This window comes from Pleurodeles waltl, chromosome 10 (genome assembly GCF_031143425.1).
Source record: "Pleurodeles waltl isolate 20211129_DDA chromosome 10, aPleWal1.hap1.20221129, whole genome shotgun sequence".
Taxonomy (NCBI): domain Eukaryota; kingdom Metazoa; phylum Chordata; class Amphibia; order Caudata; family Salamandridae; genus Pleurodeles; species Pleurodeles waltl.
This window is the reverse complement of record NC_090449.1, coordinates 868,830,203-868,902,291: the sequence shown is the minus strand read 5'-3', so window position 1 is coordinate 868,902,291 and position 72,089 is coordinate 868,830,203.

Genomic DNA, 72,089 nt, shown 5'->3' with positions numbered 1-72,089 from the left:
CTATTCCTACTCAAGTGTGTGCAACAGTAAAGAAAGCATTAGACTCTGGAGAGGTAAAATGTACTATTCCCACTCCAATCTGTGCAGCAGTAGGGAAAGCGTTGGATTCCAGAGGGGTAAAATGTATTATTCCCACTCCAGTCTGTTCAACAGTAGGGAAAGCATTGGACTGTGAAGGGGTAACATTTACTATTTCCCCTCCAGTCTGTGCAACAGTAGGGAAAATGTTGGATTCCGGAGGGGTAAAATGTACTATTCCCATTCCAGTCTGTTCAACAGTAGGGAAAGCATTGGACTCTGAAGGGGTAACATTTACTATTTCCCCTCCAGTCTGTGCAACAGTAGGGAAAATGTTGGACTCCAGAGAGATAATATTTACTATCCCTATTCCAGCCTGTGAAACAGTAGGGAAAGTGATGGACTCCAGAGGGGTAAAATTTACTATCCCACTCCAGTGTGTCCAACAGTAAAGAGAACATTAGACTCTGGAGAGGTAACGTTTATTATTCCCACTCCAGTCTGTGCAGCAGTAGGGAAAGCGTTGGACTCCAGAGGGGTAAAATTTGCTATCCCACTCCAGTCTATGGGACAGTAAGGAAAGGGTTGGACTCCGGAGGGGTAAAATTTACTATTCCCACTCCAACCTGTGCAACAGTAGGGAAAGTGTTGGCCTCCTAAAGGGTAAAATGCATTATTACCACTCCAGTCTGTGCAACAGTAGGGAAAACAAACTCCAGAGGGATAATATTGGCTAATACCACTCCACTCTGTGCAACGTAAAGAAAGTAGTTCATTTCAAACACATAAGATATTTTAATTCACCAAAACGGTACAGCTATTAAAATAAAAATTATACATATTATTTTTTTAAATACTTTTTGCACACTTATAACATGAAATCATTCAAATATTATTAATTATTTCATTCAATTCCCAAACTCTACTCCAAAGCAGCCCAGAATTAAAATAAAATATAATAAAAAAATAACAGCATTAACATAATAAATAATCAATAAAATACCTATGAGGAAATGAATAATTGTTAATTAATTATTACTTAAAAAACTTCCCACCTTATTTTAAACACAAACTGTAAATAATATATAACATTACATATATATGTATTAAACAATTCACTTAATTCACATCAATTTAATGTTAATAAATATAATTATCAATTGATCCATAATTATTACGTAATTAACTTCCCACAAGGTACTCTTACAAACCCAACAATCAGCACCTAAAATATAACTTAGAAAATATAATGATCACATAATTTGCATAAATAATTAGTAATTAATGATAAAATAATAAAGAATAATGCATTACTAATCAAATAATAATCAGTGAACTTTCCGCCCTCTACCCCTACAAACCTAACAACCTGCACCTAAAATATAAATTAAAAATATAACAATGACCCAATTTATATAACAAATTATCAATACAATAATTGATAATAAATTAATAATGAATACATTATTATTAATCAATTAACAATTAATTCACTTCTTAGCCTATATCCTTACCACCTCAACAACCTGAACCTCAAATATAATAAAACAATAATAATTACACAATTTACATAATTAGCTATCAAATAGATATTAAATATAACATAATACATAATTAATTATGAATTAATTTAAAATTAATAAACGTTCTACTCTATACCCCTAAACCTCCAACATCCCACAACTAAATATAACTTGAAAAATATCATAATTACATAATTTACATTAATTATCAAATAATTATTATTCATTAGAAACATATTTATTGATAAATTATGCCTCACTAGCTTCCCACCCTGTTCCTCTGCAAACCTCCCAATCTGCTATGACGCTATAAATTACTATTAACAATTAAACAAAAAATTATACGTTAATTAATGAGATATATTTAAATGTATTAACAACAATTATACAAATGATATATAACATATACAGTTAAAATATGAACTAAAAATCATAAAGATAATTAAAAAACAATATTAATTACAACTTTATTATTGAAAATTATAGTAACAGCACAAATATTATTGAACACGATATTAACAACACAGATATTATTGAAACAATATTAGTTATCTAAAAATCGATATTCTTGTCAACAATATTTCTGCATCACAATATTTCTGTGTCACGATATTAAAAGCTCAATATTTATGTAGCTCAATATTTATGATATTATATTTTGTCCAATTACCAATGTAGGTGTGACATCAATTGCCAGCCTCACAAATCTGCCACACCACCTTAACCTCCAACACCACTAACTCAACCACTCACAACACAAGGACATTCGTAATTTTACCACCAGTATTGTATACGCAGAATAATAGAGGATACTCCTCAAAATAAATGTTGATGTCAGAAAAATTAACAGCTCTTTGCCTAACAAAGCCATGGTAACCATTTTTGAGTACTACACATATGCACTATTTTTGATAACTTTCATCTGTGTTGAATGTTTAATGTTGCATTTAGTACATAAGTGCTATTTCTGTTTAGTTCTTTATTTGCCTTCAGTGTGTATTGTATTGAAATATTTCACTCAGATAGAATATTTCATTCAGATAGCAAAAGCATTTTCTAACTAACTAAACATTGGTTTTGGCTGGCATGCAATCCATTGATCTATAACATTTGTAAGCAGGAAGAATGACATAAATCCATGAGTTTCAAGTATGTTTATGCTGCTAATGAAATGTAAAGGCTTTTCATTAAATATTGACTGTGGGGAAATAGAACTGTGCTTGTGAAGGGTAAACATTTAATCAAATGGTGTATTTAAGCAAAGGGGAAATACTAGCTTAAAGGGGGTAGGCAAATAATAAAAACATATCAGGAGGGGAAGATAGTTTCCTGATGAAGTTCTTTAAAACCATGGTGGATTCATTGGTACCCCTGCAGACCAAAGCATTCTGGGAACTTCCGCTAAAGCCACTTTTAACCAGAATTATTTAAAGCACACATTGCACGAATACTCACACTCGACTGAGATGTGCAACATACCTATAGTTACAAGCCTATTTCAATCTTTAACTGTGAGATCAAAGTATGGGCAAAAGCCATTGTAGTTCATCTGGGGAAGGTATTCCCTACACTCTTTCATAAGAATAATGTAGACTTCGGCCACGGGTGCTCTTCACAAAGACCATTTGAGAACATCAATACACCATCTGCGGAAAGTTTGCAATGAACAATAAGACAAGATGGTACACTCCCTCAATGCAGAAAAAGATTTTGATTGGGTGGAGTGAGGTTACATATTTTGAATAATGGCCAAAACTGGGTCAAGGCCTGCTTTTCCTAATATGGTGCAATTCTGCTCAATCTATAGAGATTGCCTGTCATGGCTTCTTCTCAGGCACCCTGCCTATTAGAAGGAGCACATGGCAGGGCTGCCCTTTGTCACCTCTCCTCTTGTTGCTCACATTGGAGCCTCTGGTGATCCATTGGATGCTGGCATCCAATGGATTATTTAATCGGCTGATGAGATAAAAATCATGTGTATGCCAATGACATTCCATATTACCAAAAGTGCCCTGGGGGCACAATGGGCATAGGCACTCGTTTTGTGCACCCTGTCGCACTTAGGTATTACAGAAGGGGCTGAAACCGCTTGTATGGCCTCTTCTGCAATACAGAAAGCACTGGTGCATATGTAGCCCCAGTGCTATCATAAAGGGCATTCCCTCATTCGCATGGGAACATGGCCTTATGCAAATGAGGTAATCTCTTTGTATCTGCGCCCCCACCATATTACTGACATGAGTGCAGAGGCAAATATGCCTTTATGAGGTGCACTGAAAGTGTGCCACAAAAAGGTGGCACACTTTCAGTGAACCTCCTAAAGGCAACTCACTTGAGGGGAGAAACGGGTTCCCATAGTCATGCACCCAGATATTCACTTGAAGGTGGCTGCATCCACCTGCAAGGCAATCTCTCTCCTCACCTAAAAGTGCAGGTGGGTTGCCACCTGCACAGAGAAACATGAAACAGATGCTCCAAATTACTCTTTACTGCGCTGCCCTGGGGGCAATGTGGGTTTGAAGCTGCCCTTGGGCAGTTCATGCTTCATAATACGATGCACATTCCCTGTTTGCAACTGGTGCACCATGGAGAAAACAGGCAAAGTGCGCCTATCTGTGATACTGCTCCTGATAGACCAGATGCACCAGAACTCCATGAAATGGGAAGGCCTTCACCTATCCTTTTGCAGTTAAGTCCCAACCATCAAGAAGACTGTGTCACCCCATTACAACTACGTATTTGGCATGCTCCTTCTGTTCATCTGACGTCAGACCTCGCGGAAATGTGACCAAGCAATTATTTTTTTTTGTTTGAGGCCAAGAAAGACCTAATCTGGCGATGTCCAAGTTCTATATGGACACCAACTCGATAGACCCGCAGTTCCCGAGTATTGAAAACTACTATGTGGCCCACCAGATATCGCAGTTGCCGCATCATTTTCACAAAGACCTGGAAATGCCAGACTGGGTACTTATTGAACACCATCTTCAGAATGAGGCCGTGGGTCCACAGGTAATTTACCAACAGCTTCAAGGGTTTACGGATTCCACCACTCCCACCAACCCTGTTTTATGCTGCTCACTTCACGTATGAAAGAAAACTCACAAAGCAATAAGTTAAAATGGATTCCTCCGCTCAGCATCCACCCTGTGGCACAATGCTGCCTTCCAAATCTAGGATGCTCCCAACTCCCGGGTTTTGGTCATCCAGGTGTCCTCACCATTAGCCACCAGTTCCATAATAGTATGTTGAAAACCCTCCTCTCTCTTCAGGAGGAATTTAATATTCCCCTCAAACAGGCTTGGAGGTACAGACAACTTGTTACCTGTCTGGATTCAGACCTCAGAGGCCGATAGCTAAAACAATAAATAAATAGATAGCAGATATAATGACATGCAGGTATTTCCTTTAACCACCTTCAGGCCATAAGAATAGCAATTGTATTAATAACAATTAGAAAAATACAACACTCACATCTGTAGGGCAAAAGCTCTAGCCTTAGGAAGGCTTGAAAATATGTTGAAAACCCTGAGGAGGTTAGTGTTTTTGAGTCTTATCCAACTTAGGGTGAGGACTCCTCAAGTCATTTTTGGGGGAGGGCAGCACACTTCCTAATGTTGTTGGTGGTGCCCATGCTTTCCTGGGGCCACCACAAAAAAGAACCATCCAAAATTAGGGCCAAAACAGTGCATAATTATCAGGCCCTGCAAGGCATTATGGGGTGCTTCTTTCGGAGGAACAAATATTTTATTAGCAAGTCTCACACTGTGTTAGGGGGGAGCAGCTGTCTTTGTTTTCTTTGTTTTTCCACTTCTTTAGGAGTGTCTGGTCCCACCTGGACACCCCACAATTTGTCCACATTGGGGGCAGTGCAGGGAGCCAACCACAAGCCACCCCCACTGGCTCCCCACCTGGGCAGCACTCGTCCATTCTGATGTGGGAGCTAGCAAGGCCTCTCTGTCTTCCTGCACATGTGGGCAGGTGCAAAGTGGCAGTCTGTGGCAGCCTCCTGCTCCCTCACAGATACAAGGGGAGTGGGAAGGCTGGCCATGCTTGGGGAGCATGAGAGTCCCCCTCCATCATTTCTGGCTTGAGGGGGTCCATGCCAGGGGGATATGATCCTTGGGGGTTTAGAGAAATCAGGGGAGGGTGCCTCACACACATCCCCTCCATTGCGGAGAACAATTATTGAATTTCTCTTGTGCTGATCCCTGGGCCTTTGCCCATCCGGAGGTACCTACTAGATGATGTGGCAGAGCCCCATGCGCTCTGTGTGAGGAAAGATCACAAAACTCTAAAATGCCATAACTTGGACCCTATTGGGTTGATTTGGATGATTGTGTGCTCATTGTACTCCTGGTGGCAAGCACTAGCCACCGGGTCAGTTGCAACAACCTTCCTCATCTCCACAGTGGTACAATCCTGAAGAAACTGGTTCACCTAGTTCTGTGCTTCAACTCTCCTCCTGATATTGGTTTTTGCGCACACAAGTAAAGGGCTTTCTCCCAACTGGTCATCAGGGAGCGGATGGGGACAGCCTCACTGGCCCTTGGGGAGACACACTGGTCCTGGGGTTAACTCGGCAGAGTCCTTAGTCGTTGGTGGGCATCAGAGGTTCCTACTTCTAGCTATCTATTATAGCCCCAGGGTCCAGCAGAAAAATCCACAGGCAAAAGAGGGTCTCCCCCTTGTGCAAGAGTTTTCAAAGAGGAGAAGAAGGTTCCAGAAGTCAGTGACCCTTGGCCAATCCTTGGGTGCCGCGTCACTTCTACATCCCTGTCCTAACACCCCTCACAGCATGCTGGGACAGTCCAAATGGCACCATCCAGGAGTCACTGGTCACATCTTCTCCTGAGGTCCCAGCTTCCCCCTTGTTTTAATCACTGCCAGAGTCCTGCACACCAAAGGTTCAGAGGGAGCTCCCCTCCTAGGTTAGCTCCAGTTGTCTGGGCTATCTCATTTGTTCAGTGAGCTTGGGCAGGCCCATCCCTGGTACAGCTTGACAGCTGGGTGATTGATGTACTTTATTCAATCAATCAATCAATCAAAAAGATTTATAGAGCGTGTGAGGGTCTCAAGGCGCTTGGGGGGACCAGGGGAGGGGCCGGGGGGCAAGGAGGGTCACTGTTTGAACAACCATGTCTTGAGGTTCTTTCTGAAGAGCAGGAGGTCTTTGGTTTTGCGTAGGTTGGTGGGGAGGGAGTTCCAGGTTTTGGGGACGAGGTAGGAGAAGGACCTGCTTCCTGTGGTGGTGCGTTGGATGCGGGGGACTGTGGCTAGGGTGAGGTCGGCTGATCAGAGGTTGCGTGTGAGAGTGTGGAAGTTCACTCTTTTGTTGAGGCAGGTTGGGCCGGTGTTGTGGAGGGATTTGTGTGCGTGGAGGAGGATCTTGAATGTGATTCTCTTGTCTATAGGGAGCCAGTGAAGGGATTTGAAGTGTGGTGAGATACGTTCGTGGCGGGGGAAGCCAAGGACGAGGCGTGCAGGTGTGTTCTGAATTCTCTGGAGTTTGTGTTTGAGTGTGGTGCCGGCGTAGACGGCGTTACCGTAGTCTAGTCTGTTGCTGATGAGTGCATGGGTGACTGTCTTCTTGGTCTCTGGGGGAATCCATTTGAAGGATTTTTTTAGAGTGCGGAGTGTGAGGAAGCAGGAGGAGGTTAAAGCATTGATTTGCTGTGTCATGGAGAGGGAGGGATCCAGGATGATGCTGAGGTTGCGTGCGTGGTTTGCGGGGGTGGGTGCAGGGCCTAGGGCGGTGGGCCACCAGGAGTCGTCCCATGTGGTTTTGTTGGGGCCGAAGATGATGATATCAGTTTTGTTGGAGTTAAGTTTGAGGTGGTTAGTTGTCATCCAGTTGGCGGTGTCGAGGAGAGCAGCGTGTAGGTTGGTTTTGGCGGTGGTGGGGTTGCGGGTGAGGGAGAGGATGAGTTGGGTGTCATCTGCGTAGGAGAGGATGGTGATTCCGTGTGATCGGAGGATGTTGGCTAGGGGGATAATGTAAATGTTTAAGAGTTTGGGGCTCAACCACTCCGCTTTCCTGCTGAGGAGCTGGGTGAAATACTGTTTATTGCTCCTTTTGTGTGGGTCAGACATTGTTGCTGCTGCTGCAGGAGAGAAATGTATTTAACTGGGCACAGCAGGGTGACAAAAGTCCTGGCCTCTGATCCTGAGCTGAAACAGATAAATATGACAACTCTGGATGACCCATAAAATGTACAGGTGTCATTTTGGCAATTATGTATTTGCTATGCCCCAATTCAAGACGCCAACGGTCTCTGTAGGTCAAAAGGGAGCTAAACTGCACTCTAAGGCAGTTTTCTCCCTATGCGTTAAATAGGCTGCTACTATAGACAAAACAGTAAATCGCACTGACTTTCCTTATTAGTGTCCACTAACCTTATAAGGTCTATCCCAGGCGAATATCTAATCCTGCAGTCACCATTGTGCCAGGCCATCTGTGCACAGTTACAAGCCTGTGCACAACAGTAGTCTCCCACATACGACCAGCACACTTGTGTACAGCTCACCCCAAGGTTCCAGAAGGTCTGAGTTGCTCCTTGGGGGTGCAGACTACAACTCCCACAATACACCTGGCTCAAACTCCAAATTGGCCACTGGACAGTAGTCAGCTTGTCAGTTTCTTCAGGATCGGAGACAGGGGACTTTGGTTAGCAATTGTTTACCTGTAGCAAACAGGGAGTCCCTTCTTGAACCAGTTGAAGCCAGGCAAAATCCTTCTTGTGGTGGATCTCAAGTGCCCAGCTGGTGCAGTCCTTCAGAGTGCAGTGTCCAGGTGCAGGTCAGGGATCCACCAGGGCAGTACTTCTTCTCCTGATGTTTTTCCTTGTAGGGATCTGATATGGATCTGAGGTGTGGGTGCAGCTCTGCCATATTTATCCTTGCTCCTGGGTGAACAACATGGGGATCCTGGTTCGCCAATCAGATGCATGGTCCTTCCCCCTGTGATGACCATTTCCTGGGAAATGTGGCAAAAAGCAGTCCCAGGGAGCAACATTCGTCAAAAATCCATCATGGCTAAAAATGATTTTTGTAGGTTACATCTGGCTGAGCCCACCCACTGGTGTGGCTAAAAATCATAAACACACCCTTCTCCTGCCCTCTCCAAATCTAATCAAGAGGTAACCTAACAGTCTGGGGTTGCAGGATGTGAGGGAGGTGCTGGATTGCTCCTCATGTCCTTCCCTGCCTTTGAAGACCAGTTTGGTAGCCCTCCGCCCTTCCTGCTTCTCTATCTGCTGAGGCAGTTCTCCTCCCCCAGACACATCCTTTGTGCTCAGCCCAGGCCACTTCACTCCTCATCAAGGCAGCCTGGCAGGGCTGCCAGAGGCTGGCCAATCAGAGAAGTGCACTACAAAGCTGAAGTTGGCAACTTTTTAGGTAGAGTTTAAAACTGTTTACCTGAACTAGTTATATTAACTCCAATAATTGTAAGTTGTGGGATTTATTATAACAAATAATTTGACACCAAACTTGAGGTACCTGACACTTAAGGGGACTTTGTTAATTAAAATAAAGTCTTCCCATTTTAGCCTACGGAGGCCATGCACTACAGTGAGGGAAAATCTAATTTGGCTGCTTTACCTCCCCAGTGCTAATAAAACTATTTTTTATAAGGTCCCTGCTTATAGTTACATGGTACCCAACCCTAGGGGCACACAGGGCACACCTTATGAGTGACTTAATATATAAAAAAGGTAGTTTAAGACCTGGGAAGTACTTTTAATTCCAAAGTTGAATTTGCATTTACCTTTAATTTAAAAGCCGCCAGCAAGGCAGGCCTGCCTTTAAAATGACCCAGGGCACCTCAGCTGTGCACCTATGGATGCACTAGCTATGCTGGGGTCCCTAAACCTACATGCTCAACCATATACTAGGGACTTATAGGTATTTTGACATAGCAAATTATAATTAGCCTAATTTGCATACTTATTTTATACAGAGCACAGGACCTGGGGCTGGTTAGCAGTACCCATGGCACCATCAGAGTCAGGAAAACACCGGCAAAAAGTGAAAAATGGGGGCAAATAGGGGGCCTCTGCAATAAGCCCTGTTTTCTCACAAAAGCTCCTCCCCCCAACCCACACACCCAGGAGACTAAGTCCAACACTGGGAGAGTCTTCCTGGCTTGTCGGGCGAGGAAGACAGTGAAGAAAAGTGGCCGTCCATTTGCAGGACCTACTCTGCCTTACATCCTCCTGTCATGGTCTCTCCCTCTGGTTAGTGAACCCATCCCAACAATGAAAGGACCCATCTTAAACTGAAATTTCCCTCTAGGAGGGTCTTCCTCCTCTCTCTCTGCCAGCTTGGTTAGGGAGGTGCCCACCTCCCCGATCCCTAGCTTTGCTAAGGTAACACCCAGCTTACCTAAAGAGATCATCCAACACTTGAGCAACCCCACCATGACCAACAGGGTCAGGGTAACTACTTTGCTTTTGGCCCTGGGGTTTGCCTCCCAGGCTAAGTGCAATGCTGCCATGAAGGCCAGCACCCAGCAGAGGCTACTGACAGCTGTCAGCACCCAGAAGCACACCCTAAGCTTTCCACTGACAGGTGGGTGAGCTGCTTTAAGGACAACTGTGGGGTCCTGGCACCCCTCTTGCTGTCTGGAGTGGGGGGCTACTACCTCCTGTGGAAGACACCCCCCTTCCACTCTCCCTTCTGTCATTGTAGGGGCAACACCCTGCATCTGGACAGTTGCTTGGCTACTCAGGACTTCCTTGGGGTCAGGTGATGCCTCATCAGTGCCAACTCTGGGCTCTCCCCCTACTGGGGCAGAAGGCCTTTGGCTCCCTGCAACTCTCTTATAGAGTGGCTTGCCCTTCCTTTTCTTCTTTTCTTTTCTTGGGGACCCCGTCTCCTAACTGTAGGGACCAGGTCCCCAGGACTTTGGGTTGGGGGGAGCCCTGGGTAACCACCCATCTGGTACCAGACTCACCTCTGGGAGGTCATTGCCCAGGATATAATCCAGGGGGAGGCCAGTGCTGACTACCACCCTAAACCAGTCAAGGCTTCCCTCCCTCTCTAAGGGCACTATGGCTACAGGTTTGGTGGTGACCTCCCCGTGGCTATCCTGACTTTCTTGGTTTCTCCTTGGACATACATGTCTGGAGTCACCAACCAGTCACTCACTATGGAGTGACTGGCACAGGTGTCTCTCAGGACAGTGGTAGGGATCCCATTCACTTGAATGGGGTGAAAGTGCCTACTCGGTTGAGGCAAGTCATATAGAGTTGCCGCAGCCGGTCAGTCCCTATATGGAGCTTTTTCCAAAAAGTTCTCCAATCGTCTCCAAACTTCTGGATATTCTTCTAAAAAGGTATTTTAAGGTTCTTTTGGACTACAGCCCACTCCAAAGTTCCAGAAGCTCTGAGATGCTCCTTGAGGGTGTGGACTACAACTCCCAGAATGCACCTAGCTCAAACTCCAAATTGGCCACTGGACAGTGGTCAACTGGTCAGTTTCTTCATTATCTGAGACAGGGGACTCTGGTTAGCAATATTTCACACGTAGAAAAAAAGGAGTCCCTCCTTGAACCAGTTGAAGCCAGGCAAAGTCATTCTTGTGGTGGAGTCCAAGTGTGCAGATGGAGCAGTCCTTCAGAGTGCAGCGTCCAGGTACAAGTAAGGGGTCCAGCAGGGCAGTCCTTCTTCTGCTGATGTTCTTCCTTGTAGGCATCTGGTAGGGATCTGAGGTGTTTGTACAGCACTGCCATATTTATCCTTGCTCCTGGGTGAAAAACAGAGTTACTGGTTCTCCAATCAGATGCAGGGTCCTTCCCCATGTGATGACCACTTCCTGGAATGTGTGACAAAAATCATTCAGAGGGAACAACATTCCTCAAAAATCCATCATGGTTGAAAATGATTTTTGGAGGGTACTTCTGACTGCACCCACCCACTGGTGTGGCTAAAAATCCTAAACACACCCCTCTCCTGCCCTCTCCTAATCTAATCAAGAAGGTATCTAATTGTCTGGGGTTGCAGGATGTTCTTCCTTGCCTTTGAAGACCAGTTTGGCAGTCCTCCCCCGCCTGCTTCCCCATCTGCTGAGTTAGTTCTCCTCCCCAGGCACATCCTTTGTGTTCAAGCCAGGCCACGTCACACCTCACCAAGGCATCCTGGCCAGGCTGTCAGAGGCTGGCCAATCAGAGAAGGGCACTACAGATTTGAAGCTGGCAACTTTTTAGGTAAAGTTTTACTATTTACCTGGACTAGTTATATTAAATCCAACAATTGTAAGTTGTGGGGTTTATTATAACAATTATTTGATAACAAACTTGAGGCATCTGACACTTAAGGGGACTTTGTTCATTAAAATAAAGTCTTCCCATGTTAGCCTATGGAGGCCATTCACTACAGTGAGAGAAAAACAAATGTGGCTGTTTTACATCCCCAGGGATTATAAAAATATTTAATAAGGTCCCTGCTTATGGCTACATCGCACCCACCCTAGGGGCACTTAGTGCACACCTTATGGGTGACCTAACTGTAAAAATAAGGTAGTTTAAGACTTTGGAAGTACTTTTAATTCCAAAGTCGAATTTAGATTTAATTTTATTTGGAAGCAGCCAGCATGGGAGGACTGCCTTTGAAATAACCCTGGGCACCTCAGCAGTGCACCTACGGGTGCACTACCTATGCTGGGGTCCCTAAACCTATCTGCCCTAACATATGCTAGGGACTTATAGGTAGGTTGACATAGCCAATTATAATTAGCCTAATTTGCATTCTTATTTTATACAGAGCACACGCCCCGGGGCTCGTTAGCATTACCCAGGGCAACATCAGTGTCAGGAAAACACCAGCAAAAAGTGAAAAATGAGAGCAAAACGTTAAGGGGCCTCTGCAATCAGCCCTGTTTTCTCAAAGCTCAAAAAAAACAGAAGGTTATATTGACGTTATTTATGGACCCAAGACTTTACCTTACATGAAAAACATTTCATTTGAGAAAACAAATGCTAAAGAGACAATAAAGTTAGGCATGGTATTAAGACCTTAGCTTTGGTACGTATACACCCATAAATGTAGTGCTAAAAACAAAGTTAAAGTGACATTGTTGTTAGGTGACAAAATCAAATAAGAACTAATGTTTGAAATTTGAAAAAAACACTGAAATTCACCAGCTAGCTAAATATTACCTGTACTTTTGTCATGCACTACTAATAACCCCACACATTACATCACTCTTTACATGTTAAGTGGCAACACTGGGGACATTTTCAATTATGCTACTCTTCACATAACTTCATAAATCCTTAGATCTTTAAAAAAAAAAAACCATAGGGCATATTTATTAGAGGCTTGCACCACCCATGCACCACTTTTTGGGGTGCAGCAGTGGCACAAACGTCTCAACCACAGCTATGAGGCAACACAAAGCTACTTCAAATAACTTTGACTGGTGCCATAGATATGAAGTAAGGCAAGGCACTGCAAGTTTCTGTGTTGCATTACTCTGCATCAAGGAAGTGTTCCATGGGCATTGCAGTAGGTTTTCACATGCATCTCCAATTGGTTTTGATGTATTCCCTGATTTACAAGGACCTGTAAACCTGGGAATGCATCAAAACCTTACGCTTTCCCAGGGTAGCCGCAACAAGGAGAAATATTTTCATTCATGCTGGACTTATCTTCTTTCCATGTGTTCCGCGTTCTGCAGCACATATAGAAAGAGGAAAACAACTCTATGGATTGCTTCTGCGCAAGAAGGTGCCCTTTCCTGCACAAAATCAATCCTGCTGACAACATAGACACCTTTGCACCATGGTGCGAGGGGACCCTCATTGGTTCTAGGCTGCCAAAACGGCGCCAGTTCAGGGGGAAAATACAGTGCATTCCTGCCCTTTCACTTTGGCTTAACACTTTCAACTTAGTCACCTTGATGTGCTGCACTATGTCAAATCCTCATAGATATGTCCCATAGTTAGTAGTCAAGGCCCTACAGTCATCTATAGCATAGATGTGCTTTTTGTACATGTCTGTGTGTATAGAGTGGAAACAGCATAACCCTTGGGACAAGTCTGGTTCAGTATGGTAAAAGTTGTATCGTGCACACTTAACCTACCAGTAAAGTTTTGAGTGTAAGCAGTTATCCATGTTAAACAAGGTAGGCATAAGCACAGCTAATGAGAGTGGCAGAGGCACATTTTGAATAGGTTGTGGCTTAACTCGAAGGCCTCTGGGGAAAAAAGTATGTCAGAAAGCCAAAGCTTCTATTTACAATAGATTAATCACCTGTGGATATTAGGGCAAGTTCACATGTTAAACATTTGACATAGAAGACTGTTGACAATTTCTATTAAAACTGGTGAATTATAAGACGTGATATTTATTTCAAGAACCTTATTTCCATAACTTTCCAAAGTACATTTACATTGGTGAAGAGTCAACAAGGCGACCATTTAGAGGTAGTTTAAACTGCAGAGTAATTTTAAGCTTGGTTGCAAGGTTGCACTCAATTCCACTAGTCTCATGGATGTGTGTACTCTATTTTTACAAATTGCAAAGTGCTATCCATAGAGTATGGCTGCACATGCCTTATCAGTGGCTAATGCATAGATGTTAAGCTCTTTATTTAAAATTGTGGGTCAGATAATGTGTTTACCGGGCTGAAGAACAAACACTTGTTTGGAGGCTATTCAAGGCTTTATAATATGTTAATCATGTTTATGTCTGTAGAGCCATTTTGTTTCAAAGGCAGATGAATACCAGTAGAAAAGAGGATAACATCTCCTATATATGATTGAGTTGACAGATATGCTTTGCTTCCTGCATGTTGCAAATGGTTATATCCATTACCACTTGAGTGGTGATAGAAGTTTGACCCTGAGTGTAGCTTGATGAATCATGTCCAGTCCAAAAAAGCCCATAGTACAATGTAACGTCCATTGGATGATGTCTTCAGTGAGATCATCATCAATGTAATTTAAGATGGAATCACTGACACCATCTATAAAGTTATTTAACATTTCTCGAATGAAGAAATAAGTGTGGTCATAAGCAGTGCATGTTGGTTGCCATCCTCCCTGGTGAGAGCAACACTCTGCATTTTGCAAAAGTGGAGGGCTCCGGATGCCCCAACTGTAGCAGAATGGATGGAGCAATGGGTACACTGGATTTCTTTGAAAAGGTACACTAAATGATCAGTTACTGGTGTTCAAAGCTGTCTGGTCACCCTTCCTCAACGCCTTAATGACACCATGGAAGCTCTAAGGAATACAGTGAGTGGGAGGCATTGGGACTTTCTTTCCTGGTATGGCCTTGTCTGAGAGATCAGCCCATCAAATAAGGTATTATTCCTTCCTGAGAATCCACATGGCCCCCTCTCTTCTTTCCTGCAACATGGCCTCATGGTTTTTCTTACTGTGGTCTGAGCTGCAAATTGCTGTCTGAATTTTATTTCATAGTCTCTGAATGATTCCTTGCATAAAAATAGGGACAAGATTAGGGCCTGGCACCTTAAGCCTCTTCATGGAGCTCCATGCTCTTTCTACTTCTGGAACCAAAATGTCAGTTGCACAAGAACCCTTACAGGGTCTTCTTGCACCAACAGGGTACCCAATGAACCTACAGAATTGACTCTACATAAGGCGCTAAAATGGTGGAACCATGCGGGTGAGCCAATATAAGTTTCTACAACATTCACAGCCCTGTTCCCCACCCTGTTACAAGTTCCCAGAACCTTCTGGTATTGTTATCAGACGAGGACTTCCTCAATTTCACCCATAGTGCCATTTGAAACAGCAATTTCTTATTATCTAGAAGGCACTTGTACTCGCTCCTACATTTCCTGAATATCGCTTTGCACTGTGGGGCTACAGTGGCACCATGACAGGTCACACAAGACAGCTCTCTTCTTTCTAGCACAATTGTCATCATACCAGCTAGTCCGTGCTATTCACCTTCCACAAGTTGGACCAGCTGTTTTGGACTCAACAGGGTTGGACCACAGGGCCTCCAACTCACTTGGCATTCCATCATAAGTGGCCAGAATCTTGCCACTATCAAGAATTCATAATTATGGCCTCATACTTGGTCACTATATATTCAAACAGTAGGAGTTTGAGTAGATACTTCTCATTACTCCATCTTATTCTCCTATTGCTGTTGAATGGGATGTATGAATGCCCATAACACCCCTCAAATCTGTTGTTTGCTCTTCCACCTCATTCAGGGTATCTATATTTTGGCCATCCTTGCACTGCAGCGGTGAGTCAGGCTAGGGGAGCAGGATGTTATTTGCACTGCTTCATTATTTAAGTCTCTAGTAGGATGGTGGGAAATAGTATCATGCACACTGTAATCTCTGCTGCATCTGTGCTCGCTTGGCTGCCACTTATGGCCAATCGGTTGTTGTTACACCCCTTAGAGTTGGAAAACAGCCACTTAAAAAAATTTAATCAGAAAGTTAGATCACCCCTTGTCGTCTTCTTTGATTTACCCTTCATCCCACCGTTCCCAGGTCCTGTCGCATTACTTGCACTTTTTTTAGTACTCCCCGATTTGCACAGCACTTTGTCTAGGTGCCCTGGTGCACCAGCCTCTGGCTTGCTCTCATTATCTGCCATAGCACAGGTAGATTTCACAGTGCAAGCGGAGTTCCCATCTTGACAGTCAATGGCAGTCATATGGTGACAAGTGATTGTACCAGCCCCAGTGCCCCAATGTCTGTTTCTTCCATCAGTAGGAGGAACTTTCCCATCATTCTACAATGAAAAGCTTGATGAGTGGTGACCAGTTCATTAGATTGAGCTGCAGAGATCAGTTTTTCAGGTGTCAGGCTTTCAGGCTCATTCTGGGTATCAGTCTCAGAGGCTGCATCAAGGTGTCTTGCAGAAATTATCCTATATGTTTGGTCCCACCTAATGACTTCTCCAAAAGTGAAAGAATTAAAGAGAAGACTCTTTTGAGGGAATTCATGCCATCTGAAATTATAAAGCCCTGTGGCTCCTCCATATTAGGAGAAATACTCCCCTCAAACTGGTTAGCTGGAATACTCTGTAACATTGAATCATTGAGATAGAGTCTCCCATTGGAGGTTTTACTACTTTCCACATGACCTACCCCAGACTGGTCCTCCCTGGAATCGTCAAGAGTAGTTGGTCCATCTAAGGACCCATCTCCCTCTGTGCGTGCTTTACCATGAGTTAGAGTGCTTAGAGGAGCATCAGGGAGGGTGTAATCAAGAAACATTAAAGAACTGGTATTCAGATAACCCCTGCTTGGGCAATCATCTCCCTGCTGGCTACTCAGCACTGCAGGGTCTTGATGTGCCCAGACCTGGATAAGACACTGAGGGCATGATTATGAGATCAGCAGACTGGATGACCTTTCAGCCGAACCTCCGAAGGGGAGGTTGCCGCCATACTGGCTACCTCCCCTCTGGGTCCATTAGGACTTTTCCTCTGGCTGACACACAAACACTAATGGTTTTGCCAAGAAGCCTAGTGGAAAAGTGGCAGCAGCATTGTCACCAGCTCATGATCGAGCAGGTGGAAATGCTGCCACCTGAAGGGTGCACCAGCACCCTTGCAATGCTCACTGTCTGCATAGCAGGCAGTGAGCCTGTGGGAGTGCTGGGCAGGGGGACCCCTGCACTGCCCATGCCAAGTGCATGGACAGTGCTCTGGCCTCCCTGTGGTCCCCTGCACCTGTTCTCCACCAACCTTTTTATGGCCGTGAAACCGCCATGAAACGGCTGGTGGAGAACCAGGTCACAATCAGCAGGTACCCTGGCTAATTGTGACTTGTACCTACCATCAACCTGTTGGGATCACCGACTCCGACAGAGATGGTGGTGCCCCGGTTTGACTGCCACAGCAGAGGCAGTCCTGACTGCCACCACGAGTCTGGAACTCTAGTGACTGCCAGACTCATAATCAGGATCTTAGGTATCAAGGGAGAGGGTCATTGGTTCCACTAGCCTTCTTGGTAATGTCCTCCCATTCCCTTGGGGACATCCATGCACTTTGTCAATCAATCGATTTATTACACAACATTGCTTGGACTTGCTTATGTTCCTGGGCTATTTGATTGACTGTAGCATCTATAACTGTTTCAGTTTCTAAAACAGCCCCTTCTACACTCTCTTCACCAACTGCACCAATACTCTGGTACACAGGTCCATTTTTGAGTAATGCCATTCTTGCCATACCCTAAGACTCTGCCGTAGTACTGGGCAGGATGACCTCTAGGGTCACTATGTCACTGTCCAGCATCACTGGACTCAACGCTGGCCCAGTGGTTGGCATAGGTGCAGGCTCCTTGTCAATCGTCTGGTAAACACTAGTTAATAATATGATGGTGAGTGTGGTAGCAGACTTTCTCAGTACTGGCATTACTGGCATTACTGGAATTGCTGACAGTCAGGGGAGTGGTGGGAGAGGCAGAAGGGTCCTCCACATGCTCAATTACGTGCTAAGGTGGAAGTCCATAAACACCTGCTGTGGTGATTCTAATTTTCTTCTGCTCATTCCCCTTTTCCTTAGATAGGTCATGAGCTATTTATTATATACTCTCAGCAAGCATCTCAGAACCACTTGCTTTTTATTGTTGCATCTACTCATCAGGGTCATGGCACTGCAGGACGGAGCTCCTGTTATTTCCAGTGTATCTAGTAAATTTAATATTATTTCTGGTGTATCTACTTGATTTTTAAGAGGCCCAAGTTAAATAGTGGAACATCTAGCCACCACCTAACTGGTACCCGCCTCACCTAAGTATAGCTGGTATAGCTGGGTGGTAATATAATACTGACATAATTCTTCAGTTGCTACAGGTGGGCTATCACCACAAGTACAGCTTGACTTCCTAGTCACTGTTAATCGATACACTCACAGTCACAGAGGGAAGCAGCACTAGCATGCTACAATGTTGCTAGTAGCCACTATTATAGTCACAGTCACGGACAGAAACTAACCCACTAGCAGGCTGCACCACTGACCACTTCTTCTGTATGGAGCAATTCCACCTCCCAACAGATGGCAGTCAATTAGCAGGCTGCAGCCACTGTTTATTGTTGGTAATTTGTATTAGTGGTTATTATTGTTGTGCTCCAGGGGTCCACTTTCCAATCAGCTTCAATGTGCAACATGCAACCTCCATGGTCCTCAAATTGGCCACACACATTGAAACAATATTTGCAAGTACAGCTGCAAGCAGGCAGACAAATATGTTAGTGTGACGAGAAGTAGAGGGGAGCACTCAGTCCATGGAGCCATGTCACAAAAAACAAATGGAGGCATAATTGCTGGGTGAGCTGTGGCTGGGTAATGTGTAAAGGGTGGAGGGCTTGGGGGTGGGAGTTCACCCCTAGGTGCAAGCCACACCAGAACCTAGTTGGGCTGCTCCTGCAACCAAGGGGCCCAACCTACTGCAATGACTCTACCGCCACTGCTCTTCCCTGTGTTCCCCTTCTGCTTCTGCTGCTACTGTTGATGTCTGTCTGCCAGCCCCACTCACACACCACCTCATACAGAAATGTGGAGTTCATTCAGTTATTTAGGAGCTAAAATTACAAAACAAAATTGAAATAGAATGGTGCATATGGGGGATGAGAAGCAGAATACACAGACAAAAAACACACTGAGTGAAAGGAAGCACATAGAAAAAAAACTAAAACAAAGATAAGGCAGAACCAGACAGTAAAAACGTTTAAAAAGAATGCACAAAACAAGAACTTACATTGTAAGCAAGTAAGTAATTAGCCAAGATGTGTGTGGTAAAGCGAAATGTGGATCAAATAGGGAAAAGAGAAAAAAATCAGTCACCAGCTTTTTGGATAGATTGATAGAGTCAATTAAATTTCTACGAAGGTCAAGATAAGACGAAGAAGACTAGCTGATAATTGCAAGGCTGATATTTGTAAAGCATCAACGAAAAATAATGGTTTGATGTTATGGTCAATGAAAAGGTGAAAAATCCACGACTTAGCAATTCATTAAATTTGATTAGCAAAATCCACAGTTGAGTATAATCAAATGCCAATATTGAAAATAGGGGAGGCAAAAGGAGTATGCGTCCAAGTCAAAAGAACAAATGGGGGAGTAGGCATTTTATAGGTGAAAAGTATGTCAGATTGTTTGGATTAAGCTTGAGAAACCAGTAGGACTTTTCCAACAGGGTAGCCAGAGCAAAATAACATTATGCAGTACAAGTGCAGAGGACAGAAAAGAAGACACTTATACAAAAACAATGCAATGGACAATTTTAGAGAGCTAAAGGAGTAATGAAATGGTATGGGATTTAAAGCTGATTTTACTATTCAGGGATGGCTGTTTTAGTTGGGGGATACCTGTGGCAGATTTAAAACAACAAGGGAAAAATCCAAGAAACAGCGAGTAGTAAAGGCAGGTAATTATGGAAGGGGATAAGGAAAGATTGGTTTTATGAGAGCTGAGGAAAGAGGATCAGATGATGAATCCATCAGTTTTGGTTGCTGAAGTAGAAGCAAAATCTCTGCCTCAGAAACAAGAAAAAAAGAGTAGCATTCAAGAGGTCACAGACAAGAAGGGCTTCAAAGATGCAGATATTGAGGCAAGAATTGGCAAAGCAAGGGCTCCCTTCATTCAGCTAAAGCAGATCTGGTGCTCCAAGGGCCTAAGGCTGCAAACCAGGATTAGAGTTTTTTAACACAAATGTAAAATCAGCCTTCCATATGGAGCTGAAACATGCATGACAACAAAAGTAGACACTATAAACAAAGTCCAAACCATCATTAATGTCCTTCTGGTGAAAATCCTCAAATTTGAGTGGCCAAACACCATTAGCAACAACCGTCTATGGCAGCAGACTTTCCAACTCCCCGCTCATGTGAAAATCAGGAAAATATGCTGGTATTGGAATGGACACACCCTCAGCAAGCCCGCATCAAACACCACCAATGCACTTCTTGACCTGAATTTGTCAAGGGAGAAGAAAAAGAGGAAGGCCAAGCAACACATGGTGCAGAATCATCGAGGCTGACTGCAAGGAGATAGGTTACATCTGGAGTTGGATTGAAAGTTAAACCCAGTACAGAGATGGCAGAAGAATTCTGATTGATGACCTATTCCCCAGAAGAGTCCCAAGGCATAAGTAAGTAAGTTATTATTGTAGAGAAAGGTGAGGAACTGTTGCTGTATTCAGAGTTAGGGACAGAACCCATTGAAGAATCAAATCACACAGACCAAGACTTAGTATAAGAGGCACAATTATTATAATGTTCTAAGGTGCAATAAAGAGCAAGATCATTCACAAGCAAAGGGCATTAAGAAGAATCAAAAGAGAATGTAGTACGTAGGTGAGTGAAGATGTTAAATAATTGGTTAAGATGGTGAAACTGATCCATTATAGGTCGGTGATAAAAATCTTTCTTAGCATAATTAAACCAAGGTGCACAGTTGTTGCAGGGGCCAAAAAGAGATAATCAGTCTTATGTTTACATAAAAAGTGCTTAAATGAGGCATAGAAGAGAGAAGGCAGAATTGTAACAGAATCAACCAGATAAGAAATTGTGGAAAGGCAACTTCTGTTACTAAAGGCATTTTTAAGAAATTGCGCTGTTGGTTGAGTGGGATGTTCACCCTGCTCAATCAGCAACTACAGTCCCTGTCAGGGTGAACCACAAAAGTCACTAAATAAACCTGTACTTAACCTTCTGGTAGCTTGGTATATAAGCAGTCAGGTTTAAGATAGAGGCAATGTGTAAAGTAATTATGCAGCACACAAACATAATTAAAGTGAAAACACAACACAAGAAACATCCCACACCAATACAGAAAAATAGAGGAAATGTTAATAAATTATGCGATACCAAAATGAAAAAAAATCAGTAGAACCGAAGATAGAAATTCTTAAATTTCAAGGTAAAAACGAGTGCTTAAAAGATCAAAACTCCAACCGTGGGCATCTAGGTGCGCAAGACTAGTTTAAAGTTTAAAAATATGACCACCGGCAATGGAGATCAAGTTAGATGCAACAAATAGGTTGGTTGGCACTTACTTTCAGACTTAAAATAAATTCAGGGAAAAGTTGTCAGAGAAGGTAAAGTTCAGTGGGGCAACCTTGCAGACTGTGTTTGAGGAGGAGGCATCATCATCGGGGAGCTGCTGGACAAAGTCAGGGAGAAAATGTCCACATTTAAACATCTTTGGATGTTGAAAATCTTCAGTAGAATGAAGCTGGAGGTTGTAGGAGAAAAGAGTTATATGAAGCCAAATACCCCTTTAGTAAAGAACCACTAAACAGTATTTGGTGCTTTTGAGAAGAAAGTAGCATGACTTGCCACAAAATTAGAATGACTGGCAATGTACCTTGGTTGGATAGACGAGCAGGTTAGTCTCTGTCTCTTCTCAGTTTTCAGAGAAGTTTTTAACCAGAAATGTTTTAACTCCCAAGTTTTGTATTTTGTCTATCTGGGCACCTTTAACATCACCACCAATCATCCAGGACTGCAGGGGCACTACATGGGGGGTTTAAGACTCACTCAAACTGGGCCAAGGGTCGGGTTTAAAAGGGCTGGAGCCTTTTCTTTCCCCAAAGCTCTGATGAAGAGGCCAGACAATTAGCCATTTGAACCATTCTGGTGCCCTGGGTTCAAGACGTGGGACAGTGCTCAAGCAACATGGAGGGCCTCTGAGGATCCAAGGCAGGCTTCAGGCAGCAGAGCAATACTTCCAGATGTAGATAGAACAGTCTTCAGTCCTACAGCAGTAGTCAGTCCTCTGAGAGTCATTCCGCAGGTCTGCAAAGTGAACTGAAGGTCCTATTTTTACACCTACTGCCTTCTTTGAAGTAGGAGAAGTTATAGAGAGTTTCCTGTGAAGTACTTGAAGATTCCTCTGCCCTGACTCCAGCCTAGCTACATGAACAACGGAGTGGTGACACGTTCTTTGTGTGAAGGCAGGGCACAGCCTATTCAGTTGCAAGTAGGGCTATGCCCAGCTCTGCCTCCCACATTACTAGTGATGGCCCTTTCAAGCACACCTAATCTCTCTATTGGATTGATGTCTGGGAGTAGTAAACAAAATGCAATTGCCAACCACACCCGGTCATGTGAGCCAGGATCAGGCTGCAGACATCAAATAGCTAGGACAGGAAAATTCCGAACTTCTGAAAGTGTAACATGAAATCCAACTTTACCATTTAAGATGATTTTAAATTACAATTGCTCAGACACCAAGCATGACATGTTCACCTTTTTCCAATCAAATGTTAGCACTTAATAAATGTAATAATTCAATCCAATGTTAACCTATTGGACAAGCAGGCTTCACAGTAGTGAAAAATTAATCTAGACATTTTTCATTACCAGGATACGTAAAGCTTAAAAGTTCATGTCCAACTTATTAATTACAATGCAACCTTCCTAATCAGCTTCCTAGGACCATCCTTTGGGTGATGTATACATAATGAAATGTCAGCTTAGAGCTTGGTAAGGGAGTTATTATGCCAAGTCGAACTGACAGGTTAAAACTGCAAACAGGCAGACCTAGAACACGTTTAAGGGGCTACTTAAGTGGGTGGCACAATAGGTGCTTCAAGTACACCAGCAATATTAAAATACAGGCCCTGAGTACATGGTATACCAATTTACGAGGGACTTGGAGAAGAAGGGAGTCATGAAGGCCACAAAATGTCTTTTTGAGTGAGTAGATTTCAGGAAGCATTGGCATGAATGGGCATTGTATGTAAAGGATTTGTTAATGCCTGAGGAGTTACTACAATATTCCCATTGAGAAAAGGTTCTGTTTTATATAGAAATCCTAATGTGAACAATTTATTTGTAACCTTTAAGTAAGAGGAAGGTGTGTCTCGAAGGAAGAAATAGGAGTGCTCCGTCAGATATGTTCAAACAAATCTGATGTTGCAATATTAATGTAACTTTAGAGTATCGTATACGATAGAACCTCTGTAAAAGAAATTGCAAGCAATCTTTAGCACATCAGACTCTACATTTCTGAGAGCAGTTGCCATGGCAATCACATGTGTTATTTTCAAACATGGTAATGCATTTTTTAACCATGTCTGTTGGTGTATAAAAATCAAAGCTAAAATGTTCTCTTCTGATTTACACACATATGTATATATCTATATATATATATCTATATATATATATATTATACACACACACACACACAAATATTTATAAATATATTTATATATGTATGTGTGTTACCAACGGCGGTCGCCACTGGATAGTTAGAGTTAGGACCATGTTTCCATAGAAAAAGTGATTTTTGGCACAGTTTGACGAATCTTCACAAAATTTTCCCCCAAAAAAGTGTTGCCGTGATTCTCATTGCATACGGAAAGTTTTTAGGTGAATCGTCAAGTGGTGTCCGAGAAAAAGGGGGCTAAAAAAATTTTGCATTTCCCATGTTAATTCCCATAGAATTCATTATACATGTCTACAGCCTAAACCACTAGACACAATTACACCAAAGTTGACAGAAAGCTAGTTTTTGGTTCGAAGATTACGCTTTTGCTTATGTGGTGTAAATCCATTCAGTACTTTTTGAGAAATGTAGGGAAATTCAAATTTGTATATCTCTGGCCAAAGTGTTTGTGAACAAAGATGAGCTCGTGCAGAGAAATGCAAAGCTCTGATTGGCTGCCAACATTTCAAACCAGGAAGTATTGGCAGCCATCTTGGGTTTGGCTTGACCGGAGTCCCAGAAAGAAACATTTTTTTAAAGAAATGGGGCCAGGTTAGAGAAACCTGACCTCTTTGCGCTGGTGGGGGGGGGGGGAGGGGGGGGGGGAGTCCAGAGGGACCCCTTCACTGCAATAAAGCATTAAAAAAAAAATATATATATTTTTTTTAAAACAAGTGTGGGCTCCTGTGCCTGCTTTTATATAGGCCCACAGGTAGACTAGGTCCTGGGGGCAAAAACATTTTGTGTGGGGTCCTCCAATCCACCACAGCCCCGGGGAATAACACCTCCCGGAGCTTTCATTTAAAAAAAAAATTGGGGGGCCTTAGGCACCCCCTCGCTGCCCTGGGGACCGCCACCTCACCAGGGCTTTCATTTAAAAAAAACCTCAAGCCCAGGACCACCACACTCAGGGCTATTTTCATTGGAAGGAGGCCATGCGGCCCGCTTTTGGAGCCACTGATTGTCCTGGGGACCACAATCCCTCAGGGCGGCTCCTGCTATGTACCGGGGTGCCCATCCCTGGGACATTGCTGTTTGCTGTGGCTTGGCTGCAGTTCTGCAGCCAAGCCAAGCCACAACAAACACTTTGAGTTTTGACAGTGGGACCTGTAAAGCAGGTCCCTCTGTCAAAAGCCAAAGCTTTCCTCTGACCCCTGCATTCATGCAGGGAACAGAGATGAAATGCTTCAGTAAGCAGGGAGCTGCTGTCAAAGCAAGATTGGGGGCTATGCACGGAGGTGGTTGGACTCACTTTTAGCAATGAAAATTACTATATGTTAAAAAAACATAGAAATTCACTAAAAAAAAAAGTTACAAGGACGTTATAGTTAGGCTTTGAATTTACGCATAGAAATTCAGTAGCTATAGTTAGAGTTTTTTCAAGTAACTAAAACTCACACCCAAAGGTAACTATAACTCACGCTTTCACCATGCACAGCTAATTAATCCACTTACTATACCATTGATGACATACTCTATGCCATCTTTCATATTCTCACTGCAACACTTGCAGTAAAATAATTGATGAGACTACTGTGAATAGACACACCTACGATTAATTCTCATAATTGCTTTTCACATGTCTGTGCCCTTTGATCTATGGATGGGGTGAAAACCAGGACCACTTTTTCAGGTGCAAATTAATCAATCACTAAATTGCAAGATGTCTTCAAATATTTATGGATAATCATACGTCCTCCTAATAAACAACTCATCTATGGGCACATGTACGTACCATTTTTCCTATCGCAAACGGCCCGATTCGCAGAATTGGACCGTTTGCTACAGGAACAAAACATGTTGGTATGTACAGAGCCTATTTTGCGATTAAGTAATCTATTTACCGAATCGCAAAATAGGTTTACCAGTCGCAAATAGGAAGGGGCGTTTCCTTCCTAATTGCAAGTCGCAGCGCGATTTAGCATTGTTTTGTGACCGTGTATGCAGTCACAAAACAATCGCAGTTAGCTCCAGTTTCAAATTGGTGCTAACCCATTCGCAAACGAGAACCCTTTGTGAATGGCAGGGAAAATATTTTTTCGGAGCAGGCAGTGGTCCCACTGACCACTGCCTGCTCTGAAAAATTGAAAAGAAAACTTTTCATTTTTGTTTTTGAAATGCATCTTATTTTTATTTAAAGTGAACGGTCTGCATTTTTTTAAAAAAACTGCTTTAAAAGCAGTCACAGACATGGTGGTCTGCTGTCTCCAGCAGGCCACCATCCCCGTGAGGGTGGCCATTCCCAATGGGGTCGCAAATTGCGACCTACCTCATGAATATTCATGAGGTAAGTCATTTGTGACCCCATTGCGAATCGCAAACAGTGTAAAGTACATTGTTGTACATAATGTTTAGCTGCTCGCAATTTGCAACTCACAAACGAGTCGCAAATGGTGAGCCGCAAAACTCTGGGTCGTACATCTGGCCCCTAGTCAGTTCTGAATGGAACATTTGCTGTTTCAAAATACATTATCAAAAACATGACTGAGTTCGGACTTTCTATATGGATCATTTGTAGATACCTGGGCCCATATGTATACTTTTTTAACACCACATTTGCGCCACTTTTTGACGCAAAAGCGGCGCAAACTTACAAAATACAATTGTATTTTGTACGTTTGTGTTATTTTTTGCGTCAAAAAGCGGCACAAAAACAGCACTAAAAAAGTATAAATATGGGCCCTGGTGTTATGGCAGGAAAAAGGATTTTGGTGTTTAACAGCAGTACTTATAGATGAAAGAGTCAGCTGAGAATACCAGGCAAATTACTTTCAATTTCTGCGCTAATCATGACACTTTGCAGCACACTGTGAGTAGGTTCTGACACTGGAAACTAATCATGGTGCGTGACCAAGGAAGAGGATTAAACAAATTAATTTCTCAAGTGGATCATGTCAAGGCAAATCTTCTGTTGATGAACAAAGCTGTTTTCAGGAGAATGCAAGTATTCAAAAATAAAGTTGCAGATACCTGTTACGTTCTTGGAAGTCCTGGGTTGTTCTGAATACTTACAAACATATTGAGCATTTCTGTTCTCTCCTTGCAATGACACAGTACAAGGGTGCCTGCATTACAGGCAGGATTGTTTTTGTGTAGGAAGGGACACCTTGCTGTACAAAACAATCCTTAGAGGCATTTTCCTCTTTCTATGTCTTGCATTATGCCTTATTGGTGAAGGCATAACATTTTAATGTACTCACAGATTTACTAGCTAGAGTAAATTTGGTAATGCTCCAAAATCCATGGGTGGATGCATGGGTACACCCACGCTCCATCCTTGGACTGACTCCCAAGTTGAAATGTAACTTGAAAAAGCACAAGCAACTGAGTAGTATTACATTTCTTAACAAAACCCCACAAGGTGTTGCAAATCATCCTTTGTGAGGGTCTGTAAATATTATTGAAAACTTTGCATTGTCCTTGAGACGCCCTGCTTAACACAAGGACAAGGCAATGGCTTGATAAACCTGGGCCCAGGGATTGAAATGTTCCTATAGTAAACCACAGTTAATTAAGAGAGACAGTCAAGTTGTTAGTAAAAATTATATTAATATGTCACTTTTTTCTCTCCAAAAATTGCTAGTCGCATATCCCACTCAAACCACAAAATATTTTAAGTCTCATAACTAAACCTTGGCACAAAACCGGACAATACAATTTAATGGCATGTATTCACTGAAGTTTCTCGTTTACCAGATTTTTGATCTAGTGGTTTCAGGGCAACTTATAGCTTTGATGATCCTTCTTCGGGGTGTTTAGGTAGGCCGTTTTGTGGTGGCCTCACTTAACTATCAGCCAAATATATTAAGCTTTTTTTGTAGTTGTAAATGGGCAATTCTCATAATTGTAACAGTGCCACTCATCTGATTTGCAGAATCGGCCCATTTGTGAACAGAAAAAGCACCAAATTCTGATTCGGTAGTATGTTACAGAATTGATATGTGGCATTACTAATTCATACTGTTTCAGTATTTGGAAGGGACGTGTTTAGGGTGTCCTTTCCAAATATCAGAAATTGGATATTACCAACCAAATTGTTGTCGCAAAACTTGAATAATATACCCACACCTCAAAGGAGGTGGTAACCCATTTGCATATGAAGGAGGTTCCGCAGAGGACCCCTTCCCCTTTGAGAATATTAAATATGTTTGGAGAGCAGGCAGAGGTCCAACCGAATCACAGACATGGTGGACTGCTGATCCCATCTCTGTGATGGTTGCAATTTCTAGTGGGTCGCAAACTGGGACTTACCTCATTATTGTTCATGAGGTATTTCGACTTGCATATTACTTGCATATTACTAGGAATCGTAATTCCAGAGTTGTGAGTTTTCTTATATTACGAACTGCAATTTCCTAATAGCAATTCTGCAAGAATCGCATTCAGGAAATAGCAAACCCTACATTTTTGTACATCTGACCCTATATCCTCTTCTGCGTTAACACTGTCAGCATACATTTACATGCTACTGACCTTTGCTTAGCATTGGGCTTACAAGTGTCGTCCTGACTCAGGAACTTGACTCCCTAAAAGCTCCATTATTATCTCAACTGCAGTAGAAGAGGCCTCCAGCAATCTATTCGCAAACAAACAATAACATTCTTGGCATGATCATCAGAATTTGGGAAGACAATGGCGAATACAAAAGGCGGTTGCTTTTGAAACTCTTTGCACCATTTCTGCTTAAATGTTATGCACAGCTTGTTGGTGGCGTTAATCTTTTTCTTTTCACGTTCAGATTGTCAGCTAAGAGCTCCAGAGTCCTCTTTTTGAAACAATGACTACTGTGGTAATAAAAATATATTAATATTATATAGATACATTTCTTTGGGTAAACTGAGGGTTTATGGGTAAGCCTGAAGTACACTTTTCTTATAAGCGTCAACGAGGATCCAATTATGCAAATAGGTAATGCAGTCAATCTTATCTTTAATTCATTTTGAAAGTTAATTCTAATTTTAGTAACTGAAATTCAAGTAGCAATTTTCCTGAAATAAGTACTGTTTAGACAGCGTTAAAATAACCTGTCATTCGAGTGCATTTTTTTCTTTTTATGTATTCCTAATGCAATGGCAGCGAACTGTTTAATAAAGAGATCAAATGAAATTGAACTGACTTGGTTTCTAATTTCGTTTTCATCAATTATTCCTAAGAAGTCATTAACAGAGACTTTCTCCTTGTGTGCAAAAGAGTTAAGGGAAAATGGAAACTCGTCACTAAAACCGTTCACACTGCACGTGTAATGCACACAATAACATATCAGTTTGTTGGCATAAGACATGATAAATAATTAGGTTGATGTTTTTGTTACCGGTCTCTTGGTTGACACTTAACAATTGCAGTTCTTTTGTCATTTTCAGTTTAGCAGACAGATAGGTTTACTAGGTAGGAATAAAAAACTATGGTTTTGTAGCATGATCGAAGTAATAAGATATGTTTGGTTAGCAGCAAGGATGAGCCCCTCGACCTCAAGGTCATAGGTCTCAATCCTGGCAAGACTGGTTCAGCTTTATATAATTCTGAACCGAAAATAACAATGCAATTTATTTAGGTCAAGGAGATCTGTACATTTTAGAAACATTATATAAACTCATTTGCATCCATTTTTCCTGGAAGAGATTGGTTATTTGCTGAGGGAGTAGAAGAATGGGAGATATTGGCTATTCGATTTTATTTTCAAAAATAGTGCTAAAAGCACGAAGCGCTAACTGCGGTCATCTGATCGCGCTGGACTGAGACTTTCACAAGTTCAGGTTGACTGCAGTGGAACACATGCCAGATACGGGACTAGTTTATGTCACTAAGAGTTGTACCTTATATCCTTGAACTGAGGCTTTGCAAATCTCTGCGTCAGTTTCAGTCAGGAGCTATGTGTTGCTGTGAAGCAAAGTCCTGTTCCAAGTTGTGCTGCATTAGTTCTGATCAAAAGCAGCTAAGGTTGTGTTGAGAAGCCCTGCTTCAAGTGGCAATGTGCTGCTTTGGTTCCTATCAGGAGCTGCGGAGACTGCAATGCGAGGTCCTGCATCAGATTGCATAATGATGCATAGTTCCAGTGAGGCCACCAATCATTAGCTGTGAAGGGCTTCCATATGGAGTCCTGCGTCAAGCTGCATTGTGCTTTGTTGGCTCCGATGAGCCCACCAATCAGGAGATATGAGAGGCTGCCATGAGGCGTCCTGCATTGAGCTGCACCACACTTCATTAATTCCATTGAGGCCACCAATCAGGAGGTATGAGTGACTGCTATGTGGGGTTATGCTTAAGCTGTGCTGCCTCTAATTTGATGAAACTCACAATAAGGTAGGAAGGAGTACAGTCTGATGCCAGCTCAAAGTCCAGGACCTTGGGGGCACCTCCTGAGGTTCACAACATACTCTAGGAAGAGGACAGCAGCAGGGCTCAGGCAATTACAATGCAGCATGTCAGATGGGCAGTTTCAGGGAAGATTCTGAAGCTTGTTATGACCCTGTAGCTCACACAGAAGATCAGCTGACTGACCATGTGAGTCGGTCTGGGTGCCTGAGATGAAGGTAAGCAAGTCCACTCTTCCTTCTCATAAATTAAGTGTGAGAAATTAGGTTGTTCAGTGACTGGGGTGTGAGCCCTAGTCAAGCAACAGCAACAACCCATGCCAGGGTGAACCACAAAAAGTCACTTAATTAAGCCATGCTAGAGTAAATTGTAATACATTATTTAACACCAAAACAACACAAATCCAATAAGTAGATCCAGAGCTATGCATTGTTTATGTTTTTAATAAAAACTAGTGCCTAAAGGTCAAAACAACAACTGTGGATATCTAGTCATGCAAGACCAGGTCAAAGTCGAAAAAGATGGCCAACCATGATGGAGCGCAGGTTGGATACAAGAAGTGGATTGGGCACAGTTTGTGCTTACTTCAGACTTAGATGAAATTTTGAAGACAATGTTCTGAGAAGGTAAAGTTCAATGAGGCAAGGCTGCAGGTGGTGTTGAGGAGGGAGGGTTGTCATCAAGGAGCTTTGACTCAAAGCGTTTGTGAAGATTTCTATGTTCGGACTTAGGGTCTCAATACGAGTTTGGCAGTTGGACCACCTGACCACCATATTGGTGGCCCTAAAAAGACCACCATGTGTGTATCACGAGTTATACAGGCAGGAAGGCTGACCACCAACCAAAAAAAGCAGGCTGGTAGTGGTGTGGAGGTCTGTAAATAGGTGATCTGATCTCAAGGGCCATCAGCACCGCGACCAACCACTGACCTTATCACAAGCATAGTCACCATGGCAGACCTCCATTGCGGTCAACCAATGGTGGTCCGAACCATGGCGGCCTGCGGTCACCAAAGTAATACACAACTGCACATTGGATGAATTTCAAAGCAACACAGCTGACACACATTGCTACACTGGACACACCTGCAAATGACACTATAAAACACACCCCTTCACAGACCACAATCCCTTACATTCACACTTGGGCCCATATTTATACTTTTTTTAGCGTGACATTTGCATAATTTTTTTGTGCCGCTTTTGCATCAAAAAGCTTCATAAATGTGGCGCTAAAAAGTATAAATATAGGCCTTGGAGTCAAAGAACCATGACCAGCACATGTGGATTATTACACAGATTAGGCATCCCTTGTTTCACCATCCCACTGAATACCCTCCAAGCACTTTTGTTTATTCACAGCCTATTGCTCTTCTCTTGTTAAGGAACTCACTATCACCCTTTTCTTTTTGGTTCCATCATGTCACATTCAAAAAATCATTTTTTTTCTGAGGGTGAGTTAAAAGTCATGGTGGATGAAATCATAAGAGTAGAGAAACAATTGTTTGAAGCACAAGTTCATCATACTCCTCTCTGTAGGAAAATGGAAATCTAGGACAGGATAGCTGACAGAAACAATGATGTAGGCACCAACCTGCACACAAAGGAGGACATTAGGAAGAGGTGGAATGACCTCAGTGGCACGGTCCGTTCCCTGATCTCCAGGCACCAGCTGCAGGTCAAGAAAACTGGCAGTGGCCCTACTAGTGCCCCATTACATCCCTTTCACTGGGAGTAGAAGGTATTGTCCATCCTGCATCCTGAGGGCTTTACAGGAATAACTGGGAGAGTGGAGCCTGGTAAGTCACAACATTAAAATTGTCACCAAAATGCTATGTCATGATGCCTACAGCTCACCTTTTGTCACTTTTACTGTCACTCCACTCACCAGCCCAATGTCCAAAGCCCTCTATTTGGCAACTCACAATTGAAGTGTACTCACTTGGGGAGATGACATTTGTATAGTGTGTGTAGCACAGGGACTGACATGACTCCGACTCCCAGCAGACACTGTTCTACAACTCCAAACACCAGACAAGTGGTTGCTTGTCCACATACGTCTGTTTGGCAAATCACAAATGAACTTTACTCCCCTGGGAGGATACAATTTGTCAAGTGTGGGAAGTACACGGAGTGACCTGACTGCACCTTCCAGAAGGCACTATTCCGGTAAATACAAATGCTATCACAGTGGTCACATGCTACAATGCATCTGTTAGTGAACTTTCAATTGAATTGTACTCACTTGGTGGAAAAAATTGGTCAAGTGTGTGTAGTAGAGCGAGTAACCTGACTGAAACTCACAGGAGGCGATGTTTCTGCAACTCCAAACACTGGAACAGTGTTATCCTGTCCATAGACCACTATCTGAGAACTCACCATTTAAGTTTATTCAGCTGGGAGGATATCATTTGTCAGATATGGGAACTGGAAGGGAGTGACATGATTACTAAGGCCAGGAAAGCCCTGTGTCTGTAAAACCAACCACCAGCCCAGTGTTCTCTTGTCCAAATATCATTGTTTGGTAGCTCTCAATTGAAGTGGGCTCACCTGGGAAGATAACAGTTGCATAGTGTGTGTAGTACAGAAGGTTACATGACTGCAACTCCCAGCAGCCCTTGTTTCTGTAACTCCAAACACCAGCACAGATTCACTTGCCCAAATACACCTGTTTATAATCCCTCCAATGCTCCTCACTCACCTGGGAGTATACCATTTGCCAAGTGTTGTGAACTAGAGCTACTGACATGACTGCAACTCCCAGCAGGCTCTGTATCTGTAACTACAAACACCAACTCAGTGTATTCTTGTCCAAGGACCCCTGTGTCTTAAGTCTCAATTGAAGTGTCCTCACCTGGGAGGATACCATTTGTATAGTGTGTGTAGTACAGGCTACAACTCCAAGGAGGCTCAGTTATTGCTCTCCAACCACCAGCCCAAAGACTCCTGTTTGTTACCTCACAAATGAAGTGTAATCACCTGGGGGGAAAACATTTGTATAGTGTGTGTATTAGAGAGAGTGACATGACTGCAACTCTCACCAGGCCCTGTTTCTGTAACTCCAAATACCAGCACAATGTTCTCTTGGCCAAAGACTCCTGTGTCTCAACTCTCAATTGAAGTGTACTCACCTGGGAGGATGATATTTTTATAGTGTATGTAGTTCAGGAGATTACAGGACTGCAACTCCCAGGAGGCTCTGTTGCTGTCTCTCTAAAGACCAGTCCAATCTCCTCTCCTCCAAAGACTCCTGTTTGTTAAGTCACAAATGATGTGTACTCACCTGGGGGGATAACCATTGTATAGTGTTTTAGAGAGTGACATGACAGCAACTCCCAGAAGGCCATGTTTCTATAAACCCAAACGCCAACACAGTGGTAATTTGCCCATATACCTGTTTGTCAAAACACAAATGAAATATACTTACCCTGGGGGGAGAACACATTTGGAAAGTGTGTGAATTAGATGGAATAACCTGCCTGGAACTCAGAGGAGACACTGTTTCAGCATCTTAAACCACCAGAACAGTGTTCATTTGTCAAAAGACCCCTGTTTGCCACCCCTTAATGTATGTTTATTCAGCTGGGAGGATACCATTTGTAAAGCGCAGAAGGAGTAGTTGAGAGAGTGACATGACTGCTAAGGGGGGACAAGCAAGAAGGAGTCAGTTGGGGGCAGAGTGGGGGCCTCGTTGGAAAAGGAGTTTGAGTTCCATAATGCCCACCACATAGGACCGCCCACTGTGTTGCCACACCTAGAGATGCTATACTTAAAACTACCAGAGAGTTCCCACTGTGCAGGATGTAGGTGGGAAATGCCAGGCGTGTGCCTGGGGAAAGATCTTGGAGCATCATTCTGGTAAGGTAGCTGTGGGGAAGTTCAAGGTTGATGAGAGAACTATCACTGCACACCCCTCTATGTTTATTGATAGTATGCTGGAAAGGGATGTTGGGTTTGTACCAAACGAGATTGAACAGACAGAGAGCAGGCTTTCTTTGGACTTCGGGTATCCCTAGCTGTGTCTGCAATTGACTAAATGCCTAACCTATGTCTGAGAACTGGGCTGGCACCCAGCCGGCAGTTGCTTGTTCCAACAAATATGCTGGTCTGCATGTTACTGCTGAGCCAGTGCCCGAGTGGGGTGACTCCTCTCCTTCACAGACTGTTTCCACCGCTACTACTAAATGAAAAAGAGTATTGGGAAGATTAGCGGCTGTGAAGCAGAATCAGCTTGGGCATTCTCCTTCCAATAATAAACATTGCGCACGTGGATTTAGTCAGCAGTGTCCTCACAACCTCATCCCGAACCTCATTCGGGCTCCTCTAAGCAATCAATGGCCTTTCAAACTAGTAACCTTTTACTTTGTGAACCCCCTCTGATTGAATCTTTGTCTGTGAGGGTTGGAAATATTCTTAATGAGAAACTTAAGCATTTGATTGAGCGTTTGGATTGCCTTGAGGGCCTGTTAAGCAGAGTTAACTGTGTTCCTCCTACGGCCACTAGTGATAAGGTTAGTGAGTTGGTCAACATCATGGGAGCAACCCTACTCAAATGCCTTCTCAGAGTGTTCTCAGGAATGCAACCATGGCTGTTATAAGCAATAATGGGCATTCTTCAAATTTCCTGGATAGGGGCGGCCTGGGGCTCACTCCATTGACAGTGACCTGCATCAGCCAGCTTGTAATTTTGATCCACTCAATCCATTTTGTTCACTTGGAAGTAGTACTGTTGCTGCTCCATCTCAAGTAACGTCTCAAGTAACGTTGAGCCTTCCACCTTCATCTTGCCCCTATGTATCAATTTTGGCCAGGGTTCCATCCCTCAAAACTGGCCAACAGGAGTCCTGGGAACAACGTAGGAACGGGTTTGCTCACTGGTTGTTTGTGCATAAGCATTTTATTGCTTAGGGGACAAATTAGATAATTATGGTGAGGCAGGTTGGCTGTCTTGGCCGTTCTGTAAAATTTATTATGGGGGAATGATTTGTCATAAAATTTCAAAGTCCTGCTTGTGTTTGTGATATATTAAGCACAAAGGAATCACCTAGCACAATTGACACCAAGGTTGTTACCCTCCCACTAGGAATGTTTTATAGACCACCGACCCTATACTGCGTCCTCATTTTCAGAACTCAAGTACACTGTATGATGTCCTCTGTACTAATATGTTTTCTGCACTGAGTGATCTTGAGAAGGTAGACTGACTCAGAAAGAGTGCCCCAGCTACTACACAGCTGTCCCCTTGGAAAACCAAGCCTGTGGTAGTTAGTAGGAATTTTACCCTTCTTAGAGAGGTTGGGGGCGGCAACAGGCTATTCCCTGTCAGATTCTTGCAATATGTTTGAAATAAATACCACAGTTGGTTCTGATCCTGGGATGCGCAAGAGGGCATGTATGAATAGCTTGGATAAGGATATTGATTCCCTTAAAATTCTTAGTTGGAACATGGCTGGTCTTAGATCCAAGTTTGAATAGCAAAACTGGTTCTTTCATTAGGGGGGACAATATTGTTTTGTTTCAAGAAACCTGGGACACAATGCCTCTATTTGTGGATGGTTTTCAAAGCTTTAATGTTCCTATTACTCCTTCATGTAGTAATTACGCATTAGGGGCTGGCAATTTGGGTCAGTACTGCACTAGGTGGGCATGTCACAACCTTAGAGCATGCTGACAGCAGTTTACAAGTTATAGTAGTCAAATTAGCTCTAACTTTGCATACTGTGAATTTTTACAACAATGATTTTACTGGTCACCCAAATCCCAAATTTCCCCCACTTTTTACATTTATTTCTGAAATAGCAGATGATCTGGCCTGTTTAGGGCATACGTTATATCTGTGCTTAGCTGGTAATTTTAATGTGCGCCTGTCTATTAACTATGAGGATTTATATTCTGAACCTTATGTAAGCATTGATCCCCAGAGTGCAGAATTAGTCAGCTTTCTTGCCCATCCTGATTTGGTTGATGTCCTGGCTATTTCTGATTTGTACAGTTGTAAGGTCCCCACTTTTAAGAGATATGGTAGATCTTCAACAATAGACTATTGCCCTCATTTCAACCCTGGCGGTCGGTGTTAAAGCGGCGGCAATACCGCCAAGAGGCCAGCGGTAAAAAAATGGGATTTTGACCCTGGCGGTTACCGCCTTCCAAGACCGCCACTTGCCCCATTTTTTGACACCCAAGCTCCATTTTCCCCTATGCCGGCTCAGCCTGGTGTGGGTCATTTTTTTTGACGCACACCAGTCAGCTGCGCCGGCTAACGTCATTCCATAAATAAGGCGCCCGCATGGCGCTTTGGAATGGCGTTAGCCGGCGTTAACATTTTTGACGCACAACTGCGTTGGCTGAGTCACACTTTTGCTGACTTCATGTCCTCCCTAGATCTTAAGACTAATTTTGCAAAATCACATATGGCCTGTGGCCCCGGGTGTTGATCTCTCCTGGATATGTCATTTGGTAACCAGTGCCTGAGAAGTCTTAATAATTTTCCTTACCTTGGCATCATTTAATCTGCCCAGAGATCCTAGTCCCCTAATATAGCCCACGTGTTACTAAATTCTCATCAGCTAATGTGTCGCTTTGCAGTCTCCCGCAACCCAAAGGGGGAAGTGTGTGGTTGGGAGGGTTCCTTGCTCCAATGTTACAAATATACAAATCGCGAAGCCCATTCATTGTTATGTAGGGGCTGAGATGTGGGGGATTTCAAATTGTATGGCCATGCCGTGCAGCATGAAGAAATTGAAGAAATTGGAGTGCAGAACACTTTTATCTGTCCCATTCTCAGCCTTGCATTTCATTTGCTATAAAGAACTTGACTTTCCTATATAGTGTACCTAATTACAGTGCAGCAAGTCTTGTTATGGTTTGTCATCTGGCAAAATTCTGATTCTGTTTTAACTAAAAGAGAATAAGGGGCTGTCTTTCTTTAGATAAAGGCTTATCATTTCCTTGGCTTGCACTTGCAAACAATGATCTTAGCAAAGTCGGGTTGCAAACTATCTTTACTGACCCATCATCTTCTCAAGTTGTTAATAAGAAGGTTGTAGCGGTAGCAATTTTAGTTACAAGGAATCAAGGCATCTAGGGCTATGGAGGGGAAGACTAGTGCAGTTAAATACCTTTATTTGTGGGGATCAGAGTGTATAACTGAATACATTTGGCTTTTTCATAATTCTTGGGAACATTCCTTGCTTTTTCGCTTTAAGTCTGGTATCATGAAATATATGCATTGTTTTCCCCTGGGATTTTGTACACAAACTTTATTCCAAGCTCTGCCTATGTGATGATTTATCTGTACAATCTATCCTTCATTTTATGTTTTTTTGTAAATTCTATTTCAAGTATACCAGGCTTTTTTTTAATTCCTCTTTTAAACACGTATTGCTACGATGATGGTCAATATTAGATTTTTATTAGATATTTGTTATTGCTCACAATGACAAAGTTATTTTATATGTTAAATCCTTCCTAAAATCTGCTGTACAAGCACACAGGTCATTACTGTTTTAATATTTCCTCTGTTTTAATGTTTTTATGTGATAAATGTACTGATATGTTGATATTTTATGCTATTTTATACACTTTTATGGATGCCAGAATGCACCCAAACAAAGGGGCATATTTCCAAGAAGGAGGCGCATTAGTTCTGATGCGCCACTTTTTTTGTGTCACCCTGTGCCCCCCTAATGACACTATGACTCTCAATACAACTCTGGCGGTCGGTGTTAAAGCGGCAGTAATACCGCCAACAGGCCGGCGGTAAAAAAAAATGGGATCACGACCACGGCGGAAACCGCCAACATAGACAGCCATTTTAACACTCCGACCGCCACGGCGGTAGCAACAAACACCGCAGCGGTCACCGCCAACATACAGGCGGAAGTCGATGTACCGCCCACCGTATTACAAGCCACAAATTCGCCAGCTTTTCTGGGTTGGTACCAATGCCATCAAAAGCATGGCGGAGACTGAACAACGAAGGATAACTACTCACCTCTCGACACTCCACGAAGAACCAGGACACCATGGAGCCTGAATTGCAGATCCTACCCATGTTGGTGTATCTGGGAAGGGTATGCCCAGACGTGGATCCCGTGCTCACTATGCCAGCCGATTCAAGCTAGTCTGGCTGAAGAGGGGTGATACCACGAAACCGGTCCCAGGATGCTTGTTTCTGGTCTGGGGAGGACCTGTACTGGCAGTTCGGGCTGGACGGTCAAGACTGATTTGCATATGGCTGGGTCCAAACTGGAATGGCATGGTGAGCAAAAAAACTGATGGGTTAAACCCAGATCTGTGACAGGGGGGTGAATGTTTGATTGGTTCTGCATTCCGTCCATCAACTTTTCTTTTTGCATTTGTCGCCCCAAGTGGGAAGGGTATGCCCAGACGTGGGTCCCGTGCTCACTATGCCATCAGATTCAAGCTAGCCTGGCTGAAGAGGGGTGATACCCTGAAACTGGTCCCAGGATGCTTGTCTCTGGTCTGTGGAGGACCTGTACTGGCAATTTGGGCTGGACTGTTCCCATGGGGAACAAGGTCAAGACTGATTTGCATATGGCTGGGTCCAAACTGGAATGGCATGGTGAGCAAAAAAACTGATGGATTAAACCCAAATCTGTGACTGGGGGTGAATGTTTGATTGGTTCTGCATTCCGTCTTTCAACTGTTCATTTTGCATTTGTCGCCCCAAGTGGGAAGGGTATGCCCAGATGTGGGTCCTGTGCTCACTATGCCACCAGATTCAAGCTAGCCTGGCTGAAGAGGGGTGATACCCTGAAACCGGCTCCAGGATGCTTGTTCCTGGTCCGTGTAGGACCTGGACTGGCAGTTCGGGCTGGACTGTTCCCATTAGGAACAGGGTCAAGACTGATTTGTATATGGCTGGGTCCAAACTGGAATGGCATGGTGAGCAAAAAAACTGATGGATTAAACCCAGATCTGTGACTGGGGGTGAATGTTTGATTGGTTCTGCATTCCGTCCATCAACTGTTCTTTTTGAATTTGTCGCCCCAAGTGGGAAGGGTATGCACAGAAGTGGGTTGCGTGCTCACTATGCCACCAGATTCAAGCTAGCCTGGCTGAAAAGGGGTGATACCCCAAAACCGGCCCCAGGATGCTTCTTTCTGGTCTGGGGAGGACCTGGACTGGCAGTTTGGGCTGGACTGTTCCCATGGAGAACAGGGTCAAGACTGATTTGTATATGGCTGGGTCCAAACTGGAATGGCATGGTGAGCAAAAAAACTGATGGATTAAACCCAGATCTGTGACTGGGGGTGAATGTTTGATTGGTTCTGCATTCCGTCTTTCAACTGTTCATTTTGCATTTGTCACCCCAAGTGGGAAGGGTATGCCCAGATGTGGGTCCCATGCTCACTATACCACCAGATTCAAACTAGCCTGGCTAAAGAGGGGTGATAACCCGAAACCGGTCCCAGGATGGTTGTTTCTGGTCTGGGGAGGACCTGGACTGGCAGTTCAAGCTGGACTGTTCCCATGGAGAACAGGGTCAAGACTGATTTGCATATGGCTGGGTCTAAACTGGAATGGCATGATGAGCAAAAAAACTGATGGAGGTGAATGTTTGATTGGTTCTCCATTCTATCCATCAACTGTTCTTTTTGTATCTACTAATACACCACGAAGTAGCAAGAAGGCGCCGGCAGCGACAACAGGGAGTACTGCACCTAGCACACAGGGGAGGGGAGGAGGGAAAAGAGAGTGACGCACACATGTGGCACGCAACACCCCCACCCCACCCTCACCCACAACACCATACACACAAACATATCCAACAACCTTACAGATACACCCCATCACCCCCTGGAAGAACGCAAGGACAAAAGGAAATGAGTCTAACAAGTATTATATTGGAACATTCAGATATATCAAGAGAAAAGCAAATAATCAGTACATACAAATATTTACATTAAGTGCACAAGGCCGTACACTGTCCCTTGTTAATGTCCGTGGACCAGTGGTCCAAAAAGCATGGGCGCAGCCCACACATGACACCTGCCTCAAAATGGAGAGAACACTGCAGGGGCATCAGGTCGAAAACACACAGGCACCTCAGGCGGAAGGGGAGGGGGGCACCTCAGCCCAAAGATGGTACAATGCCACTGCTCCTTGAGGGGGCTCCATGACCACTGCCTGGTCCTGGGGAGTGCAAAGCCACAGTCTCTCAAGTCTCTCAAGTGGGTGGGTTGCACACTGCCGGGTCCTGGGGAGTGCAAAGCCACAGTCTCTCAAGTCTCTCAAGTCTCTCAAGTGGGTGGGTTGCCCACTGCTTGATTCTGGGGAGTGCAAAGTCACAGTCTCTCTAGTGGGTGACATGTTCCACTGGTTCTGGAGTGGGCTTTGTGCCCACAGTGCTTGATCCTGCCAAGGACTGGGTGAGTTGATGTATCTCCCCACTGGTTCCGGAGGGGGCTTTGTGCCCAGTCTGCTTGAACCTGCCAAGGACTGGTTGAGTGGATGTATCCCTCCACTGGTTCTGGAGGGGGCTTTGTGCCCAGTCTGCTTTATCCTACCAAGGATAGTGTGAGTGGATGCCTTTCTCCAATGGTTCTGGAGGGGGCTTTGTGCCCAGAGTGCTTCATCCTGCTAAGGATAGGATGAGTGGATGCATTTCTCCACTGGTTCTGGAAGGGGTTTTGTGCCCACTCTGCTTCATCCTGCCAAGGATAGGGTGAGTGGATGTGTCTCTCCACTGGTTCTGGAGGGGGCTTTGTGTCCAGAGTGCTTCAGCCTGCCAAGGGTAGGGTGAGTGGATGCCTTTCTCCACTGGTTCTGGAGGGGGCTTTGTGCCCAGTGATGCTGCACCTCCAACATCATTGGTGCCATTGACGGTACACATGTGGCATTTGACGTCCCCCGCAGAAATGAACAAGTGTACAGAAATAGAAAAAGCTACCATTCGATGAATGCGCAAATGGTGTGTTTGGCGGACCAGTACATCTCCCATGTGAATGCCAAGTATCCTGGCTCTGTGCATGATGCTTACATTTTGAGGAATAGCAGTATCCCTTATGTGATGGGCCAACTCCAGAGGCACCAGGTGGGGCAAATAGGTGAGCCCGCGGTCCCCACACAGTATGAGTAGGTGTCTGGGTATGGGGTAGTCTCTAAGGGTTAGTGTGTGTCTAACAGGTATTCCTCGGAATTTGCAGGTGACTCTGGTTACCCCAACCTCTCATGACTACGCACCCCAGTGAGGAATGCCAGGACAAGGGCAGAGGACCGCTACAATGAGGCACATGGCTGAACTAGGCGTATTATTGAGAGGACGTTCGGCCTCCTGAAGGCCAGATTCCGGTGCCTCCATCTAACAGGTGGCTCCCGATATTACTCACCGAAGAAGGTGTGCCAGATGATCGTGGCATGCTGCATGTTGCACAACCTGCCATTGAAACGCCTGGTGCCTTTTCTGCAGGAGGATGAGTCTGGTGATGGTCTTGTGGCAGCGGTGGAGCCTGTAGACAGTGAGGAAGAGGAGGCAGAGGAAGAAGATACTGACAACAGAACGAACATCATCATGCAATACTTCCAGTCACACACAGGTAAGAGACTGTAACTCCTCCTCACATTTCAGAATACTGTAGGAAATTGTACAAGTCAGCCTCTTAACCTCTGTCTATTGACAATGACTGTTCCCTTTGGATTTACTTTTTTCAGATCTGGGTACCACATTCTGCCTTCTGCTATATGTACTGCTGGCCAACAACTGTCATACATTGGTATGAGTAAATGAACATTTACATTGCTATTTGATGCTAATGTTGTCATAATACATTTGTGAAAGCTCAGACTGACTCCAGATTGGTTTGTGATTAAAGGGTGTTTATTGAGGGGCTAATGAGTATTGAGGTATGTGCAAGGGGCTGGGGTGATGGTGGAGGAAGGTCCATAGTAGAGTCCAGTCTCTTGGTATCACAGGTTCATTGTCCAATGGGGCATAGGAAGGGGAGTAATGGCAGTTCAAGTTGGACAGGATGACATAGTGGGACAGAAGGGTGACAATCAGGAGAGTCTTTATTTCCTGGCAGGGGTCTTGGCAATGTTCTCTGTCTTCTGCCTGGATCACAGGGACTGTTTGCGGGTGGTTTTCCTGCTGCAGGGGGTGCGGTGCTGATGGCCTGTTGTTCCTGTGGCAGTGCCTCCTGTCCACTAGTGCCGGCGGAGGTGGAAGGCTGATCCTTGGTTTGACTAGTGTCAGGGGCCCTTTGTTGTGCCACTGCCTCCCTCATGGTCTTGCCTATGTCAGCCAGAACCCCTCCTATGGTGACCAGGATGGTGTATATTTTGGTGAGGTCCTCCTTAATCCCCATTTAGTGTCCCGCCTGCAGCCGCTGGGTCTCCTGGAATTTGGCCAGTACCGTGCCCATGGTCTACTGGGACTGGTGGTATGCTCCCATGATGTTGGAGAGCGCCTCATGCAAAGTGGGTTCCCTGGGCCTGTTCTTCCCCCTGTCGCACAGCTGTCCTCCCAGCTTCCCTGTTGTCATATGCCTCTGTCCCCTGAACCGTGTGCCTACTGCCACTGACCACAGGTCCCTGATCATCCTGTGTTTGTGGGGTTGCCTGGGGTCCCTGTAGTGGTGGACACACTGCTGATTGACGTGTCCTTGGGACAGTGGCATGAGCCCGCTGGGTGGGTGCAGTGCTGGTGTTTCCTGAGGGGGGAGGTTCTGTGGTGGTTTGTGACTGTGGCAGGGTAACTGACTGTCCAGAGGTCCCAGATGGGCCAGGTTGGTCATCGTGATCCAGGCGTGCAGAGCTGCTGTCATCACTGTAGACCTCTTCTGTGGGGGGACTGGATATGGCTGGCAACTCCTGTCCGGTGACGTTGGGTAGAGGTCCTGTTGGGATGTAAATGCATTATTATTGTATCTGTGTGTGCCATCTTGTGCAATGGGTGTGTTTCCCTGTATTAATGTGCTTGCACTGTCGCCTTGGCCTTGTGTGTTTGGTGATTATGTGGGTTTGGTGAGTCTCTCTACTGGGCATGCTGTGGTGATGGGTGTCCATGCATGTCTGTGATGGGTGTCCATGTATTGTTGTTGCATGGAGGGCTTGGTATTGGGATGGGTGGGTTGTGATATTGGGGTATGTGTGTGTTGGTGGAGTGGTGGGGGTGAGGGTAGGGGTAGGAGTTAGTGATGGCATGCAGGTAGGGTGGGGGATATAGTAGTAAAGAGTTAACTTACCAGAATCCAGTCCTCCTGCTACTCCTGTGAGGCCCTCAGGATGCATGATCAGCAAGACTTGCTCCTCCCATGTTGTTAGTTGTGGTTCCTCCACCATGACCCTGAGCTCCTCCTCAGAAAACCTGGGGTATCTTTGAGGTGCCATGATGTGGTGTGAGTGATGTGTGAGGTGATGTGTGAGGTGATGTGTGGGGTGATGTGTAGGGTGTGTGCTGTGAGGTGCGTGGATGGTGTTTGTGTGATGGTGTTCTGTGCCTCTGGATGATGGTGCGGTCTTTGCTTTTCTTTCTCTCTCTGCTTCTTCAAAATTGTTTGCTGTAAGGGGTTGTGGGTAATGTGGGTGGGTGTTTTCTAGTGTTGTGGGTGTGTGGGTGTGGTGTGTGTATGTGTGTCAGGTGTGTGTAGTTTGAATTGTCCAATGTGGTTGTGTTTTGTAAGTGTGTGTATTTTGAGCGCAGCGGTGTGTACCGCCAATGGTTTACTGCAGTTGAAAGACCGCCGCGTTGATTCGTAGGTCGTGATAATGTGGGCGTATTCCTGTTGGCGTAACGGTGTGGGTTTTGCTATCGCCAGTTTATCACTGATCTTTGGTGTGGTGGACTTGTGTGGGTGTCTGTATAGTGGCAAATTTCTCTGTGTGGGTCATAATACCCATAGCGGATTATTGTCGCGGTCACGGTATGTTGGCGGCCATCGACACGGCGGTAAGCAGAATTTACCGCCAGGGTTGTAATGTGGGCCTATGTCTGCACCGTATTTACAATAAGCACACCATGGCGCACGTTAGGACAACAGCATCAAAAATGTTGTGGTGCGTTGCAGGATTAATTCCACAAATTCAAGAGATGCCCTGCCCATTGAAAAGAATGGCAGCATCACTTTAACGTCTGCCTCAGGCAGGCATTAAAAATGATGCCAAAAATGGATTTCACTGTGAAATTGTTACGGGCTTCTCTGTGTGGGAACGCCCCTCGTGCATATATTATGCCTGGTGCAGGCTTAATGTGGTACAAGGTGTTCTAAAGTGGCACAACGCATACATTGCTCCACTTTGTAAATAACGCCCTTAATGCCACAATAGCATAAAATGATGCTAGTGTGGCGCAAGGGGTTTGTAAATTTGCCCCAAAGTTTTATTGATTGATTGATTGACTTCTATCCTGGGGGGATAACATTTGTATAGTCTGTGTAGTACAGGGTCTGACATGACTACAACTCTCACCCAGCCCTGTTTCTGTAACTCCAAATAGCAGCCCACCGTCCTCTTCTCCAAAGACCCCTTTGTCTGAACTCTCAGTTGAAGTGTACTCACCTGGGAGGATAATAGTTGTATAGTGTGTGTAGTACAGAGACTGACATGGCTGCAACTACCAGGAGGCACTATTTCATTAACTCAAAATACCAGTCCAGTGTTCCCTTCTTTGGAAACTCACAAATGAAGTTTACTCACCTGTGGGGTTCCCATTTATCAAGTGTGTGAAATAGAGGAAGTGACATGACAGCTAATTGCAGGAGGCTCTGACTCTCTAAATCCAAGCACACGCCCAGTGGTCCTTATGCCAAAATACCCCTGTGTCTAAACTCTCAAATGAAGTTTACTCATCTGGGAGGATCACATTTAAATGGTGGTGAGAAATAGAGTGAGTGAGCAGAATGCAAAACCCTATAGACCCTGTGTCTCTAAATCCAACCACAAAAACAATGTTAATTTGCCCAAATTCATCTATTAATGAATTCTCAATTGAAGTTTACTCACCTGGGAGGATAACATTTGTCAAGTGTTTGTAGTATAGAGAGTGACCTGACTGCAACTCCCGGGGGGGCACTGTTTCAGTAACTCCAAACATCAGACCAGTGTTCACTTGTCCAAATGTCATTGCCTGCTAACTCTCAATTGAAGTTTACTCTCAATGAAGATACAGATCATGGTCAACTCTGAGATGTGTCTGGCCACCTAGCTCCAACTTGACCAGCTAACCCAAGATGGAACTATTGAGGACAAGGACATCTTACCCAGTGTGAAAAACAATGATCCCAAAGGCCTCAAGATTCATCACCAGAATGGTATTGGCAGCAGAAACATTCACAATGCACTGACCACATGATTATTCCAGTCACATATACAACAGGGTCCTGGGTCTGCTTGCATCACAATCAACTAGGCCTCAAAATGTCCAAAGACATTTCTATGCCTAGCCACTGTTTTGCCTGCACTGCTGGTAAGATGGCATTCTTAGGACATCCCCCAAAGTGCTAACGATCTGCACATTTTAGCAGCTGCTTTACTTATATAAATGTCAGGTCAATATAACCAATATCACGGGTACTTGCCACAATAGGATAAACTGCAAAATAACTTTGTACAAGGTCTGTGCATAATGTAACAATAAATTGTTGAATGAAGATGTCACAATACAACCAGTAGAATTGTATCTTTCACATCAACAGGCTGTGCTATCACTGAGCATACAGAGGCCACAGAACAGGCTACCACTAACCCATGGATGAAGCCCTCAATGAAGACAATCCTGGACGTCCAGACGTTGGGGACGTTCTCACGCATTTGGGGAATCTGGTCAGACACCAACAGTGAGTCTCACTGTGGTCACATCAACACCTCCCAGCCCAGTTGCCTCTATATCACAGGCAGCCATTCACCCCCAAATCTATGTTCTGAGTACATTTTCTACCATCTTGGGCCCCCAAGTCCTGGATCTTGAGTTGCAGCACAATACTTCTGATGATGAGGGTCCAGGATCCAGTGGGAGAGGGCACCCCGTAGCAAGGACACAGGCCGGTGGGTGTAGGGTGTGTGTGAGGGATGCTGTGGACCAGCGGTGTGAAGCCACTGGGGCTGCGCCTGGTCAGGACTCTATCAGCCAAGTGTTGGGAGTCCATCAGGAGTCACAAGGCGTGATGGACCAGATCTTGACTGAACTCCATGAAATCAAGCAGCAACAGAGGGACATGCACAGGGACATGTGGGAACAGATGGAAGCCCACAACACCAACATGGCCTCCCTAACGGAGGTGATACAGGATATTCACACAGTCCTGACCAGGGCTTTTCCAAACCAATCTTCCCCTTCCTTTGGCTTATCAACATCAGGCACATCTACTTTGGTGCCAACCACTGGAAGGGAGGCCCAGCCAGTGGAAGAACCCCTTCAGGCACCTCTCACTCTGTAGAAGCAGATCCCCACCACATAGCAAGCAGGGGCGTCTGGCGAAGAATCCAGGATGTGTTGGTTGCAAGACACCCACCACTGCAAGAAAGTGGTCTCTTCCGAAAGGAACTCCTTTGTGTGCCACACATTCACTCTGTTGTCTGATCCTGAACAACCTACCAGTTCCAACAGGAGGACTACTCTGGATTTTGGACTGTCAACAGTGTGGCATCTACTCTAATGATTTCATTCACCATGACTGACACCTTCACTTGTTTTTTTCTTCTTTTCTGTCCAAATTGTATTTACTGCATCAGCATTGTAATATACTCACCCACCGCAAACTCATTGTCTGCTTGCTTAATTTCAACATTTTGCTATGTATTGATGTAAGACCATGTGAACCACATGATGAAGACAAAACTTACTTGTGCAAGGAGGGATATGTTGCAGGTACACAGTGTACTGCTCAGGATTACAACTATTACACACAAACACATTAGTTCAAGTGTCTGGTCACACCAAATATTTTATTCCAGTGTATAGCACATAGGCTTTCTATTTCTCTGGACCTTTTTGACACAAGAATATGTGAATCATACTTAGTCGAAGTACATATTCCAGGGAACAGCCCCCAGACAACCAAAAGGAGGGATTTGTCAGACATTGTCCTGTAGTACAGGCAAACATTAAAGTGGATTATGTTAGCAGCTTGAGCCTTATCATGTACCACGCCAAAGTAATCCAACATCACATAATCCAAGCTACAGACAGATGGCAGTACTACAGTCCCTGATCACAGGACTATCATTATCCAATGACTGTGCATCTAGTGGTATGAGGCAAAACATATGTCAGTGTTGTGGCACAGGCACTGTGGCCTGCAATGATGAAACACATCTACAGCAAAATGCAGGTCATACAAGAACAGATTTAGCCATTGTGAAGGGTGAATGACTTGCTCGCAATCGATGACTACATATTTCGTGCCCAGTTGACACACATGATCCAATCAGCCCAACACATCACACAAAACAAGTCCAATGCGCACTTCTGAACTTCCACCCAAACACTGTGTAATCTGTCTTGACACAGGTCTCATACACCGCATATCTGTGACCTACATTACCTGGATCAGTTCCTGTCCACTTTGTATGTCGGAACAGCATCAGATACCTGCCAATGTCACAACATTGAAATGCCCACATGAGGATGTCAGGTGAAGGTACCTATTCAAAGACAAAACAAGGAGTATGGGCTTGAAACCATACCTATTACTTAAAACACATAGCAAACAACTGGAAATCTAAGTACATTGCAAGGAACTGACACTAACCAAGCAACATCATCAAGGTGGGGATATGTCAAAGGGTAAATCTTCAAGCAGCCTTTGACTGAATATCCCAGAGTATCTGCTTCCTAGTTGCTGCTACAAACACTCAACTCCACACATTCTCACAACTACAGTTCATGGTACAGTCACAGTCATGACATCACATGACATACTTACACTCATGAAAAGTAGCTGTTGATGAGATCTTCCCATAAGCCAGCTCCTTCTTCTTCACCACTGTCATCCTCACTTGGCATTTCAGGATTCTCACTCAGTGGCACTGCAGGCTCTCCTTCCTCTGGAATGTACAGGATAGTCCTCCATAGGGAGATGTTGTGAAGCATGCAGCATGCCACAGTGATCTAAGACACTTTTCTGGGTGAGTAGAGGAGGGCTCCACCAGTCCTGTCCAGACACTTAAGTCAGGCCTTCAGGAGTACAAATGTCCACTCCACTACCCACTGTGTTCTTCCATGGGCCTCATTGAAGTGGAATTCCCCTGGCGTAGTTGGATTCCTTAGTGCCATCAACAACCAAGGACGGTTTGGATATGAGTAGTCTCCTGTTAAGGAATGAGACACGTGCAACATAAAGCCACTTACTTCATGATTGTAGCATTTAACATTGCACTCACTCAAACAGGACAAATGTGACTTACCAACCAGCCAAGCCCTCTCTTGGTCCATTGTGTTATCAGTTGTAGTATGGTGCTGTTCTGCATTATGAAAGAATCATGGGCTGAACCCGGAAAATGGGCAGAGACATGTGAGATGTAGAGACCTGCCAAACAGGCAACTTGCATGTTGATGGAATGGAAGTTCTTTCTGTTGTGATAAACATATCCATTGGCCTGCGGTGAAACTGGTCCCAGGATGCTTGTTTCCGGTCCAGTGAGGGCCTGGCTTGGCAGTTCGGGCTGGAGTGTTCCCATGAGGAACAGGGTCAAGACTGATTTGCATATGGCTGGGTCCAAACTGGGGTGGCATGGTGAGCAAAAGAACGATGGATTAAACCCAGATGTGTGACTGGGGGTGAGTGTTTGGACTGTTCAGCACTCCATCCATCATCCTTTTGTTTTGCTAAAGTTGCCCTCGGTGGGACTAAGCCAACATGTGTGCTATCAATAGCCTCCACCACATGTGGGATACATGCAAAACCATAAAAGTCAGCCTTCACATGGCCTAAAACCTCACATTGGGTAAACCGGATGCAGCTGTCTAGGTGTTTTAACATTGCTGAGATGACTTCCTTCAACACCAAACTAAACCTAGGTTGGGACATACCAGGTGATAGGGCCACTGTATGTTGAAATGACCCTGTGGCTAGGAAGTAAAATACTGACATGACTCGTACAATGGGTGGTATGCTGATTAGATAACTAATAATTAGATTTGGCTGCAACTGATGACATAAATGCACTATAGTTTGCCTATCCAGCCACTAATACGTTGTTATGTGTCTTTGCTCTATGGTCTGAAGTTCTGGCAGAGATGGTAGACAGGAGGTTGTCACATCCTCCCTCTCGGTAACTATGTATGATAAGACATGATTTCTAACATAAGTCAATGTGTCCACAGCAACATACATGATGCATGTTGATTTTATCATGTGGCAAGGCATTTCTGAAGGGATAAACACAGCAACCAGTACACATCACAGCTTCAAATAACATAAGGGTCACATATGCCCCTAATGGTTTTCCACACGTGTCCACAACCTGGATATGGACCAAACTCAGTGATGTGCAACACAACTGCCCCTCGAAAAGTGACTGTACATCCCAACTGCCAAAATGACCAACAGCAGTGGTGGACTGTGCCCTACTGTTAAATGCCATCTATGCCATGCAACATACTACAATGGTGTTTGTGTAGTAGGACCTACATGACAGGACAGGATAAGGATGTTTATGAGGTCAAAAATACTTTTTTGCAGGTGTGACACAGTTTCTAAAGCTCAGTACAGCATTACAGGCAGCTAAAATAGCGGCTGCCTGATTTACTCTACTGGATATTAGGAACCGCCTGCGACTGCCGGCGGAAGTCATCATGGCAGTAGGTGGTTGCAACCCCAAAGGACACAGCAATAGGCTAACATTTTTGCCAGTGGCAGTTGCTGGCCAAGGGCTGTGCCCGCAGTGGTGATGACTGCATATGTAGCGGATGTGACTGCCATGTTCTGCAAATTCACTCACTTGACTTCTGACAATGCTGCCAGCAACACCTGCATGACCTGAGCTACTGTGTGGGGCCGCTAAGAGCAACCATGCCACATCCGGCAGGTGATAGGGCCCATGTCCTCTCACCAGAGGAGATGTAGAGGCTGGTTACTGGGGTCCTATCCCTCTATGGACAGTTCAGTGGCTCACCAGAGGAGCAGGTAAGTACCTCATGTGCACAATTCTCTCTGTACTTTACCATCCATTCCCTCCTTTCAGGCTAGAATGTGCCAATGTGTGCCAGTTAGACTAATTGTGTGTCTGTAGTTGCAGTCTGTGTGACATCAATGGAATGGACAATGTGCAGGTATAGGTGGCCAGTGCCATATGTTAATTTCAGTCACATTGTGTTGTGTGTGGTTTTTGGGGTCCTAGGTCATCCTTGTGTTGGATGCACATAACTAGGTAGGGAGACATTATTGCCATCCACTGACATCTCTTTCCTCATGATTGTTGTGAATGTCAGACAACCTGTATATGCATGACAGCATGAGCTGTGTATGCTTCTTATATGAGTCATTTCAGAGTCATGTGAGCTAAACTGCTAAACTGTTATATGGAAGGCACATCATGAGTCACTCTGCCCTTCAGGTTTCCACACACACCACATGCCAAATTGCTGCTGGCTACATAATGTATTGTCATGCATGGAAGTGATGGGAATGGAGTGTCATGTAAATTCTGTCTACTCAACCTGTAGAGACCAGGGCCTGTCAAATGTATCTCCCAGTATTGGACCTAATCTAAGCTGTGGGAGAGTCACTGTGGCTATGCACCTGTGGCACTGTGCTCACTCCCTGACTCCAGCAGATCCTGGCATGTGGCCAATATGATCCTCTGGTGGCAAAACCTTCCCTAGATGCTTCATTCCATTGGCTTGATTAGGAATGGGTACAGAGATAAATCATTACTGTAGTGTATATGTACATTTAGCACCATTGTCAATGTGCATCTTAGGCTCATGATGTGTCCCTTAGCCCCCCAGCTCTGTTGTCACCTTCACGAAGGTCATATTTGTCCTATACATGGATATTGTTTAAATGACAGTCCCACAGTGCAGACAGTGTGTTGATTCCTGGGATGATATGTGACTCAGCAGCTTCATTACATAGCAGAAAATGTACTGTGCATGCCTTTGTTTGTTGGACGTCATCTCTGTAGAATAGACACATATGTCCCAAGGAGTGTTCTGTAGTACAGGTACATACCAAAGAACCCCACCCCTTGAAGTGGCATGAATCTGCATTTGTTAGGCCACATTTCCACAAATGGACAAGGAAGACACTTTCTGTACCCACAGTGGCAGCCCCTTGATTGTTACTCATGAGTAATGCTGAGGTTTGTATCTGGCAGTTCCCTGTAGAGACTGTCTTGCAGAGTGTGAATGTGTTGGTCCATGTATGTCTAAGGAGTTTACCCTTCAGATGTCACATAGGTGTATAGTGTTTCATTGGGGTTCACATCAAAGTACATGTTGCAGGAGCATGATCTACCTGATGTTTGTAAGCTTGCTTAGTCATTGTGGGCCATGAGCAGAGTAGTGGTTTATTCTGCAGATGCAAATACATATGTTTGTAGTCAGGTCCCATTACTTATTGGCTTGTATTTCTCACACTTGGGGAGTATTAACAAATAGAAATGTCCTAGCTTGGTGTTACTGACATGTATGTGACAACCATTTGTGATGAAACTTGTGATTATAATCTCTTGATTTGTCTTTTGCATCCATGCAGGTCAATGCTCATCAGAAAAACAAACAATGGAGAGCCATCGTCTAGAAGGTGCGGACCCTGGAGGTCCACAGCTGGCGGTGCGCCCACTGTTGCAAGAGGTGAGGGAGCCTGAGACAATGGCCCGGAAGATTGCAGAGATCCATCTGGGGATGTCCTCCCAATGTGAGCAGGGTGTCTATCAGACCATGACCCCCCTAATGGTCCAAATTCTGGTGGTGGCATATCCAAACCTTCATGAGCATTTCAGAACACTACAGCAACCACAAGGGGTGAGTACAAGGCATATTCCTGCCTGTCACTTTGCCAAGTAAATGTGTTAGGTTCTGACAGCTTTCCCTGACAATTAGAAATGAGCATTGTGTAACAAATTAGATGAGTGATTGTTTGTGTAGCCATGACATGTGTTACATACTGATGTGCCTTGCCTGTTGGCCCAGGGACCTAGGACACAACTGTGCGCAATCCACAAACAACTTGCTCTCCAGGGACGACATATGTCTATGTGCAGTGATCAATCAAGTAATGTTCCTTGTTATAGTGGGGGTAAATTCTATGCAACAGACTACTACCCCTCAGTGTTACAGGCCAAAGGTAGGGAAGTAATGAATCACTGTCCTCTGCTATGTGTCTGGTTAAATGAGTATTTTGTCATCTGCCACCCAGAGGCTACTTGCCTTCAGAGTATTACATGTGCTGGTGCCTCACTACAGTCTATGATGTAAAGATGGCCACCATAAATGTAACATAGCATACATTGTTCTTTGGGTGCAGCTACCAATCAATACTTTCCCTTGGTAAATGGAGAATATCCATTGACATGGTTTATGTGCCATCACTGTTGCCAACATTCTTTGTGCCTACGTGTCAGCATGTGTCCCTTTCTATCAGCAAAACATTTGTAAGCTGCTGTTTCATACGTGGTGTACCTGGGTTGATGGGATGATGTCTGTATTCCCTCACATATATGTGCATGGCAACCTGTGTGTGGAATAAGAAATTTACAGTGGGGGTACATTTCATGTTGTGCCACATACAGGAGTGTGTCACCATTGTTTATTGACTGACACATACCATTGTGCGTCATAGCATGTCATTTGGCATGAACAACTATAGTAGCAATGAGGGACATGACAGGTAGGCCTAGAGTTTTTTGCCACTATGTGCATTTCTATTCCATAGATGTAGAATCATGTATCAAAGTGCTTAGCACATGTGACGTGGATAAGGTTTGTAACCTAACTGTAACCTAACTGTTGGCATGCATCATGGAGTTACTTGCAGTTATGTTGAAATCACACAGTTGAATGTGACAACAGTCCATAACATGTGTGCAATATGAGTGTGTTTATTATACGTGTAGATGTGATGTTGCTGTGTTATTGTGTGTGACACTGTGGTGTACACTTCACTGTCCCTGTGCCTGAGATGAGCAGACATTTCTTTTTGTGTAGTGTTTCAGTGCAGTATGAGTGACCTGCCCAAAGGGGTCATATGTTCACTTGAATGTGTCCTTATTTGCGTCTGATGCTGGTCAAGTACACAATGACAAGGGTACTTGGTGCCCGTAGCATGACCCCCATATGATGTGGATGCCGGTACGATGATCTATTGTTGAGCTTTATGACACAGGTAGTGTGTTTACTTGTGGTCAGTTGCATTCACAGCGGCATGGATTTAGTGCACCTTTGATGATCATTAGCAGAGATAGAATGTGCGTGATGGGCTCCATGGCAGCACCGGACATGTAACGCTGCCTGCAGGTGAGTGTCTCCCTTTGTACTCTCCATTTCTGCCTGCTGAGATGTGGTGGCTGGACCACCATGGTCACATTGGAGGTGTGCAACCTCATAATGTGTCCAGCAGAACAACAAACATGGCCTGCTTGTGCAGCCTGTTGACCGCAGCAGTCTGTGCTGCCTTTCAGTGCTGGTGGGAACTCAGCGGTCTTTGCTCCATAGGCACGCATGACTTGTAATATGGCAGTCTGACCGCCAACCCGATGGCGGTCAGACCGCCAACCCTGCCATGGTAGTCCATGGGCCACCAAACTCATAATGAGCCCCTAAGTCTCTTTTTTGGAAGTCAAAAATCTCCAATTAGATGAGGCTGAAAACAGTTCCAGGGGTTTGCATACCCCTTTGGTGAAGGACCGCTGAACAGGATTTGCTGCTGTAGAAAAGAACTTAGATCAGCTGCTAAGTTAGGCTGACTGGTGATGCACCGTGGGAAGATCCATGCACCTTGGGAAGATCCATGAGCAGGTTGGTCCCAGTCTTCCCTCCATTCTCAGAGCAGTTTTTAGTCAATATTTCTTTAAGTGCCAAGATTTGGGGTTTCGATATCTGGGCACCCTTACCACCACAGCCAAGGGACCAGGGCTGGTGAGACACCACTTGGGAATTCAGAACTCACATAGGCTACGTTCAGGTGCAAGATACTGGGAGCCTTTTGTGTCCTTGTGGCTTTGAACAGGAAGCCAACAAACTAACCTTTGGAATCACTTAGAGGTGCAGCAAAGCAGTTATATAGAGTGCACAGCAGGTCACAGCAGCAGGCAGTCCTGTGAGTGTCCTTCTGCAAGTCCAGGACTAAATTGAAGAGTGTGTCTGTGGGTCCTAGCTGAAGATGGGAGAAGTGTCTAGAGGTTTCTCTTTGAAGTGCTTAGAATTTCCTGACTCTTCTGCCCTGGGTCCAAACTGGTTTCAGTGACAAAGTGGAGTTGATAAGCCCTTTGTGTGAAGGCAGAACACAGTCTATTTAGTTGCAAATGGGAGTGTCCTGAGCTCTACCCCCCCAACCTTCCAACAGATGGCTCATTCAGGCACACCTAATCTCTTTATTGTGTGACTGTCTGGGAGAAATTCACAAAGTCTAACTGTCACACCCAGTCATGTGACCTATGACAGGCTGCAGACACTAAAAGGTTAAGGGCAGGAAAATGCCAACTTTCTAAAAGTGCCATTTTCAAAATTGTAGTGTAAAATCCAACTTTACCATTGAAGAGGATTGTTCATTTCAATTTCATCGATACCAAACATGGAATGCTTACATTGTTGCTATCAAACATTAGCACTTATTAAATGTAATAAAGCAACCCCATGTTATCCTTTGAGACATGTAGACTTCACAGTAGTGAAAAAAAGAGTTTAGGAGGTTTTCACTATCAGGACATGTAAAACTTTAAGGCACATGTCCAACTTTTTAATTACAATGCACTGTGCCTTAATCGCTATCTAAGAGCTACTTTACTGGTGACAGATGTACAATAAAAATTGAGTTTAAGGCTTGGCAAGGGATTTATATTGCCATTTTGAATTGGCTGTTTAAATCTGCATTTAGGCTGCAATGGAAGGTCTGGGACATGAGTTAAGGGGCTACTTAAGTGGGTGGCACAATAACTTCTGCAGACTCAGAAGTAGCATCTAATTTACATGTAGTGCCACTTTACTAGGGACTTACAAAGCAAATAAAATGTGTCAGTTAGGTGTAAGCTAATCTTACCATGTTTAAAGGAGAGAGCACAAGCACTTTGGCACTGGTTAGAAGTGTGAAAGTATGCATAGTCTTAAAGTGAGCTAAACCAAAACTCAGCAACAACAGAAGGATATAAGGCAAAATGTTGGGGGAAGACCACGCCAAGGAAGTCCAGTCTAACCAATATCTTTAGTCGCTAGAAATCCTACATTTAAAGTGCTATGAATTAATTCCAAAATGTGCTGGGAGATAGCAACCATCTAATGTATGACCACGTCTTGACATTATGGGGGTGATTCTGACCCCGGCGGTACTAGACCGCCGGGGCCAGGGTCGGCGGGAGCACCGCCAACAGGCTGGCGGTGCCCCGCAGGGCATTGTGACCGCGGCGGTTCAGCCGCGGTCAGAAGAGGAAAACCGGCGGTCTCCCGCCGGTTTTCCGCTGCCCTTCTGAATCCTCCATGGCGGCGCAGCTCGCTGCGCCGCCATGGGGATTCAGACACCCCATACCGCCATCCTGTTCCTGGCGGTTCACCCGCCAGGAACAGGATGGCGGTATGGGGTGTCGTGGGCCCCCGTAAGCGGGCCCCACTTTGAATTTCACTGTCTGCATTGCAGACAGTGAAATTCGCGACGGGTGCAACTGCACCCGTCGCACCTTCCCACTCCGCCGGCTCAATTCTGAGCCGGCGTCCTCGTGGGAAGGGTTTTTGCACTGGGCTGGCGGGCGGCCTTTTGGCGGTCGCCCGCCAGCCCAGTGCAAAAGCCAAAATACCCTCAGCGGTCTTGCGACCGCGGAGCGGTATTTTGGAGGGGGGAAGTCTGGCGGGCGGCCTCCGCCGCCCGCCAGACTTAGAATGACCCCCTATATAGGCAAAGGTGAGCCTATGTGCACAAACATAGGGGGTTATTACAACTTTGGAGGAGGTGTTAATCCGTCCCAAAAGTGACAGTAAAGTGACGGATATACCACCAGCCGTATTACGAGTCCATTATATTCTATGGAACTCGTAATACGGCTGGTGGTATATCCGTCACTTTTGGGGCGGATTAACACCTCCTCCAAAGTTGTGATAATCCCCATAGTGTTTCCTCCTCAACAGCTCCTTGCTTGAATTCTGCATGTATGCACTTACTTAGGTGACTGGTTAAAGTATTAGAAGGGAAAAAGAAAACATTAGCCAATGGACCATAGCATTGTGGGGGTGATTCTGACCGCGGCGGATCTGGTTGTCATTATTACCAAACATGCACGTCATAGTAAACACATAGGCCCTCATTACAACCCTGGCAGTAAATGCCGCTTACTGCCGTGCAGAAGACCGCCAACATACCGCTGCGGCCGTGGAATTCCGCTACAGGTATTACAACCCACAGCTCGGAATCTGCCATAATACAGACACCCACACAAGTCCGCCACACCAAAGGTCAGTGATAAACTGGCGATAACAAAACCCACACCGTCACGCCAACAAGAATACGCCCACACTATCACGACCCACGAATCAACGCAGCGGTCTTTCAACCGCGGTAATCCATTGGCGGTACACAACACCGCTCTCAAACTACACACACATCTACAAAACACAACCACATTGGACAAATCAAAATACACACACCTGATACACATACACACACCACACCCACACACCCAATCCAATATAAAGCACACACCCACATCACCTACAAACCCTTACTACCAGAAATGTGAAAGCAGGCCAGAGAGAGACACTACCTAAAACAACACCAGCATCCACAGACACACAACACCATCACTTATACAACATCCACGCCCCTCAAACAACACACAACACATCCCCTCACACATCACAACACACACCACCTCACACATCACCCACACCACAACATGGCACCTCAATGACACCCCAGGTTCTCTGAGGAGGAGCTCAGGGTCATGGTGGAGGAAATCAACCGGGTAGAGCCACAGCTATTCGGATCACAGGTGCAGCAGACTTCCATTGCAAGGAAGATGGAGCTATGGTGCAGAATTGTCGACAGGGTCGACGCAGTGGGACAGCATCCAAGAACACGGGATGACATCAAGAAGAGGTGGAACGACTTACGGGGGAAGGTGCGTTCCGTGGTCTTCAGACACCAGATTGCTGTACAGAGGACTGGCGGTGGACCACCACCTCCTCCCCCACAAATAACAACATGGGAGGAGCAAGTCTTGGCAATACTGCATCCTGAGGTCTCGCAGGAGTAGCAGGGCTGGCACCTCCTGTCCGGTGACGTTGGGTAGGGGTCCTGACGGGGTGTAAAGGCATGATTATTGCATCTGTGTGTGCCATCATGTGCAATGGGTGAGCGACCCTGTACTCAAGTGCTTGCATTCTTGGCTTTGTCCTTGTGTGATAGTTGGTTTGGGGTCTGTGTGGGTATCTGTAGTGGACATGCTTTGGTGATGGGTGTCCATGCATTGGTGTTACATGCAGGGCTTGTTTTTGGGATGTGTGGGTTGTGTTGGCGGGGTATTTGTGGGTTGTTGGGGTGATGGGTGTGAGGGTAAGAATGGGGTATGTGATGACATGCAGGTAGGGTGGGGATAAAGTAATAAAGATTTGCCTTACCAGAGGCCAGGCTTTCCAGATCCCAGCCCAGCACCTCAGCCACCACATCCCCAGGAACAGTGGTGCCAGCAACTGCGGGGTCATGAGTGCGCCAACCATCAGGGCTGCCAGTGTGCCACGCAGTGAGGGCAAGGACATTCCGCCACCTGCCAAGGTGAAAAAGGTGACCACATCCCGGAGTGAGAAGCCGAAATCACCAGCCACCAAGGGGTAAGCGAAAATGAAAGGGGATAGTGGCAAGACAACTGCGTCACCATCAAAGGTGGGGAAGGGCCAAAAACTGAAGGGCAGGTCAGGAGAGGGCATGGTGGTACAGACTGAGGGACCAGTGTCACACCTTCTGTCCACATCCACGCCAACCTGTACTCGCCACCTGCACCGCCACCTGCACCGCCACTGGCAGGTCTACAGCCGCTGCAACAGTCCCCCTCCTATTCCCCAGTGGGCAGCAATCCGAGGCTGCAGGAGACATCCTGCTTTCTCCCTGAGCAGGTGCTGACACATGCCCCGCCGCCACAGACCCCACCGCCAGCACCGCCGCCACAGACCCCGCCACCAGCACTGCCGCCACAGACCCCACAGCCAGCACCGCCACCACAGACCCTGCAGCCAGCACGACCACGACAGACACCGCCGCCAGCACCACCAGCGGCCCCGCGACATCCTCAGACAGTGGCACCACCACTGACATGCCTATCATCCCCAGTGGTCAGTCGTCCAAGGCTGGTGGTGAGTTCCAGGACCCTGGACAGCTTCCATGAAGCATTACTGTCAACACTGTTGTCACCTGAAGGTGGAATGCGAAGCCGCAGCAGTGTGGGGTATGTCGCGGCCTCCATGGCGTATCATGCTACCTGTACCTCAGCAATTTCATGGTACACACACCCAGGTGAAGGAATTGTACCGGCCACACTGCACGTGGAGAACTCTGGGCACCAGGCCCCCTCCAGAACCATTGGAGATTGACATCCACTACCTCAGTCCTTGGCAGGATGAAGCACTCTGGGCACCAGGCCCCCTCCAGAACCAGTAGAGATTGGCATCCACTATCTCAGTCCTTGGCAGGATGAAGCACTCTGGGCACAAAGCCCCCTCCAGAACCAGTGGAGAAAGGCATCCACTTGAGAGACTGTGGCTTTGCACTCCCCAGGATAAAGCAGTGGGCAAACCACCCACTTGAGCGACTTGAGAGACTGTGGCTTTGCACTCCCGAGGATAAAGCAGTGGGAGACTTGAGAGACTGTGGCTTTGCACTCCCCAGGATAAAGCAGTGGGCAAACCACCCACTGGAGAGACTTGAGAGACTGTGGCCTTGCACTCCCCAGGATACATCAATGGGCATGGAGCCCCCTCGTTCAGCAGTGGCATCGTGCGTTCATCTGGCTGAGGTGCCCCCCTCCCCCTGAGGTGCCTGTTTCATTTCGATCTGATGCCCCAGCAGTTTTCTCTCTGTTTCCAGTCAGGTATCATGTGTGGGCTTCGCCCATGCATTTTGGGCCCAGTGGTCCACGGACAATGATTGGTGCACTATCCGGACTTGTGTAGTTGGTTTCCATAATTGTGTTTACTGGATTTCACATGCTGACATTCGTTCAAATCAATTCCTTTTATCCTTGCGTTCTTCCAGGGGGTGAGGAGGTGTATGTGTACTGTTGCTGCATGTATTTGTGCGTATGGTGTTGTCGGTGTGGGTGGGGGTGTTGCGTGTGTGTGTCACTCTCTTTTCCCTCCCCCCTCCCCTGTGTTGTAGGTGCAGTACTGACCGTGGTCGTCGCCACCGTCGTCGGTGCTCCTGATAGAAGAGAAGGAAGACCAGCATCGGCAGTATCTGCAATTCGGGCTCCATGGCGTCCTGGTTCCTCGTGGGGTGTGGAGAGGTGATGTTCTCCCTTCTGTGTACTGTCTCTGAAGTGTTTTTGTTCGCGTTGGTTCCGCCCTGCAAAAGGTGGCGGATAGGCATCTTGTGATAGGGTGGGCGGTACATTGTCTTCTGCCTGTCTGTTGGCGGTTACCGCTGCGCTGTTTGTTTGTACCGCAGTGGCGGTCGGAGTGATAAAGTGTCTGTCTATGTTGGCCTTTTCCGCCACGGTCGTAATCCAATTTTTTTCTGCCGGCCAGTTTGCGGTATTACCGCCGATTTAACACCGACCGCCAGGGTTGTAATGAGGGCAATAATCATAAATGCCAAAACACCATCATGACTGCACATAAGATGAAATATCACCAAAAATGCAAGTCAGAATGAACACATAAACATGGAGGCCACAACCCCATCATGAAAAATATTCCCTAAACGGCAGATTCTTACCATCCCCCAAAGAAGTGCACATCCCACACAGCGTGCAACTCACCCAAAAGCACTCTGCACGTGAAGGTTGTAGTGTGTCAGTGCTTCTTGTATCAGAGGTATGGTGAGAAAAAATCCACCATGTCAACCTAGGAACTCATGTGCTCCTCTCCTGATAACAGGTGGTATTTTAACCCGGTACTAGAAGGATCTGGGACCCCCGTCGAGGGTCACCACCCGTCCTACTACTTGTGCCACAAAAGGTCCCACCTAGGGGAGACCCACACTCACTGTTTTCGACGGATATCTGGATTGGTCCCCAGACTCAGCCCTGCATCGCAGCTACCCATGAACATTGCCTTCCTTGGGCAGCATGTCAGGAGCCCACCAGGACCTCTTGGGGTGCCACCTCCTCTCTCCTCGGGAGGTGGCGGCCCAGGTCAGCTTCTGGTTTCTGTAGCTGCAAAAATCAGCGGCGCTGATCCATGGTGCTTTACTCCTACAGGGAGCTCGTCCCTAGCCCTCCAGGGCTTCCAGACCACTCTCTTCAGTTTCCTGGGCCGCAACGGTGATTCCTTCTAAGCCAGCTCCTGCCTGTGCCCCGGGGGCACTGACCAGGACGCACTTCATTTGTGCCTTCAAAACTCAGCTCTCACTGCACTCTGGGACCTTTGGGAGGGCAAACACCAAAGCTTCCATCAGCGCTCGACATGTGCTGATTGTAAAGGCGAAGTGCTTCTCATACTCTGAGGGGTAAAGAGATTAGAGCGCTCTCCTTACGCTGAGGTAGGGATACACGAAGCGCTCTTCAAGTGCTGAACAAATACACCGCTTCCCTCAGGCTATATGAATTTGAGTGCAGTGGGAAACGGGGCACTTCACCCAGCCCCTGTTCACAGCACTTGAGCACCAATTGCAGGGCCCAAGAAAGCAAGCCAGCACAAGGGTTAAAAAGCAGTGGCAGTCCCTCTCAGTGACCTAGAAGATCACAGGTCAGCACATCAGCAGCAGTCCCAAGGTGGTTCCTGGCGAGTCCCTCCAGCAGCATCCATTGTCAAGCTCAGTCCATTAGTGTCCAAAACTGTGGAAGAAGACCCTCTGTACTTATACACTTTTTATGCAGTCTCCACAAAATGGGGTAGGGGGTGTCCAATCGGTACTGACTGGTTCCAGGAGTGACCCTTTCTCCTCCAACACAGGGTCCAGACATCAGTGTGGGGTAAACAAGCCCTTTGTGTTAGGCCAGGGCACAGCCTTAACAAATGCAGGTGTGCCCCCCCTCTCCCTCTTCCAGCCCAGATGCACCTCTGTGACACCTCTACACTCCCTGTGTAGAGGCTGTCTGAAAGGTATGCACAAAGCCCAGCTGGCACTCTTCCCCAGATGTGGATTGGAGGTAAGTTGCAAAATACCAGAGTCATAAGCACTGAGAAATGCCCACTTCCTAAAAGTGATATTCCTATAATGGTAATATAAATCCACCTAAACCAGTTAGCAGCATTTCTCACTACCATTACAACCATACCAAACATGCCTACCCTACCCCTCATAGATTAGACAATACCAGCTAGACATATGTTAGGGTATTTTCAATGCAATCATATGAGAAAGGCAGCACCCACAGCAGTGAGAAACCAAATAGGCTGTTTGTCACTAATAGGAATGGCCACACAACCAGGCACATGTCCTGCCTTTTACTCATACAGCATCCTGGCCATAGGGCGGGCTAGGGCCTACCTCAGGGGTGACTTATATGAGTAAAAGGGGCATTCCAGCTTGGCAAGTAAATTTAGATGCCAGGTCGCTGTGCCAGTAAACTGCTCACACAGGCCCTACGGTAGCAGGCCTGAGACAGCTTTGAAAGGCTACTTCTGTAGGTGGCCCAAGCTGCGCTTTGTATTGAGATACCACTGTACAAGGGTCTTACAAGTACATTAAATGTGCCAATTAGGTGTAAGCCAATCATACCAAATTTAGAAGGGAGGGTACATGCACATTAGCACTGATCAGCAGTGAAAAAGTGATCAGAGTCCTAGAGCCAACAACAAGAGGTCAGAAAAAAGGGAGGAGGCTGTTTTATTACAAAAACACTCCCCTGTCCCATACACATTAGAGGGAGATTCCAGCCAGATGACCACAACTGTAAGCTGATTGCTGAATGCTTCACTACAGCTGCTTATGTAACTTCAGGCCTGTGCTCAGGTATGGGGGATGATGTCTTCCCAGGGGAACCTAAAGGGCAGCTGTGCTCTACTATAGCCTAGATAGGAATTAGTCTACTGACTCTAGTGACAATATGGTAGAGTTATTTCTATGCTTCACTTTCCTTGTCACAATATTAATTCTGTCATGCTTTATTGTCCTGGTTATTGCAGTACATGCTTTATTATCTAAGATGCAGTTGTTTCATTAAAACCTTATTGAAATATGTGAGACTAATGTAAGTGAGAGAAACGGAGGAGATCTGAGTGACCACGATTTCCGTGAGGAGTCAATTGGGTCATGCGCTTGGCTGCCCAATCATCCCTTCTCTTGGGTGGAGATGAGGCACTGCTAGTTAGCCGGAGCAAAACCCGGATTAGGCCAACAGGTGTCACCTGTAGAGGGTTCATACTCAGTCCCCCACAGTGCAAGTGATTCTGCCGCCCAAATCCAGTAGTCTCATTAGAATAATGAAAGCCCATGTGACATGGCGCCGCCAAAGTTTTGGTCAGGCTCTAATTTTTGGGTCCTCCTGAGTATCTCTGTCTCACTATATACAAAGACACCTCAGTACTATATAAGAAGATGTCTGTGGTATTGAGGATTTCCTAATCAGCGAAGTGGGGAGTACCTAACTAATGTTGTAGGATGTTCAAGCTTGAACTATTAAAAGGATAATCCCCATTTGGTGTGCTTATCTTTGAACAAACTTACCATTCATTATGGCGAAACCACAACAGGTAGCAATTGCAGTCAATATGCGACCACCCCTTACTGCACATTTATTGGCACATGGCATAATAGCCCAGGGGGGTGCCTCCACATTTATTGTTGAGGCTCACCCAGCCTATAGAACAGAACTTATTTATTCTTGGGTCACCTTTCCAGCAGTTGATGGGAACACAAATACATTTCATCATCATACACCTGCAAATATACCTGCACATTACAGAGCATATGCGTATTTAGAAATATCTCTATCTTATCAAGAACATAATAATTGGCTTGATGGTGCCCTACCCCACACAATTTTACACCTTAGGCTAGGCCCTCTAGGTAATGATGGTCCAACCTGGCCTTTATTAGCCCTTTGTACACCTCATCCAGCTGCAGCGAACCTAACGATAGGTGAGGTCCGCCGCTTATAAGCTGAACTGACGGAAATATATAGACGATTAGCACAGTTTGTAATGCAAACATTAAACACACACCCAGCACGTACTGCTCCGGTGCAACCACATGCAGTAACGCCAGGCATTAACCCTGCGACTGTACATTCGATCATGGGTAAAGTACCCGCCAAACAAGAAGAAATTCTGGTTAACTCAGAAAATAAATGCACTCAAGCAGTATTTCCCTGTGTGGGACCTCTGGATAAACATAGAATATTAACTATGTGCTTGCCATTTGGGATGGTTCCCACAGTACAGAACTGTAATGCATGGGGCACTGTGTTTGCCACGCTCTATACTACCTCACACGGTACACCAACACTTGCCAATTTACTGGAAGTGATAAAACAAATTCAGGATGAATACGGGGCTGTGCCTGCCCTGGACTAGGGAATGGAACTAATGGGAAACTTTGCCACGGTGTCCTCAATTATATTAAGTAACCTAAAATAGGAGGCGGTCGCACTAGCAGTTTGCATGAGGCTCCGGGATGTTCCGCCACAGGGTCAAGAACGTGAGCTACCAAAGATTATTGCAGAAACCTACTCTAGCTTTGGTCGAGATAGTCTGGGAGCCAGACCAACAAAACCAAAATTTCAGGTTAAATCTAATAAAGATTCTACCGAGCAAGCTCCTGAGGGTAATAAGAAACGCTGGGTTAAAAAAAAAAACACCTAAAAAAAAAGGGGGAGAATCTCTGCATATGGAGAGCCCATAGAATAGATACAATCTCAGAAATAGAGATAATATAAAAATGCCTGACAGATATCATTATACTGATACACGCCAATCTCATTCCTTTCAGGATTCATCGGAAAAACAGTGGCCGGTCAGAACAGAGAACTGAGTATGTGAAACCGAGACAGGAATCACAATGCTCAATAGAAGCATCTGTCAAAAAAAAAGAGAAACTTCCCCAACAAAAACCCCAATTCAAAAAACAAATGTGGCAGGGGTTGCAGTTCGACATGCCATTCAAATAGACGGCTCTCTTGAAGAGCAGGAAGTGGGCACTAGTGCTATTAGACAGCGCAGCAGAGGTCACAATAGTTTGCCGGAATCTTCTAGAGCATCTGGAGGTGAAAGCAACTGATGTTTTCTTACAGGTAGAAACTGCGGACATGCGTGTATCCACGCATGATAGGGTGTACATAGTAATGCTACAGTTAGAAGGAGACATTGAAAGCACAATAGAGGCAATCTTTTGGGACCGTGTCGTAAACATATATGATATTTTGTTGTCCGAACAGGATTGGTCACCTGAATATGTCTGTACCTGCCCATATGGGGAAGATGTTATCAAACCTTCTTTCTCTCCTCTTGTTCCCGAGGAGCTCCCAGAGTCCTACGCCGTCGATTGGGCATTGGCGCAGGCATCCGCGTTATATCGTAACCACATAGGATGGGATAAAAATTCCCCCTACCATGTAATCCCTATTAAAAATCAACCCCAATATCCAATAAAACATGATGCTAAAGCACCTGTGAGGGAAATCCTCACACAATTGGAGTACTAGATCGTAATCGAATCCTGTGTCTCACCCATGAATAAGCCCTTATTCCCAGTAGCTAAACCGGACCATTCTTACAGAATAGTCTCAGATAACAGACATTTAAACAGTCATACACACACATATGCTATTCAAAACTCCCATAGCACAGCACTCATGAACAAAATAGTGAGTAAAAAATACAAAATAACATTGGGTATTTCCAATGGTTTCTTCTGCCAAAATATAGCCCTTGAGAGTAGAGACTTAACAAGTTTCAGCGCACTAGGCTCACCCCTGGGGTACAAGAACAGTCCAGGACTGCTCGTGTGACTTCAATATTGGACGACATTGACCCTGAAGCATTGTCTTACGTAGATGATATCTATCTCACGGATGATGAAGTGCTGCAACATTTAAGACGGGTAGCCCACATTGTTGTAAGATTTGCCGAGTTTGGCTGCAAACTAAATTTACAAAAAAACAAAAATAGCCTTCTTTAGCGTCCTGTTTTTGGTATATGAGCTAACAAGTGAAGGAAAGAGTCTAGCGCCACAATTCTTGGAAAAATGTGCACAGTTACAACCCCCAAATACCATTAAAAAACTCCAGTCTCTTTTGGGTTTCCTAAATTCTGGCAGAGCTTACATTCCTGATTATGCATCACGCATAAAACCTTTATATGACTTAATACGTCCTGATTTTTCAAGTAAATTTTGGACTGTCGAACACACATGCATTCTCAGAGCTTTGCAAACAGACGTGCTTGCAACACTTACATACAAGGGACAACAAAACGCATTTGGTCATCAGAGTAATTGCTGGTGCCATTGGTTTCACCTATATAACTTTCAATGAGGGTGAGACAGTCCAAATAGCATACAAATCACATTTGTACTCGGCAGCAGAACAACGCTTTGCTCCCACTGAGAAAATTCTTACTGCTGTTCAGATGGCTGTCATCAAAGAAAGACCACTAGCCCAGGGCAAACGCATTATTGTCGTCTCTCCAATCCCAGCCCTTGAGGCTGTTAACAAAGCCAGCGTTCCAAACGCTAAAGCATTACATCCACGTTGGATTCAATGGGCAACGTATCTGACAGCCACTGATGTAGACTACATTTTTTACCCAAAATTACAAACTATGAATTTTTGCAATATGAACTAGAATACCCAGTTCCAGCAAATACATTGCCCATTGATGAATATCAAAGAGCCATGTACACCGATGGCTCAGCACAACCTGCAGTAGGCACAAAACATCAATACTCCACTTCTTGCGCAGTCGTGAGTGGCTACATGAAGGATAATACATTTTGTCCCAGCATACATTCACGCAAACCCTAGGGGATTGCACAGCACAACTAGCAGAGTTCAGGGCTCTGGTGATGGCACTGGAGCATACGGATCCTGCACAGTTAACACTGATTGTTTGTGATTCATACTACTATGTCCAGTCCTTCAAGGAATATCTGCATTACTGGCGTCAGAATGGGTTCAGAGATTCTAAAGGCAACCCCATTAAACACAGACTACTGTGGGGGAAAGTAGCGGATCTGAAGGAAATGCTACCAAATGTCCATGTTGTACATACACTTGGACACCAGCGCGTTGGAATACACATTGCTGGAAATACACTGGCTGATGAAGCTGCAAAGTCAGCAGAAGCTACGGCCACAGTTGCTGCAGTAACCCGCTTAGGTGCGAAACTGGACGATGACATATGGTCTGCCGTGAAGGTTACACCTGAAGGTACGCCCTATCCAAAAGCATTTCCTGTTAAATATTCCTACCAAATGGGAGGCTGCTTAAACACTGAGGTAAAAACACCAGGCTAAGTGGTTCGAGCAATTCCCAACAAAGATATAAGATCAAAGTCGATTAAAGCAGCACACGAGGGGGTAGTATCTGCCCATGCTGGTGTGGCGTCTACAATATCATTGTTGCAAGATCGTTATTGGTGGCCAGGTCTATACAACAGGCCAAACAGTATGTCCTTTGCTGTGACATCTGTCAACAAATCAAGGTTTCTACTGCTAAACACCCACCGCAGACACCCCTCCTAATTTCCAACAAACCATTACATTGTGTGTACTTGGACCATTGTGGTCCCCTAACACCGGATAGCACAGACAAATACATTTTAGTCACTGTTAATTCTTCCTCCAGTTTTCTAGCGGTGTGGCCACAATGCTCGGCTGACACTCAGACTCTTATTAAAGATTTGCGAGTCTTTATCAGTACATATGCAGCTATGGCTTTTCACTCAGACCAGGGCCCTGCTTTCGCTTCAAGGGCATTCAGGGACACCATGGTTTCGTTAGGGGTACAACTCCATTACTCATCTCCATTTCATCCCGATGGAAATAGTGTAATGGAGCGACTAAACCGTGATTTAAAACAGTCCTTAACAGCCAGAGTCTTAGGTACGGGTCGTAGTTGACTTAACCACCTGTATGGAGTCCAGAGAGCACTTAACAATCTGCCTAGAAGGTCCCTGGGGGATCGTACTTCACATGAGTGTCTGTTTGGAACTCGAATGTATGTTCCAGATCTTGATGGTCCTGGCATTGAGGCAGCCGAAACACTCTTTGACATAAATTAAGGTGTCACTGTCTTACAGGAGTCACAACAGTTCCGTGAAAAAACACCTCTGCCAGTGCTGCCTCCACAGGAATTAAGGATGTACCAGTTACACCTACCGACTGGATTCCTAAAGTTGGGGATCAAGTATTTGAAATGGTTGCTGTGAAAAAGGTGTTCAATTCTTCTTATTGCACACCATTCCCAGTCTTGGGAATACACGGTACCAGAACTGTCACTCTACCACCGTTGGCTGGTGCTGAAGAAAACCGCTTTCTGTCTATGGACAATGTCAAGTTACACCATGTGGCCTATTCTGCATAGCAGACAAAGAGGAACATTCAGTAGTTCCTGAATCCCTCTCACTACTGGTCAAGAAGTCCCTCTGCAAGTTGTGAGCAACAACTCTGACACCTCTCCGAGCTTGGGGAGGGTGGATATTGATCTTGCATTAGTTCCACTGACATCTTTTTCAACAAAAAATACAGAAGTTATTGATCTATTTCACACAACTTCAACACAGACGGATGGCATCATTTATTCTAAACCACTGCGGTCGAAACACCCACTGGTTCTCCATCTATAGATATGGCTCCAGCTTTTGAACGAACTGCTTCAGGATACTTTGCCAATGTCAATGACACCTTTTCAGGCTCATTCGCCTCTTCTACATCTGAACTGTCAAAAACAATTAAGCTGATAAACTGGCTTAAAACAAATTATTTTATTTCTCCATGGAACTATCTGTGGCTTTCCTTGACTGTATTAGCTTTCCCCCTTTGGATTGGCTTTGTCATAACATCCTTTCTATTAATACATGGTCATTTTCTTCTTGAAAGATCAACAGTTGAACTGGTGGATGAGGTCCTAAAACCACATTTTTCTTCTCACAAGGTTCACAGAGACTTGTCTTTTGTGAACATTTCTGCTATACCAATTCCTGATGGGATTGTTTGGGATAAAGTAACATTTGATTTATATGGCCTGACAGAAGTAATTCAAATACCAGATGTATTTAAACTTTCAATGAATGATGTAATATTACCCAGAGTTGTTTCTGATGACTGGGATGTGAAAACAGTTGATTCCATGATGACTGAATTTCAGTATTGTACTGTATTTGAAAGCGAAGATGTTTATCAATCTAAAGAGAATTATGGTGATATGTTTTGCTATAATTATTATGGACACCAATTCATTCACAGAGCAAGTACCCCAAAGACTGTTTTTAATTACACACAATAGGAACATTGTCCGACTCCACCACATGGGAGTTCTTAAACATATTCTGAAAAGGTTGCATATTTTTCTGGGTACAATGTTAAAAATGCTAAGTCATAATATTTTAAATTGCCATCAATGGAAAATGTACACATATTATTGATAGATACGAAATGTATTCGGATTCCTTTGTTTTCCTGTTGGCTATAGAAGGCTATGAATACTGGCTGACGTCAATTGACTTAAAAAGTGCACGGGGAACATGAAATTGGCAAATAAGGGGGGGGAGCTTTGTTTAGAGCATTCCTGATACCTGTTCAAATTATATTTTTTAATGAAACTGTACAACAAACAAGTTGTTTAGGCTTAGCAAAGATTAAGGAATTGAATGCGCCCAGTATTACCGCCCCTGCGAAATTTCACAAATGGTAAAGTTATGTAAATGTAACTGAAGATCAGCTCAATGAATGAGTCCAGAATGGCATGTTTAATGCTTCACTGTCACGCCCTGGTGGGTGGTTATTGTGGCCAATAGATATCAATGGGTGTCACAAACGTTTTATAAACTCCATGGGGGCGGTTTTAGAACAAGTAGGCCAGATCCTTGCTATGTATCATCCGAACATGCGGGTATAATAACAACATACAGTGTAGGGAAACTATGCCAGCAATGGTTAAAGAGTTCCTCACTAGTTGTGGTTAGTGAACACCTCAGTCTCCTGCCTAATGATACTGATTTACAGGACTTTCTGTTAGGCCCCAGAAAACAGCACAGAAAGCGCTTCTTATATGAAGTAAATAACTACATTTTGAAGCTTTCCCAAGAAGAAGCTGCTGCCCAGTTAAGGCAAATAGACCAGGAAAATTTACAGAAGGCATTAGCTGTTGTAGATAATGGAATTAATACCCTGTCCGACCGGATATACACTCTAAACAACATCATCTCTTCTGCAATAGACGTAAGATAAAGTGATATGTCTTCTTTACATCATGGTCAAAGTCAACTAAGGTCCATTATGCAGTTGGGTTGGACACGTCAAACATTGGAGGCAGTTCGCATTCCCTGGCAACACGTTAGCGAGGAACATATTTTCTACATTTAATTTAAAGCGACAACAACAACTAATGGCTAAGAAAGAAGCGACTTATGTCATGTTAAACATCGAAAAGTTAGAAAAGTTGCCTTTCAGTGGCTGAAATACCATCTGCTGAATGGTTAATACATGGGGTCATTAATCTGCCTATTTCAACACTTCAATTCACGTTGTGTGTAAAACACATTCCAGTAGGCAGATGTGAAAGGCTGGCAGATAGTTACATCTATGGGGTGTGGGAGCTGCCCTTCTCGTACAAATGTCTGAGTTTCATGAAATAGGTCTTTCTTAGTGGTAGTGAATGTGTGACTTCCATCAGCCATTCAAAGGTTTGTAAACAGCTGTCCTTGCTCGGGGCGTGAAACGCTTCAGCAGCGAATTCGGCTTGTTATCTGAAGGGAGTTCCAGTCCCCTTAATTAGACCCACATTCCAGGTGCTTTCAAATGGCAGCTATGTTCTTCTCAATAGTGAAGACTGTTGTGGGATGCGAGACGGAATCGTTTAAGTAGTTTCGGTCTCTAAGATTGTTACATGCTGTGGGAACATACTTTTTCCTCCCACTAGACAAAAAGAGGTAGCTGACATTTGGCCCCATATTGCTATTTCAAATGGGAATTTCGACAAATTGAGCAGACTCAAGGCTTTATTGTTCCAAAAACATGTGGCACTCACATCTGCATGCAAGACCTACGCACGCCAGGCGGTAAGGTCATCAGCAGAGATACAGTCGCTTTTAAGTACCAACTTTCCGAGACACTTTGGTGAACTCGTGGGATGAATATTTAATGCACCCAGTACTACTGGAATCGCAACTTTTTTTAAGTCTGTTGTTTCTGGTTTTGTTCATACCTTCTCTTCCATATTCTGTTTAATACCATCAGCCATCCACTCAATATTCTCCATTATATTCGGGGGATTTCCAATAACTTTGGCTGTAATAGGTGGCATTTTGCTATTTATATTTTTTCTGTGCAATGGCTGAATGGAATGGAATGAAAGCGCTCCCACCAGCACCGCTGTGTTGTGAACGCATGATGTGGTACTTTGGAGCAACACTCCTAGAGGAATTGGAGTGTGAATGGTCTTTATCATTCAGACCAGTTTCTCAATGTGTACAGCCAGTGTTTCGGTGCCTCTGGTGCTCGTTCGAACATGCACTGGAAGTTTGTCTTTCTACCCAGCGCCTGCTTTCATTGGACGCTGATCTGTTGATGTTCTTGTTAAGGGCTCATTACCAGACATGCATGTTGAGGGTGCATTTGCTACGGGAAGCTGCTTTCCAGTTGCCCTTCACGGAGGATGTGGCTCTGAACTCAATATTGGGCACACCACAGAATGCTGCTGCCTTGGCTGAAGTTCAGGCTATGGAACACGAATGCTCCTTGGTCCTTCTTGGTGATGCATTTCCTACTTTAACTCCTACCGAAGTGGAAGATTTCCTGTCTTCAATTGTCCCGGATTCAATTGGCAACTTCCAAAATGACTCTGACTCTTGAAATTCGTCCTTTTTACGCCACAAGTTAATATTTTTAATTATCCTTTTATATGTGCTCAAGTGTCCTTTTAACTTGTCATTATTGACATTCTTATATATACATTTTAGGTTGCGTTTTAGTAGCTTGTATACTTTATTAGGCTTTGAACCACCTTTAAACCGGCAGGGGGAGGGTGTTGTGTAGCCATTTTAGTTATAGCTCCATGCATGTTATTTTAGCACAGTAGACCTGCCGCTGTGCACTTTAACCTAGATGTACTTTATTTAGCTTTGTTTATTATTTTAACAATAGCCACATTAGCGGTCTTGTTTTATTTTTCTCTATCTAGCTGTTCTTTGCTTAGGCCAGCACTACGTTCTTAAACAAGACATTCTTGTTCACTCTGTGCTTCTCTCAAGGCTGCAGTGAGATAGGTTGCCGGTAAAGCATGGTAACGCTTTGTCTCTGGTATTCATAAAAATATACACATCCTCACGCAGGGACATTTTCTCAGAACACCAGCTGTTATATTATAAAAACACTCCCCTGTCCCATCCACGTTAGAGGGAGATTCCAGCCAGATTACCACAGCTGTATGCTGATTGATGAATGCTTTGTTACAGATGCTCATGCAGACTTCAGGCCTTTGATCAGGTATTGGGGATGATGTCTTCTCAGGGGAACCTGAAGGGCATTACTAGAGCTTAACATGCTGTGCTCTATAATAGCTTAGGTAGGAATTAGTCTATTGACTCTAGTGACAATATGGTAGCGTTATTTCTATTCTTCATTTTCCTTGTCACAATTTTAGTTCTGTCATGCTTTTTCGTCA